This window comes from Saccoglossus kowalevskii, chromosome 22 (assembly GCF_978046115.1).
Source record: "Saccoglossus kowalevskii chromosome 22, keSacKowa6.1, whole genome shotgun sequence".
Lineage (NCBI taxonomy): Eukaryota > Metazoa > Hemichordata > Enteropneusta > Harrimaniidae > Saccoglossus > Saccoglossus kowalevskii.
The window spans coordinates 17,443,566-17,515,654 of NC_140662.1; the positions used below are offsets into that span (position 1 = coordinate 17,443,566).

The 72,089-nt window shown below is 38.4% G+C and overlaps 2 protein-coding genes and 1 pseudogene across 2 annotated transcripts; 1 reads left to right on the forward strand and 2 right to left on the reverse strand.

Moving 5' to 3' along the window:
* Nucleotides 1-19,319: 19,319 nt before the first annotated feature.
* LOC146729072 (uncharacterized) lies at nucleotides 19,320-31,619 on the reverse strand. Its single transcript, XM_085495796.1, has 10 exons — nucleotides 31,570-31,619; nucleotides 30,899-30,931; nucleotides 30,583-30,627; nucleotides 30,377-30,439; nucleotides 30,221-30,265; nucleotides 30,057-30,119; nucleotides 29,915-29,959; nucleotides 29,618-29,857; nucleotides 29,446-29,539; nucleotides 19,320-19,417 (listed from the first exon to the last, which is right to left on the reverse strand). The coding sequence occupies exons 1-10, from the start codon at nucleotides 31,617-31,619 to the stop codon at nucleotides 19,394-19,396; spliced, it is 702 nt and encodes a 233-aa protein (XP_085351922.1). The 3' UTR covers nucleotides 19,320-19,393.
* A 9,211-nt stretch (nucleotides 31,620-40,830) lies between these two features.
* LOC144355612 (uncharacterized) lies at nucleotides 40,831-49,932 on the forward strand. The gene is made up of 2 exons (XM_085496013.1): nucleotides 40,831-40,858; nucleotides 49,356-49,932. Exon 2 carries the CDS (start codon nucleotides 49,452-49,454, stop codon nucleotides 49,878-49,880), a length of 429 nt encoding a protein of 142 aa, XP_085352139.1. The 5' UTR covers nucleotides 40,831-40,858; nucleotides 49,356-49,451; the 3' UTR covers nucleotides 49,881-49,932.
* A 14,357-nt stretch (nucleotides 49,933-64,289) lies between these two features.
* LOC144346457 (zinc finger protein 862-like) lies at nucleotides 64,290-67,947 on the reverse strand (annotated as a pseudogene).
* Between the last annotated feature and the right edge of the window lie 4,142 nt (nucleotides 67,948-72,089).

The window sequence follows — 72,089 nt, forward strand, 5'->3', positions numbered from 1 at the left end:
TGTGTATTTGAAAACCAATCAAATGCTGAAATTTGCCTTCATTTAGTTGTGACGTGTGCAGTTTCAGGTAAATATATATCCCGCAAATATATTTGACCACTACCGTGTTTGCTGGAATTGTGTTCATGTAAATATGTGTACATTTCAGTTGTATTATGTGGCAATCCTGGTGAACCAGAAAATGGCTACAGCCAAGGAACTGACTATAATTATGGTGATGTTGTGACATTTAGATGCGACGATGGTTATACATTAAATGGAACAGAAACTATTACATGTCAAGCAGATGGGAATTGGAATGGAGACGTTCCTATATGTCAAAGTGTGTAAACATATTTTATATCAAAGAAAACACGTTTAAACACATTAATTGCAGTCATCTTCATGCCACATATGTGAATTTTACCGTCCACATGTTGATCGATTACACGCTAATTATACGTAACGTAGTCACTACGTGTGAAGTTGTCTGTCAAAGGATTGGCGATCCGCTCCGCTAGGATTGCCCTTAAATCACCTGTGGTTGGGAAGGGGGTGTTTGTGTGTGTGATTTCCATTGTTTTCACGATTTATTTCTTCTGTGATTTTTTTTGCTTTCGCTCAAACTTGGCAGGCAAGTCACACCATCACGCTAGTTATTAGGTATAATCTGTAAAAAAAAATCTGGACCACCATTGCCATAGCAACAGCAAAAAAAAAAACGAATTTTGGATAGCTTCTTGCCAAATGTATCTCCTACAAATTTAGGATAATACACCTCGGACATTCGACTCAGCTTGAGTGTTGTCACAACGTTACTATTTGTTTTTTTTATTTCTTTTTTCATTACCAAGAAATATGAACTCAAAGTTGCGGTTACTTTTCACCAGTAACCGCTTTTTAACTCTTCTGTTATTTGTTGGCTTAAGTCATACTGTCACTAATTAGAAAAAAAATCTGGCTCGCCGCTGCCATGGCACCAGCCAAAAAAAAAAAACGATTTTTAAATACTTTCACCACAAATGTATTACCTCCCACCAGTCTTGTAATAGAAGAGTTCAAATGATCATGCTTTTTATTTTGGCTAAGTTTCGCACCAACGAGAGATCACCAGCGCCAACATTGTTTCAATGTATTAACGTAATTCTAACGCAAATTTGAATGAATTGTAAATGCTGCGTTCAATCAATATAGTAAATACAATCGAAAATACAAACGGTTAGAAATTATAAATATAACAACAGAATACGTGCTAGCAATAAAGTGAAGTGACTTCAGTCTGAAGACTGAATGCTCTTTGTGAACTTCGTATACAGGCCAAGTTTTAAATATAAGCCAACGTTAGCTTAACGGTCATGTCCTACCAAAAGCATGTTTGTTTTTTGGGCGGAGCGGATCGCGAACAAGCCTACCGGTTTGTCGTCTTTGCTTGCATGATAATTGTGTTCATGTAAATATGTGTATATTTCAGTTGTATCATGTGGCAATCCTGGTGAACCAGAAAATGGCTACAGCCAAGGAACTGACTATAATTATGGTGATGTTGTGACATTTGGATGCGACGATGGTTATATATTAAATGGAACAGAAACTATTACATGTCAAGCAGATGGGAACTGGGATGGAGACGTTCCAATATGTCAAAGTATGTCGCGATATTATTTTATAGATATACACTAAACGATATATCGAAATGAATGTGCCATTACTTGATTATGTCTCATTTTGTGATTCTAAGGTACTGAAGAAATGGAAAGTTCATCTGTATCAAGTACGTAAAAATTCAAATAGTTCTACTTAGTAATATATTGTTACTAAACCTACCATTTCGCATAGTGACACGCCATATATGCGAGTTAACATGCAAGTAGGACTCGTCATTTGATGCGCTTTGTATTGCTTAGAACAATAAGAGGCTTTGAACAGATTTGGTTGTTTATATTCTAATTACTAGTAGTCGTTTATCTTTTGTTTTACAGTGGTAATTGTTATCAGTCTATGTGCCATTCTACTCATTGTGGTTTTACTAATAATTCTTATTTGTATACCCTTCTGCTGCTGCAGGTGAGTTCAAAATATTTTATCAATGTTGTCATGGGTAATATACTTTTAATATGGGCTAATTTCTGCATGTTTGTTTCAATTCCGCAGACGCAATAAAAGGAAATCTGAACCTATTCAGGAAGTGACACTTTTCGACAACGAACAAAGTACGTGTGATGTTACTGTTACCAGGATTATTAAAGTTGACAATGTTAAAAACAACAAAAATATTTCACATCACAACGTAAATCTCGATGTTGAAGGAAATGTTTCCGGGAATAAAGATAAGAAAGGAGGGGTTGTTTCGAGGAATATATACACAACTGATAATAAAAGCGTGACAAACAATCATACTGATGAACAAACGGTTGGTTTGGATGAATCAAATAGAGAAGGGTTCAAGGACAATGAGCTGTATGGAGATGGATATGAATTGACAGAGACGCATTCTCAAGTACATGGGGGTAAGGTTGAGGTGACTGGTAACACTAACAAACATGTACCAACTCAACCTACGCATTATAATAGTCACGATAATGAAGAAGGCTTCAAGGACAATGAGCTCTATGCAGCTGGGGGAGATGCGTCTTTAGACGAGATGTCTATTTATGAATCGATAGATGATAATTTACAAAGACATCGAGACAAGTTAGCGGTGCCTGGTTTGAACACAAACAAAGCTGTATCGGCACAACCTGCTATTTCACATATACTTCGTAATAACCGCGGTCCAGAAGAGGGTTTCAAAGAAAATGAGCTGTATGTAGATGGAAAATACACACCTGTAGACGAGGCACAAAATTACGAATTTATAGATGATTATTCTCAACGACAAGGAGGCAAGCTCGCGATGGCTGTTAAGACCGCACGTCCTGATATTAGTTACAATCATAAACAAGCATCAAAGGAGAAATGTCAGTATCCACCAGCAACAGATAAAGAAGGTTTCAAAGAAAATGAGCTCTATGTAAAATTTGGAAATACATCAGACGACGAGGAGGAAAGTATGATAGATTATATCCCTCAAAAAGACGAAATCAAGAACGCGGTTACTGCTAAGAACACAACAGATTGAGATGCATGATCTTTCCCATAACCATACTCAATGCATTTTTGACTACTTATGAGCAGTCATACTAACAAAGTAAAATTTTTAATACTAAAAAAATATTTCGTTTTATTTTAAGTTTGTACAAGTATCAACATTAAATTTACTATTAGCAAATTATATCATATTATTCTAGAATAGGTGAGTGTGAATATTATGTATACATTTATAAGTTATATTATTACATCATTTATATATTAGTGCTTAGTTATTAGTGTTGTTACTTCATGTAACCTAGTTGTAGTTTAATAAAACGATAAATATAATCTAACCAGCCAATGTATATAATAATATGAGGTTATTACGAAGATACCTCAAAGTGTGCACGAAGACAGTATAGCGGACGCATTGATCCGATGGCGTACTGTCTGAGTGCATACTTTAAGGTATCCTTGTAACAACCTTATTACATATCTTTTCCTTTCAAGGATACATCATGGGAATCCCGAAATCTAAATAGTTCAGAACAAAATCAGCGAACTTCTATGTATTATACATCTGTCATCGTAACGCCATAAGTTACAGCGTGCCGTAACTTTGCGGTATTTTCATCCTACCATATTAGGAATATGGAATGATTACGCGTATAAGCGTCCTCGAATAATAAAAACAAACATGGCTGCCACCAGGGTTTGACCGGACTCCACATAAAGAAGTTCGCTGTGGCATCGACCTCCGCTGCGCGTCGGATACTCCCACTGTACTATTTTCGTGCATATTTGAGGTATACTCGTAATAACCTCATAATAATATGAATATGACTAATGTATCAAAACCGATAACAATCATGCCAAGTTTTATCTTATTATACTCTAATGCAAAAAAGAAGGTCAAAGTAAAACAGGACCGGTACATAGCGACTACGGGCGCATCAGAGAACGATGCCAAATCGGTATACTAGTACCAAATGCAAGACCCAACACGCGTTGAATTTTGACAAAACAAATCAATGCTTGCGACTTAGTTGAAATAAAATCACGTACATGTGCAATGTCCCTACCTTCACGAGTCTGAATGAGTTGACACATATATGCTAATCTTTTGTATAAACAGTTGACGACTACAGATCAAAACGATATCAACGCTTTGAACGGCCTTCGTACAACCCATTTACGAAAAACGTCGAGAGGACAGCGGTGTGCCATGCATATTCGGTGATGAGCTCGAGGTTAAACACAAAATATGTTTGTTTTTCTTATTTTTATCAAGTATCCATTAAAATTCCCAATCATACTTTTCTTTACTTCTTTTTTAGATAAATTACAATGTAGTTTTATTTGTTCTGCCTACTAATTGTCGTGTAATTTGTCTTTTTATATTTCCATTTAGTACGACGATATTTTTAAATATATACATTTGAAACTGGGTGGCTAAGAAAATAAAAATGTCTTTATTAATTACGAAGATCTGTGTGCTATCTTTCGAAATGTTAGTTTGTTGACTTCAAATGGTTTTATCAGGAACATTGTATACTCTAGACGGGTACGTAGCAACGCAATACAACCATGACGTACCACTCCAATAAATGTGTGTCACTTCCTAAAATATCGTGTTGTTATCTCAATATGAGATGGTTCAGCCAGATAAGATTGTTAACGACCATGCTTTTTACGATACCAAGTAAATAACCAAATTGTTTGAGTAGATTGACCCAGACACCCGTGCCATTATTTGATCTCTTCAACAGTAAGATTGTCAGAAGAGTCATTACATCATGTTGTAATCAGTACAGACCTGTAATTTGTTATGGGAGCGCAGTTGGCCGTTGCTATGCAGAGCCAGAATAGCAAGTACTACAACATTGTACTCAGTGTGATAAGGGACGACGTCAAAAGATCGATGTCGGATAAAAAACTTAATTCCTTTAGTTGGGGGGGGGGGTGACCTCAAAAAGTTTCCATCCTTCAAAAGCGATTTTATTTTTTAATGAAGTCAAAAAAATCTTGGAGTATTTGTAGTTCGTTTTTGTCTATCCAATCATGAACAAAAATAACAGAAAAACAACCATCCAAGACGAGAAAATGGTTTGGTCCGAGTGTAAATATGTGCGTCAAATGAGGTCAATTTCAGGGCATGAACCCTGGAACATGCGCAGAACCCAGAAAAGTGGTTTGCGCGTGCGCATATTCCCCTTATTATTTCATCTTGAACGGTTGTAGGTTTGGTGGCTGGGTTTTTGAGCGTGAGTTGGTAAGTAGTTTTGACTAAATTCTGGCTGTAAAGTTCTCCTCACACAATGTACAGGCGGCCTTCCAATGACTTTGAAAAACTCTCAAACAAACTATGGGACATAAATCTAAAACAAAAAACAAGGGAAGTCACGCGCTACCGTACAGAGCATGGCGACCAGCCTGTGGCGATCGAAATATAAACATGATAGTAAATCGTTGTCAGTTTTTTTGTCATACGAGGTAAAGTCAAACACTTCTATCGCAAAATATTTTGAAGCAAAATCAGAACCTTTGTCATGCCACAAGTCGGATATTAAAACCTCGCCCGTGCAATCTACCACGTCCTTTGGTAGAGGGGAATCGCGTGGGGAAACCGCACACATGCCAAATACCAGTGGCATTCGTATCGACTTGCCCAAGCAATACGCGTTTATCAGTGAGAGTAGATTAGAACTGATTCATAATTTTCTGCGCGATTTAAATCTCCAACCGGAAGAGATTATGACACCTGATGTTCTCAGTTCCTCTTCATATATGTGCCCTTTGTGGGATATTGCAGCTACATACTTTTTGTACATGGAAACGTTATTTGACTATACACAACTTTACCCTAGGCGCAAAACTGCAACAAAAGTAGAAAAAAATGAAACCTCAATCAATCAAACAATATGTGTTATAAAATCACAGTTTACAAAACTTTCTCAATTGAAAATAAATACTGCTTCGCAAGGTGTATTACAAACAGCTGTGGAAAAGGTTTCACTTTTGAAAAATATGATGATTGAATTTGAGCAGTTGAAAACTGTCATTAATGATCAATTGTGTAGAATTCAAATCAGTCAAAAAAAAGAGCAAAAGTTGACCTATTGCCACAACACAATCAATTCCATCTGCATTGCAGAAATGATAGTAGTTTAACATGGGACGAGGCATTCAGCAATCTTATAAGGGGACAATCTGGAATATTTCCTGGCCCATTCTCGTTTTCTGAAATAATTAGGTGTGCAAAAATGCAGTTTCAATTGACAGTCTTCTAGCACGTGGATTAAAGAAACCTGAGCAGTCGTACGTAATGAAACGTGCCTTAAGTCAGAATTTGATGGAATGGCTGCCTGTGATGCTTGTTCAAAAAGGAATTTGTATTGTGGTTGTTAATATACATGAGCTCTATTTGAGTGACAAGTTTTTTGAAGAAGTGATCAATTTAGATTTAGATATGCAAAAAGAAATTAATGCTTCACATGAAAATGATGTACCATCCCCCAAACCAAAACCAGGACCAAAATCTGGAAGAGGTGGTAGGACACAAAAACATATGCAATTTCCATCTATTGTTGCAAAAAGTGTTGAATTTCTCAAACTCCATGGATTTGCCGTTCATAGTAGACGTCGCAATGATACTGCTACCAGTTTGGGAGTTAGTGTACCAGATTCGAGAAAGCATTTGTTAAATCAAGTTCCGTCTCATGGTCCCACCAAATAACTCATTAAAAAGTTCAAAATACTATAAAAGCCTTGTTGATGCAAGAGTCCCAGGAAAATGTAATACAGCAACACATACAGAACATCCCGATTTGCATTTTCAGAGGAGCCAGATTGCAATGGCCAGTGAAATGGCAGAGTACTTTAGGTCAGAATGCCTGAAGTTATCTTGTGATGATAAAAATAAAATCAATGTTGGAACACTGGCAGTTAGCCGATATCATCAAATTAGTAAATTATTTTTGAGAAATGACTCCCCTAACTATTTTGACCATGATTTTCCATTTTCTAACAATAAAATTATTCCTTCCGGGTACCTCTTAATAAAGTCTAAAAAGAAACCCCACATCTAAACAAAATAGGTCACGAAGTTTAGAACGAGTCAATATAAGCACTAAAAGTGAAAAAAGGTCAAAATCCACACCTGCAGGTCAAAGAAAAGTTAACACTGAAACATCAGATTTTATAACTGATAAAATAGGAAGAATGCATGTGAAAACAAATAGGAGTGGTTCTCTGTATGTATTCAATAGAGCAGGGTACTTTCACTCATCAACAGCAATGACACATGCCAATGATCTTTATTTTATATTGCAAGACCCAGGTGTACGTGACAATAAACATGCTTTAATTATCTTAACTGATGGTGGACCTGACTATTCTGCCAAGTCACAATGTAGCCTATTGTATCAAGGCAGACTTTGGCGTGATCTTGATTTTGATTACTTGGCAATATTAAACCATGCACCAGGACATAGTGCAGAAAACCCAATAGAGCACAAATGGTCCCCACTTTCTAAAATGTTGGTTTCTGTTACACTACCGAATATTTTGCCAGGGGAAAATAAAGCACCTTGCCAAAAAACTGATATATGTGTTGAGGAAAGGGATGAAAAAAATGCTAAAGTCTTTGACAAAGCAATTGATATGTTAAATACTTTTTGGAGCAAAAAGCATGATGGATATCCTATAATACCTATCTCTGTTCCTTGTAAGAAAACAAACACTCCATACAATGATCATGAAACTGTTCAAAAAAAGGAATACGTGAAATAATGTCAGATTTTCAGGCAAAAAGAAGAGAGCGGAAGAGGGCTTCTGTTGATCTGCCAGGAACAAATCCTACAAATTCCTCTGATTTAGATTGGGTGTGTAAATACAAACTACCAGATGGATTACAATGTCAGTTCAAGTAAGAATCAATAGAAAATAGAATCAATAACAATTTAATTTCTGAATATAAAATCTACAAATTTTCACACATTTCAAACATTTTCTTTTTATTGTATGTCCTTATACACAGAGGGGACACATATTATCAGTTGAGGAAACATAAACAAAGTTTGCAACATTTCCAAAGAAAGAGGACCACTGCAACCACCACGTCATGAAGTCTGCCTGCCCTGGATTCCTGAAATATAAAAGCTACCAACATGGGACTACTAGCTGTCAATTAATTAACCCTGCATGCAACTACCAGGTGTCAAAAAAACATGAACCATATATGCAACTATTAGGTGTTCAAAATATGAACCCTGCATGCAACTACTAGGTGTTCAAAATATGAACCCTGCATGCAACTACTAGGTGTTCAAAATATGAACCCTGCAGGCAACTACTGGGTGTTAAAAATATGAACCCTGCATGCAACTACGAGGTGTTAAAACATGAACCCTGCATGCAACTACTGGGTGTTAAAAATATGAACCCTGCAGGCAACTACTGGGTGTTAAAAATATGAACCCTGCATGCAACTACTGGGTGTTAAAAATATGAACCCTGCATGCAAATACTGGGTGTTAAAAATATGAACCCTGCATGCAACTACTGGGTGTTAAAAATATGAACCCTGCATGCAACTACTGGGTGTTAAAAATATGAACCCTGCATGCAACTATTAGGTGTTAAAACATGAACCCTGCATGCAACTACTGGGTGTTAAAAATATGAACCCTGCATGCAAATACTGGGTGTTAAAACATGAACCCTGCATGCAACTACTGGGTGTTAAAAATATGAACCCTGCATGCAACTACTGGGTGTTAAAAATATGAACCCTGCATGCAACTACTAGGTGTTAAAAATATGAACCTTGCATGCAAATACTGGGTGTTAAAAATATGAACCCTGCATGCAAATACTGGGTGTTAAAAATATGAACCCTGCATGCAAATACTGGGTGTTAAAAATATGAACCCTGCATGCAAATACTGGGTGTTAAAAATATGAACCGTGCATGCAAATACTGGGTGTTAAAAATATGAACCCTGCATGCAAATACTGGGTGTTAAAAATATGAACCCTGCATGCAACTACTAGGTGTTAAAACATGAACCCTGCATGCAACTACTGGGTGTTAAAAATATGAACCCTGCATGCAACTACTGGGTGTTAAAAATATGAACCCTGCATGCAACTATTAGGTGTTAAAAACATGAACCCTGCAGGCAACTACTGGGTGTTAAAAATATGAACCCTGCATGCAACTACTAGGTGTTAAAAATATGAACCCTGCATACAAATACTGGGTGTTAAAAATATAAACCCTGCATGCAAATACTGGGTGTTAAAAATATAAACCCTGCATGCAACTACTGGGTGTTAAAAATATGAACCCTGCATGCAACTACTGGGTGTTAAAAATATGAACCCTGCATGCAACTACTAGGTGTTAAAAATATGAACCCTGCAGTCAACTACTGGGTGTTAAAAATATGAACCCTGCAGGCAACTACTGGGTGTTAAAAATATGAACCCTGCATGCAACTACTAGGTGTTAAAACATGAACCCTGCATGCAACTACTGGGTGTTAAAAATATGAACCCTGCATGCAACTACTGGGTGTTAAAAATATGAACCCTGCATGCAACTACTGGGTGTTAAAAATATGAACCCTGCATGCAACTACTGGGTGTTAAAAATATGAACCCTGCATGCAACTACTGGGTGTTAAAAATATGAACCCTGCATGCAACTACTGGGTGTTAAAAATATGAACCCTGCATGCAACTACTAGGTGTTAAAAACATGTTTTGAAACATATGGAGATGCAATTGTGTTAAAAACCGAATCCTGTTAAAATTGTTTGATGCTATTGTACCACTAATGTTAAATTAAAAATGTTATAATAAAGCTTGTTTTTCTTTGTTATTGGTGCATTTGTAAAGTCTTTTTACACCCACCCGACAACCAACTGCTATGCCATACTACTGTCCGATTATCAATTTGTATTTAATGGTGAATGTAGTCTGACGCCATGATCAATATTTAACAATTAAGTTTCAGTGGGGGGTGGGCGGTTTGGGAAAAAACTAAAGGAATTAAGTTTTTTATCCTACATTGAACATTTGATGTTGTCCCTAAGAGACGACACTTGTTGGGACTACTGACGTCACATTAAAAACCGTTCAAATGTTTACAATAATTACACATTTACAGTCGATATAGCATAATTAGTAACTAAGGTTTACCATTCCAGGCCAATGAAAAACCGTTTACGCGTCTCATCTTGAGGGAAAAAACACAAGTCGATTCTCAATTCTCTCGCTGTATCATTAATATCATCACCAACCTACATGGCGCTCTACTAATCTATGTCTTAAGCCAGCATAAAAATTAGTAATATGGTTTCTAGCCCGGTCATGTGTAGTAAAACCATTTTAGTAGTCGTTTGGTGTGTACGAACACAGTTTTAGTATTATGTAGGTTTGTATAATCACCAAAAGACGTTACTGAGATTTCAGTGATAACATGGATATGTTGTTTACTACATCACCTTCCAGAAAATCCGTGGAAATAATAAATTCCACTTATTACTCGTTAGGCTCAATTACAAATTACAGTACCAAACGGAAACTATTAGAGAACATACCTGGGTCCGCAAGGAACACCCTAGATCAGCATTCTCCATGAAAAAGGCCTCGCCCAAGGGGTCACCCCCAAGGACGATCACGCAACCGAGGACTGGCAGTTCTCAATCTTTTTGCGTTTCTGAAGCATGCGTTTTTTTTTCCATGGCAGCGTTACCATTAGGGGCCCTAGTTTTTGCCTGTTATTGTTGAATCGACAACTCAGTTTGTATTCGCTTTGATTCCTGTTTTTGGCGAGTGAATTTTCTTGTTTTTTTCACGATCTCATTTCCTGTCTTTTCTTCGATTGCATCATGCTTTATAAGTGGGGACCATATATATTCCCGTGAAATTTCAGTGATCATTTTAGTTTCTTTGCAGAAATATGTTCTTCAATATATACTTGACTGAAAAAAAATTGGTGTCAATTTGTCACATTTTATGCAAATTTTTGATGACATCATAGCTATATACTAGAAAAACATAAATTTGCAATATTTGTCAAAAATGTACATTATTTTGTTTCTAATACATATTTCTGATATACTTGTTTTCACATGCTGTTTCACATGATGTGCACATATCTGTACATTTTAGCTTCAGTTGCCTACATGAACAAGCCATTGTGCTGCATATTACTTAGACTGGCGGAGTCGGGATGATTAGTTTTTTTCTTTTTTTAGTTTAAATAAAATTAAAAAAAATCGCGAAATGAAGTGTTAGCGTGAAATCACCCCGACTGGTTTATTCTGCAGGAAATTCAATGCTATTAAATATTCATGGTGAACATATTATAATGAGGTGGGCGCGGAAATACGTGCATAATGAGGTCAACATGGTAAAGGTCACATTGCAGACCCAACATGGCTGCACGTTGAAATTTGAGTATGTCGTAGTCTTCGTAAATATACTTAAAAAGTAACTCGTACTAGCCGTAGAATTAACAAAAACGGCTGCTACAATCAGCCGACGTCTTCTCGGTCAGAGGTCAGTTGAAGAGACGTTGTGATTGGCTTAGATGATTGTCAATTAGAACACTCATTAACATAATTACCCGTTGAATAATCGACGGGTTCCTGCAGTGTCGATAGAGGGCCATGCAGAATAAACCAGTCGGGGATTTCGCAGTTACAGGGGATTTTGCGCTAACACCTCCATTTCGCGATTTTTTTATTTTATATAAACTACAAAAACAAATTAATCGCCCCGACTGCGCCAGTCTACATTTTGCTTTGCAGTCACATTTCACAAGCTGTAGCACGGCCTTGGGTGCTGGAAATAGGGTTGTGGGTACTGGTACAAGTCGATCATCTGATTGAGACCACCCATGTGATGTTGGTGCAGGCAAAATTGGAGATGCAGTTCCACATTGTTTCCACACCAATGTAACATAGTTTGCTCTCATAATCTTTTGAAGCAGAGCTGCCTTTGTTGGTGGTAACTTCTGATCAGTGAACTGGCGCATACTGAATAGATGCCAACGCATATATGTTACTGATCTGTTACTGATATTTGTATCAGAAAGATATAGTCGAGATGTGTATCGCTCAATAGAATTGATATCATCTACCAGTAATCGAGTTTCCTTTCCAAGATTACCGAATGCATGTTTAATACCATCGTCTGCTTTCTTTAGTGCATTCCAACAAGATATTTCAGATTTCCAACAAAAGGTACCAGTTTGATCACACCCACTAAATACATGGAATCCTGGAAGTGTTGAAGCAAGTGCATTTCCAAGAGCATTATATATTGGTCCCAATTTGATGTTTCGCTGTTTTCTTCCAGCACCAACGATCATTGATGCAGGCCCACAAAGCCAGCACTAGCACATCAGTGTCAGGATTTTGTATGCAAATCAAAGTAGTACCTCTCTGTGTTGGGTCAATAGCATGGAGTAGCATTCTAGTGTCTGCCTCTTCTTGTGAACTATTGAGATGATCTACAGAGAGTGTGTTTGACTTGCATTCTTGATTCAGAGTTGTCACATAGACTTTTTCCGATTCTTCATGATGCTTTAATATGTGTGATGCCAGGTATAAAGCAATACTCTGTTGTCCTTACTGCATAAAAGTTGTTTCAGTGTTATCTTCTCAATAACGGCATCATATGGGATGTGATAAGTAATATTTTTCTGATTAGCTTTGCGCAACAGGCGTGTTCTCTCCTTTAGTGAATTAGGTCGATCGTACCTCTCAAAAACAACATGCACCTCATCAATGTCTTTACATTTATGGTCAATGATATCCAAAAAGTGCTTGGCAAGATCACGACCAGCTCTCACCCAAGCAGGTTTACCCATTGACTGCACAACAGCCATAGCATCGATTTTTGTAACTCTAACAACATGTTGTACTTGTTGTTGATCTTCTGCATAATGTGCTTGCTGTGAAGGCAAACCCTCCAAAATAGCCATCAGCATACTCTTGCCAGTACATGTTCTCAAATTGCCATCATAAGTGAAGAGTGAGCGAGGGGAGACTGCAAATTCAAAAAGACCAATGCTCTCCTTTAATTCAATATCAGGCCTTGAGAGTATTACCACAAGGAGGCGTGCAAACAGTGCTCTGTCATCTCTAAGTGCTACAAGGCTGTTTGTTATTTTGCTTTTCTTAAACTTTTTTACAGTCTTCCATATCTGGAGATTCACTTTCTTCGTAGGACTCCAACAGTTCAGTTTGGCAGTTGTTAGTCTCTCCTGAACAAAGCTATCAAACAAAGTTTTTCCTATCATGTCTCTTTGTACCATACGATGTTTTACAACATCTGGCATAACTGCCTTTGGGATTATATTCACAAGCTCATTTTCATCATGTTTAAACGGGTCATTCACCTCCAAAACCTCGTTTAAGGTAGCAGAATAGTTTTTTGGGCACTTTTCACATTTTTTTTTGAAAATCACACGAATAGCTCCCTAAGGCATGCTACATACATTGGTGTTTTTATTTATATCTTGTACAAGTAAACTGATTTTTTTCTTGTGTGCAAACAAATGGCCAAGTTTTTGTTTATCCAATGTACACCCAACTAGTGCATCTCATTAATATGCATGGTTTACAAACATAACTGAACTGAGGGTAAATAGTTTTAAGTTGAGCCACTTTCTTTATTTGCTATTTACAAACAGTTTACACACAGCTGATAAGATGTGTGCACTGCTGCCTTTCTAGACAGGAAGTACAGCAAAGACAAAACAATCGCTTTTGAACAACAAATTTTGAATAAACAAAAAAGTACATGAATGTACCACTTCAATGTAATTATATGTTAACAGAATAAAAACTTACAATAAATTCCTGTAATATTTTTTCTTGGCTTTGTCATTGAAAGGTGTCTGACCACGGGGTTACATTCCTAGTCCAGAAGTAATGCAGTTACATTGGAGGAGGGAGCTCCCTTTTACAAAATATGGTTTCAAACAATAAAATACGGTCATTAGTGGTGGCTATGCATTGCATGAAAATTCTGGTAACAGGCCACAAATACATGTAAAGGTTGATCAATGATAAGAATATGCTTGGACCTGGTTTATATAATCCATTTTTCAGAGGAGTTTTCACCAAGTAGGCATACTTGCATGCTTAGGTTTTTCTAAATTCGTAAATTATGTTACATGTAATAAATCTGTCTGATAAATACTTGGTTGTTTTATCTAATGTGCTCATGCGAACAAAATGCACGGCAACGAAATAGTAGCGTGCTCCCCCCCCCCCCCCCCGAGCCGACGTCTTGACATCGGATAGTGGGCCAGTGTTTCACGCAAGGCAAGGGTTGACTTTTTCGTACGACTTCGGTAAACAATAAAAGTATCATTTAAAATCTAGGTAGTTTTTATAGATGATAACAGTGAGTCCGGTTACAATTAAATTTTGATGAGATTCATCTACAAGTATAAGACCGGAGGTTACTGCGACGGTAAAACTCTGTTTTGCGGGATTTGATTTTTAATAGCACAGGAAATGCTACATGCCGGCATACATCACTGGGTCACATTTTCCAATTATTCTATTCACACCAATTAAAAAACAGGGCAGCTTCCTTCATTAATGTGCAAAATATGCAAAGAAGGAGAGGGTTGTCAGTAATTCTTTAGTTTAGTTGTCATTCACTAATTATGGACGAGATAGTAAGCACGCGAAAATTTCCAAGAAAAAGAAAGCGAGGAAGAAAGAAGAAAAACGTCAAAAAAATAATCACTCCTGTCAAAAAAGAAAGAGACGATGCTGGGTTCGTACAGAACGGATTTCCCCGTCGAAACCAGTGTTAGCCATGAAGTGGGCGAAGAAAGTTTTACCGTGACACTGAGAGTCCTGTTCAAAACGTTCGAGAGATGTCTGTATCTCGCAGGAAAATATTGTTACCTTCCGACGTAGAAGAAGAAAGTGAGAGTGAATGTCACGGCCGATCGTTTGAAGACGGCGAGATTCGACTCGTTGACATGTCACTGTTGAATGGCGCCCTAGAAAAAGAGATTTGTCAATTTTGCAAAGTAGGCAATATCTCAATAGTGGAGCGCAGGCGTCACGGTCTAGGCAGTCAGTTTGAATTTCTTTGAACGCAAGGAGATTGTATTCGATCGCAACTGAGCCAGCCTAGCTTCCCGTCATCCCGAAAGAAGGGGTCAGTTTTCGAAATAAATAGAAAGGCTGCCATTGGAATGCGAGCGACTGGAAAGGGACGGCGCGCTCTGGTGAAACTGTCAAGCTATTAGGGGTTACCTCAACCAGTAACGGGTACACCCTTTCGCCAGTATGTACGAGCTGCCTCCAGGAGACTTCGAAACTCGTGGCATCATGCTTGAACTAATAAGTTTACAAACACAACGGCCCAAAAATAAATACACTGTATTTGCAAACACTTCAACTGCCAAGTGTAGTGTCTGTATTGTTTGTTACTCGCAAACAGAACCGCCCACTTTGCATAATCCAAGCTTTAATGAATGACGTCACCGTTCGTTATCAGCACAGACCGTCACAAAACTCCATAGCGTGAAAGAAAACGGCCAAAAAACAAAGTTTTTTACAGATATAAATGTCGGTTCATGATTTTTCCCGAAAACAACTTTCAAAGCATTTCATTTACAATTAGCCCATGTAAATTTTGCTCCTAAAACGGGAGTTAACGTTGATTGAAGTTTGAAATCATAAAAGTGCCGATTTCTCGGTGTTCGGTTTTTGGCAATTACCGTTGACCTAATTTTAAATGGTGTTTCAGTGAATAGCGCTACGATGTCGCCGTTTAACTTTTCCTACTCTTGGATATGTTGGCTTCATATCCGTATTTGCATATTTGCAAAATTCTATTGCGTTTTTTCACAAACCTCGTGCAAACCAACGGTATACTCTAACTTTATCACCAAAAAACGTGCTTGAAATTTGTGATTTTCGGAAAGAAAAAAAAAACTTAATGCAAAAAATAGAAATACGGATTTAAACTTCATGACCTTTGCTTCAAAACAGTGTAAAGTTTTTGATCGCATGAATGACTGTAGAGATGACAATTAAAATTGTATTCACGTTAATTAAATTATCAGCCCCGCTGATTTTCAGAATCACGTGACGCTAAAACAAACACAATGTTCACAAAATATTAATAGTAGGAAAATACAAGACAAGAGCTTTCTAAACATATATAGATTGTATGGTTTCTTGTAACATTTATTCCGATTATAGGTGTTTACATTTTTCATGCAAAAAAACTATCCTGCTACCTTAATTTAATTACATTTCTCTCAAAACGCTCCAACACAGCATTGGACAAATCATGATGTTGAGCTGATTTGTGTGAGATGATGCCTACTAGTCTTTCAGCCCCAGTGACAATCGACTTAGCTCAGGTGCAATTATAAACCGTCTGGCCATAGCTGCAGGTTGCTGTGTTAAATCTTTCAAACCTCCTCGAATCTTCATTATTTTGTTTACATGTTCAATGGCGGGATCTGGACCCATTGCACAGAAGGGGACGTCATTCTTATTCACGCAAAAATGTCCAGCCATAAACTCGGCATGTATGTCAGAATCACTTATTTCAAGCTTCTCCATTTGCGCCAAACACAATGGAACCATACGTGCATAATTATTTCTGTCATGGGCATAACAATATTTGCATAAGGCTTTCAGAATATACACTGTGCTTGTCATGTTGCTCTAATAAACATCCACATCCAAGCTACAAACTTCCTTACAAACTTGAACATGGGAAGATGAGGCGTCTTTTTGTCAAATTCTTCCAGCTTTGCCTTTAAGGACGTGTACACGTTTTTGGTATTGATTTTCTAAACTGATATTTTCATATACAATATTTACTGAACCACATAAAGCCATATATTGATGGAAAGCCTATTTCATACTGGATATATGAAATCGACAAGATAGTGTGTGTATGGACGTGCATAGTCACGTGATATCTGTGTAAACACAGGAGGCCATTTTCGGTAAAAAAATAATTGAACCAATAAATAAACGAATTTAGTGGAACATTGGCAACAAAACAGTTTTTCAGACGACGCTCACCACCATTCCGCGTTAATTGAGATATATATCTACATGATAGTTGGAGAAGAAATAATAATTTAGCTATCTTGAAAAAAAACAATTCGATCTGGTTTCTTTCCGGTATTCAGAATAACAAATAGGAAAATAGAAAAATCCCAGCGCCGCTTGAGAGGGAACATATCGAAAAGTGTCTGTGCGAAAAATTAGTATAATGCGTCCACTAGAACTCGAGATCAAAGGACTGCAATTGCCGCAAATCGCTGTTTTGTTTAACCGAGAAAACGGCAAAAACAACTTAGCAGCAACGTATCGTCACATGGATCAAAATAAACTCATAACGACTAGTCATGGTATCTGTCTGTCATAATCACGCAGATGTGTGGATATGCCTAGTCGCAATTGGTTATAAAGTACGAAATTATGCTCCCGAATCCAATAGGAAACACTGTTTCACGGCGTGACAAAGCCGCGCCAAAATGACGTCATGATTTACATATTCATTAAGTTGTGCGAGGAGACACTCCTTTTCTGGAAGACTCATTACCATACATTGCCCTCCATGGAAGTTCATTCTCTTTCTCCGCTGCTGAACCAATAACCGTGGCTGAACGCACCACCAGAGTCAACTACATGTAGTTTTCTTGCCAAGATTTTTGTTTTACTACGCTCGACGAAGATCTATATTATCTGATTTGAATGGCAATGAGGTGGAGAGATGTCACAGCGAGTGCTGAACTGAATCGGGAGATGCGATCGTTTAAAGTTGTCTGTCGATCGGGCGGTGAATTTTCAGTTTGTTGCTCTGTTGTTATTTTGTAGATTTGATGTGTGATGATTATTTTTCCATCTTCAACGCGTAATACATAGTACCGGAACAACCGCTGGCGGGGACTACTGCCGGTATCTCATTGAATCCGTCAAATTATTTATTCAACGAAATTAAATTTGTACACGATCGTAAATGTAATGTGTGTAACTTGTACCTCGGACTACTAATACTTGTATTACTAGTCTGAACTTGTTATATTTGCTATGGGTGGTGATTATTATGCAAATTATTATGTCTTTGGCTGATTAATTAAAACATAGCTTTCAAAACAATGACATGTTCTTTTGTTTTTAATTAACAAAAAATTATATTTACACCCTATAAAAACATCCAATTCACTTTTTTCCTACTGAGTGAGTAGTTTAGGCGACACTATAGGTACGACCATGAGGGCGCTGTTCATGGACGATGACGTCATATTGGGATAGGATGACGTCATCCCGTGATTTGACGTCATATTTGGATGGGATGACGTCATCCTATCCCAATATGACGTCATCGTAATGACGTCATCCCATGAACAGCGCCCTCATGGTCGTACCTATAGTGTCGCCAGGATGTGACGTCACAATGGAAATATGTGAATAAATTATGACCTATAGTGTCGCCGGATGACGTCACAATGGGAATATGTGAATAAATTATGAGGGCGCTGTTTATGACGTCATATTTGGATGGGGTGGTGACGTCATATTGGGGTGAAGACGTCATAAAATGTGATGTCATCTTATGAGGGCACTGTTCATGACGTCATGTCATCCTATCCCAATATCACGTCATCGTAATGACGTCATCCCATGAACAGCGCCCTCATGGACGTCACAATGGGAATATGTCACAATGGGATTGTGTGAATTAGCATAATTGATGACTAAACGAACTGTAGAGGGCGCTCACAACCAAATTACGTCACGAAGGAATTTTCTGAACGAACTGTAGAGGGCACACACACACACACACACACACACACACACACATACACACACACACAAATAAATACACGTCATTTTGAAAACTAACAGAGTTTATTACATAAAAGAAGAATATTAATATTAAAAAACATGACATTTTTAAAATGGTTGAAATACATAGGGTATACATTTTGACAAAAAACTAGTAAGATCAGTTACATGAAATATATTTTTTGTTTTTTGTGTTTTGTTGTTTTTTGAAGTAATTAATCATAAATTGAAATGGTATACATTCTCAAACGCTGTTAAGTATTCACACTGAGTAATTAATATAAGAATGATATTATTAGGAGTAATATAAGAATGATATTCTTAGGAGTAATAATATGATTTAAAAACGACATTTTTTAAAAAAGGTTGAAAATACATACATTGAAATACATACATTTTCAAATGCGGTTAAGTATTCGATTATAATAAAAAACGAGAAAAACGAGTAACATCGAAGAGTCAATACACACTTTTTTCTAATCAGAATCAGAATCGCTCATCTGTGATGAAAAGAAAAAAAGAGAAATAATATGAAATCGATAGTTACATAAAGAGGGTACAAGTTATATATACATGTGGAATTTCAAAAGTATAAGTCATCTAGTAAAACTGTGTGGGAAAAAATATTTGTCATAAATAGGGAGGTTGAGTCCGGTTACGTTTTCGATATATCTGTTCACATAAATGTCATTCAAATGTCTATCATGCGTAAAAGAGTCGGCTACGGACTTCATAGGTTCCCCTTGACATCTGCGCAGCAAGTAATACAGGACGTATTGACCACACACTGTAGAGAACGGAGCTTGTAGTATTTGATGATTGTAGATCCATGTACAAACGTTTTTATCGAGAAATCTCTTAAATTCCACGTAATAAGGTTGACATCCGTACGAGTCAAAATATTCTCCGCGGTAGGGATCCTTTAGATAAAAAGCCACCCAATGTGTCCCACCTCCGCTACTGTCATCGGTGTTTGATACGAATGCTGCAGGATACTCCAACACTTTTGCCTTAGGCAGTTGATCTCTAGCATAAACGCCGAAGAACACATTTCTAGTGTATGGATTAGTCGACAGAATACGATTCAGTTGATTCGTGTCCATCGCAGCTAGAAATCGATCAATACGTTTCTGTCTCTGTCAATCTCGATAATGTTGTCGTATTCAGCATAAATCAAAACAGACACAGTCTCAGTCAATGCTTGTCTGAACTGAATCTCAAGACCAATCTTTCCTTCTTGTATCAAATTGAGGTGATAATCACTGGCCGATTCATCGGGAGTGAGGTCAAATGCGAAGATTGTGTACCCTTCGGGATATTCGTCTCGAGTGATGCCGTTGCCTTGGTCTTGACCCATTTTATTTGTACCGGTAAATAGACTGTAATAAGCCATGATGCAACTTCTACCACCACCTGCTGTGAAGTCCGTCTTCAATGGCTTTGCCGGAACTTGCTCACCTCTAACATTGAGAACCAGTGATGTGATACCGTAATTCTGGAAGTTGAATGGATTTGTTTCGTAGGATCCGTTGAAAGACGTATTAGAAACCAGACACAGGATGATCCTTTTGGGCAGCTGACCGAGGAAGATCAAATCTTTGTTTAATGACATTGTACCAGCCGGGATGGAAGCGATTTTCATAACGCATCGATCGATGGGGTATTTTGCAGTACCCTGTTTCAACGCTTCAACGTGTCCCAGTTGTACGCTGGGGCTCAACTTGACTTTTCTCACTAGGAGGGTAGCATCGGTGATGACTACTTTGAATGCTGGATTTTCGGTTGAACTGATCAAGCAGAACTGATTTTTACTTCGATGTAATTTCAGTCTAACTTCCACCCCATTGAGTAAATACTTTGGTTGAAAAAATATGTCTCCGTGTATTCGTCCGATCTTGTCGACCGTCTTACTGAGCGATGTTTATGCGTATCGACGTTTGAGTCCCATGTTAGCATCACCATCATCAGCTCTCGGGTTTGCGACATTCATTTTTCCAGCAGTGTCCTTCTCAAATATTGCAGCACCAATCTGCGTTGATTTGGCGTCCCCTCCATAATTCAATAGCGTTTCGATCATGGCTCTGTAAGAATAAGTAGGAGATGCGTCCGAAATCTGCTTTCCATTCAGGTACACATCGATTTGATTGAAGAGGGAATGCAACCACAAGTTTGCAGGCCCTACAGTGGCGTCCGCAGCCAAATTACTTCCGTTGGCATTCGTGATTTTAGCCTTGATGTGCAAAAGCGTAGAACCAATATCGATGTAGTCACTTCCGGCCGAAGGTATTACGAATTCGATCGGACCATCGGCTATATTCGTGAGTGGGTTTACCTCTTCATAACTTCCTTTTTCAATACTTGTCTGTGTCGGAGGAATAGTAAAGAGATCGAGTTCCGTCTTTGCACATTCGCAGGAGTGTTCGTGTACAAAAGCCATGATGTTCAGTCGAATATATCCTGAGATCTTCTCCTCTTCTTAGCCTTGGAAGAAATGACACGTCTCGTTGTTGTCTTCTTCCTTTTGATGCTGCGTCCTCGTCCTGTTTGAGAGGGTCTTCCAAATAAATTGCTCAATACCGAAGAAGTAATTTGACGACCTGCAGTCTTTGCTCTACTCGAAGCCGCTTTTTTAAAGTTTTTCCCTTGTACAACGTCACCTAGAATACCCAAACCGGCATCGAGCGCTGGTTTTGCCACTGCTTTCAGACCCTGTGTTAACAGAGGTGCGGCCGATCTCGCCAATCCAGAAAACATACTTCCGATTCCATATCCACGTTGCAGTCTTGCGCCAGAAAATACAGATCCCCGTCCAATCTGATTCATGTAGTAATTTCTATAAACCCCCACGTGGGGGGTGTAAGGTCGATGTCTGTTCATTTCCTTTTCTTCACACTAGCGAAGGACGAGCTTTGCGAAAACTCAGCGTCACGATCACACGCCCACGTTGAAATGGCACCTTCTCCCCTGTATCAGACCTTATATCAATCTCCACAGTCTCGAATGTTGACGTTCGAATTGGGAGAAAGTATGGTTTGTTGTAAGTGTGATTGACGCTATCACCGTGGGTTCCTTCAATGTTGACTATTCTCAAGAGAGGTACGGAAACATCACCGACCATTTGGTGTTCGACTATATTGCAATACACGTAGAGAGAATACAAACTTCTAACATCAGCAAGGTAGGGACTAGTGCGTCTTTCGTTTGTAATTGTTGTATTTGTGGGAAATCCTAACAGTTCGGCCAATCCCCCCATCAAGATTACACGAGCTCCTTCTTCGACCGCAATGGTCACTCTCCTAGACCTCGAATTATATGTCATCAGTATTTCATCTGGCAGACCTTTTTCTCGAATCGCGTCTAAAATCATTTCGATCGAGTTGTAGTAGCCCGGATTCAATTTCACTTCTCCGTGATCTCTCAGACTGGGTGAGGCATCGTAAAAGATCCTATTTTCACCATGTACAACATTGTACCATGAATTTGGGTAGTGGATGTCGGCCAACGCTACTTCCCAATTGCCATCTAACGAAACCGTTCTCGGTAGTTTGACAGTGTATTTTGTCAACGTGTTGTTCGGGAACACATCAAGCGAGGTATTACTAGGGAGCGTCAAAAAGAAATCCTGCCCCGACATGATGATCTTTGAAATGAATCAGGTCATCGTGTGAAAAGGTATTTATAAATGTTCCAAGTCTCTGATCCAAGAATTAAACGAATCGTCATACCCACGCCACTTAACGAAATATTCCACACGGCCTTTACGTTTTCTCTTGCACAGTACTTTCTCCACAATGTACAATGCATCATCGTCCTTTACTATTTTCTGAAGTTCTTCTTCGTAGAAAGTACCTTCCAACATTTCACCGTTGTAATCTGAAATTTTGTAAACAGGTGGTTGCGTATTGAGGCGTCCAACAATCGTGAATACCTCTTCGGTCCAATTGGGCAAGTATCCTTTCTTGAAAACGTGTTTGGTTTTACTGATTCTGACTCTGTCACCGAGTTTATAAATCTTCTTCCACCCCTTTTTCTCTGTGCTTAAATCACCATACAATACGTCTCTGACCTTTTTCTGGTTTGCATAGGTAACAAGTGAGGGTTTGGTATTTATACTTCTGTGATGAGTATTGTTGTAAGAACATACCATGTCGTCTAATACAGGCAGATAAGTCAACGTGTTGTTCTTCGTGAAATATCTGAAAATTTTTCCCTTGATGGTTCTGTTATATCTCTCCACAACGCTGGCTTTAGTCTCATTGCCTGTAGTGAAGAACTTAATGTCTTCGCTCTTGAGGTAGTTCTGAAAAAGTCTGTTGGTGAATTCAGTTCCTCTGTCCGTGTGCAAAACGTCGGGGCGACGCCCCTTCTTAAGTATTTTCCGAAATGCCTCGACCAAACTCCCCCCTCTCTTGTCTTTCAGAGGTACGACGAAAGCATATTTCGAAAAAACGTCGATACACGTCAATAAGAACTTGTATCCTCTGTTGTATCTGGATATCGAGGAGAGATCGCATAGATCGGCCTCCCACTGCTCGTCCACTTGGAAAACCACTACCCTCCTTCTTTTAAAGGACCGTCTGGAGGGTTTGTGCAGAGTGTATGTATCCTGTTTACTCAACCACTTCTTCACGTCCGACTTGGTTATCTTTTTTCCTCTTTTTGTTTTTTTTACGGCAGCGTAAAGGGAATTCAAACCCCCGTAACTTCCAGGACTTTGGACATCGTAAAACAGTTCGTCTAGGACGGTGTCCATCTTCTTCGTCATTGTTTACGGGTGTGGTTATTTCACACGCGCAGAGGCAGTGGATACGTTCGATAAACGAAAGCAAAGCAGGACAGCGTGGATCCATCATGACCGACTGAACCAAAGTGAGATCTAGCGGTTGCGAAGAGGTTCTATTTAATACGTCACCCACGTGTGTCGAGGATGAATGGGAGTGGAAACCACATGGGGTCCACGTCTCTTCGGAACTCTCCCCTTGAGTGTGTTGGTATGCATGTAAGACCACCGATCAGTATTGCCAACTAGGTCTTGAGGTACATTTGACATTTTCATAACTTCGGCAAATTCTCTCCAACCTGTGGGGGTGAAATTCTTCCTTTTACGCAAGAAATCATTGACTAAATCGATGATGTGCGTGCCTGGCACGGATTGTCCATCAATGATTAATTCACCATTTTCACCCCAGTCGACCCGTTGGTTCTGTTTAACTTTCTGTAGTAGAAGCTTCGCTTTTCTCTGCATGCTCTTGGGAACACTTTGTAAGACTTCGGATGTAATTTGATCTGGTACACCGTCTTTGTCGGGTTGATATTCCCGTTCGGCTACAGGGACAGCACTGGGTAATTGCTGCGTAACGGAGATTGGAATCGGTTCGTTTTTCTTCTCCCGCAACAACAAGTACTTGCGCAGAACTTGTTGGTACAGTTTGACTTTTTCATCTTCAGGCAATTCTTCCATTTGCGTTATGTCATTCATGTCTCTATCCAGCGAAGTCAATGATTTCACCACAGGTCTCGTCATTTGAGCATTCTGGCTTTGAATGGTAGATAATAGCTCAGCAGGGACTAAAGCCATCTTCTTCACGGATTCCATCTATTTAAGACCGAGTAAAGGTGGGAGTATGCTCGAAATTAAGGGAGCGATTAAGGCGGTTAGGAAACCCCCTTTCTGAACCAGAATTTTTTTCTTTTTCTTGACTGAAGTTTTCTTATTGGACAGTACTCGGAGATGTTTCACGTACAACGCCAATTTTCGTTTCTGACTAGGTGATAGCTGGACGTTCCCTTTCAACACATTGAGCGAGCATTCGCACAGACACTGTATCAAGTCACTAGAGACTCCATCAATAATCCCCTTTTGTTGTTTCGAGTTGGCCTTGTGCAATACAGAGAGAAAATCAGCGTTCTTTCGCATGCGGGATGACATGGTGAAATGACTGACGATGAAAGACTGTCTTTTTTTTTATACCTTTCTCACGTACACTATCGTTACCTGAGATGAAAGTATGTTCGTTCGAATGCGTATTTCGTCAGGGGTGTCTGGCATCAGATCCACGAGGAGGTAACCGTGAGGTTCTTGGGTGGCATCGGTGAATGCCTCCTGAAGAAACTTAATGTTTCCGGGGTACATTTGCCTAGCCAGAACGTTGACTTGTGATGCGTCCCTTGGATTTTTAAACAGGAAAATGTAGTGCGTGTTGAGACTGATGGTTCTCGATTGTCTGCCCTGATGAAAGAGATTTTGCAAAATCAGTATCACGGATAAATTTCGATGGTGAGATCCCTTCGTGAAGAACTGGGCGATTTGTTTATCGTTACCCGTTTCTGTCATCAGATCATCTATCACCAACAAGTTTCTTTTAGACGGCTCAATTATTCTACCAATATCTGGAGGTATCCCTTCGATAAAGCGAATTTGAGGCACTGTCTTCATCATTTCCAAATAGGCTGGCTGAAACTCGCCGTAGCACCAATAGATAACGTCTGGTGGTGGAGATATGACGCTGTCACATTGTTCTAATATCTGTTTGACTAAAAACGTCTTTCCAGACTGTGTAGGACCGCACACAAGAGAGGTAAATGGGTGTTTCAATCTTGCATCCATGACGATATAATAGAACCTCGCTCGTTATCGCGTCTCTTTTTACGTTCTTCAATGTACTTTTTCAACATCCAGTTCAAAACAAAATAAGGTAGTGTGCATAAGCCAGAATAGATGAGTGATAGAACCATGTCCGATTTGGTAGAATCCATGTCAATGTGATTGTTCAAAGTTCAAATGGATGAATGGAGTAAACGATGATCTCGCTTTTATTTATATATTTTTTGTTTTGTTTTTAGAAACCGTATGGGAGGGTACAGTAATCGTCTTGTATCACCCGTTTGTCATACACTAAACTGTATGTTTTAACTTCTTCTCTATTGAATATTCTATCTCCCTTGCGCGTTATTTTTCGGGGGTCTTTGACATGTAGAGGGCCGCTTGTTCTCCGAACGAGTCGATTCATGGAGTCAAAATTAATTTCCAGTTGATTTCTGTAATTGAGGGTGAACCCTCTCACTTTACACACTGTTTGGTTCCCACTTTTGTCCGGTTTGTGTAATCGGTATGCGTAATTCTTCGGTCCTCCCGATACGAAATGTGTGATGTAATTATCCACTGGAGTTATTTCTCTCGTCAAATCTCCGAGATAATCACCTGTTGGTGGATCCCATTCTCCAGCTCGGTGGATGTAAATGATAGAATCTGTGTCAAAGTACAAGACTCTACTACCTAATTTCTCCAGAACACTGTAGAGTTTAAGTCGAGCATAGCTTGTCGTCATGGCAGCCAGTACAACGTTCGTATTGGGTGCATCGGTAATGTAGTCTTCTTTATCGCAGTGCTGGACAAGAACCATTTCGTCAGAGACAAAAGAAAGATCTGTGACATTCTTTGTACTATCCATCAACATTTCCAACAGTTTGGCGGACGTTTCTACATATGTGCTCTGTCCAAAGTTTGATCTCTGTCCCAGCTTTCCCCAGAATGAGTTGAGGTTTAGCTTGGCAAGAGCTCTGAGGCCTGGATTTGGGGTTATCTTGCTTCTATCCAAGACGATACCTTCTCTTTCGTGGTATCTTTGGATGTACATGGTTCGGTCTTCAACGGTGTGACACCACTCGGGATAACCAGAAGACTCTTGTTTAATTTTCAGAAACATGTTGATGTACTCTGTGAACAACCCTCCTTCTCCAGTCTCGGGGTTGTAGGTTGCCGACTCATCGTAATGCCAAACTTCATATACCTTGGTGATGTGATACCCTACTTCTTCAGCCTTTTTCAATTCCGGAGTGCACCAAACACCCGTCAGTTGACGTTCATTGACACTGTGGTGACATTTGTCTTGATTCATGGTTTCCGCGCATTTGGAACAGAGTGGGAACATCAGTTTGTTGTTCACCCTGAAAGGTAGAACTGGTATATACAATTTCCTCGGAGGTAAAACATCGCACTTGATAATACCGAAATAGTCCGTGGGTTTGACGATAAAGTCTTTAGTTACGACTGTTGGGTGGCCAACTGGATATCGCGAGGTCTTATTGATGTATGGGTAGAGGCTGCAAAAGTCAACATATTCTATCTTTTCGCCTTCCTTGATCTCGTAATACAGACGCAGAGCATTAGTACGACCGCCGAGAAAAGCCTCTCTGCCTCTGATAGGATTTGAGATATCTAAGTTTCCGACAAACCTCTCGACTTTGTGATTGTTCTTCATCAGGTTTTTGAAATCACATTCCCACATGGTGACTAGCGAGTATCCTTTCGATTTCAACCACTCTTCCCTCGCCAGTAGCCTTTCATAGAGGGATGTCATACTGAGTTCATTCTTGCGATTTGTTTCATTTCTTCTGGGAAAACACTTTGGGCACCCATGGAAGTAACAACCGTAGTACTCATACAAGGTTTCGGTAGAAGCATCATATCCGTCTATGTGATAAGGTCCGATTTTCATCTCTCTTCTGGAATTACGAACATGTTGAATACGCGTATTATTGACGTGTGCCTCGTATTCCATCCACCTTATAGCATCTGCGGATTGATTCTGGGCGCTGAGATAACCTTTCTCAGGCACAACACCGATTGTATCAGGAGTCAGGAAATTCTTTCGAAATATGACGTTGCACACGGAGGCGATCGTGATGCAACAGCTGAAAGGGTCAACTTCGGTGAGATCCATCATCATTGATCTAAATGCCAAACAACACTCTTCGAGTATGCGTACGTCACTCCGACAGTACTTGAGCAGTTCTTTACGTAAATCATAAACAGAGTTCTTTTCTACTTCTCCATTGTACCATGTGTAGAATTTCTTTCTAACCTCCTCCTTCATACCATCTGGGTCAAAATAACGATCCTCGGGTATCGGTCCTCTGTAACTGTCTCCAGCGGTTCTCGGAAACAGGTGGGGAAAAAAGCCTTTGTGTAACTCGTCTATGCCAAAGGTCTTAGGAAGTTTAGATAGAGCCATGGGCAGGAAATTCAAGCTATCAATGAATTTGATATCTGCACGACGGATGTATAGTTGCATGACTTTTGAACCATTCATGATGACTTCGGGTAGTATATTGTGATCATGACAGTATTTCAGAATCATAATTCCATCATATCCCTTTGAATTATGTGCGATGAAAATCATTCCATTATGCTCTTTTTCTAATGCCCACTCGCAGAAATCTTCCAAGGTACGTGAACCATTGAACACTTTCTCCGTATTCGGTGGAATTCTCGCTACGCACAGATCTGGAATATGAGTGCAATGTTCGTCGGTCGTGCATTCAAAATCGTAAAAGACGTAGTTACCATGGCTGTCTGAGTCATCTTCCTCCTCAAATTCTTCCATCGATTCGTCAGATTCTTGGTTCTTTTTTCTATCGGTGAGTGGTTGAATGTAACACAGGTGGTCGTACGTCTGAAAAGACTTGCAGGTTTTGCAGTAAACTTCGTTACATTTGTGAGACCCATCACGATATTTGAGGAGTTTGTGACATTTTTCGCAACGTTGAACTGACTGGCAGAGAGTTTTTACCCCATTAACCGACTTTTGATGCCGTTCGAAACATTCTTCGTTCTTGAAAAATCTGTGACAATTTCCGCATTTTTGCCATCGTGTAACCACACAGTCCCTTTGATTTCCACAACTCAAACACCCCGTCGGACACATGTGATCATAACGGTGAGAATAAGACTTGTCACACCTAGTGCAATAGTACTTCTTTCCTAGAAAACCTGTCATTTTTGTGATGACGTTGTAGTGTTTATCTTTTAGAAACAAATATATGTCTTTTGAACCTTCTGCGGCATCGCCCACAAAGATGATGGAGTCAAAATGATCGTGCGACAATACGTGTATTCTGAAATTCGGTAACACGTTCTGGAATTTTTTAATCTCTTCGATACCACATGGTCCCTGTTCGACTCTGGCTTTCCGTAAAAGTTCTCTAGCTTGAACGGATTGCATAGAGTAGTTTGCCGTTTTTTCCTCTTCATGGTACTCCACATCGATGGTGGATTTTCGTCTTTTGTTGCGTGTGCCATGGCGACCACGATCGCTCTAGCGCAACACATCTGGTCATCGGAAACGATTTCAATGACAGATTTGGAATTTTTCAACCTGTCTGCGATCTTCGTATCAAACTGTCGCTTCCTCCCACGTGTTTTGCCGGCACCAAGGGGCATTTCAACAGATACCGTCCTGATGGTGATGTTTTCCTCGAGGGATATATCTTGGTAAGATTGTAGAATCCTCTCCACTTTGGACATCACCTTGTCGACATTCATGTCCTCCACCGGTATAAATGGTAGCCAAATTTCGTTGTTCAAGTTGGGTACGTTTATGGAAATGCGAATTTGGTCACGTCCGTCAAGGTCAGAGGTGATCAGTTCGAGCAGTTGATGAAAGGTAGCGTGTAATACGTTATGAACTTCATCGAACGTATTAGCATTTGGATGCGAAACTTTTACAACCCAATCTGTTCCACTCACCTTAAACTTTTTGACAAAACGTTTTCTCTTACTGACAAGATTGAAATTAATCTTGTCGGTGATATTCTCGTCACTATCATCCGTGTCAGTATCACTGTAATAAAATTCAAAATAAATAAATAAATAAATAAATAAATAAATAAATAAATAAATAAATAAATAAATAACATACCTTACATGGTTTTTACCACCTCCACGTTGATAACTCGAGGTAGATGGTCTGTTAACAGATCCTATTGGACTCGGTGTGTTCATTTCTCCATATATAGAGTACAGGCTTTTCTTACAGGACTTGGGTGTTGCAAACCCAGTACTTGTAGAGCTTACATGTGAACTGCTACCAGATTTAATTAGAAATTTCAACTTCTGATTGAAATCCGGTGTAGCTATACTACTGGCTGGAGACCATGAACTATTGAAAAATACAACATCGTATTTTGTAAATAAATAAATAAATAAATAAACTTACGAAACACTATCTTTCGTAGGTGATTGCTGAGGTGTTTCGTCTTCACTGAAAAATAAGTTATATTATTTTTATTATTCATATTGTTTACCATATCTTCACATGCATATCGAACGAATTCTATGTATAGTATTCGAATACACACCTGTTTATAATAATACATTCATGCTCTAGGTCTGACGAAGTTTGAGGTTGTGTAAAATTCTCCCTGTAGAGAAAGTTAAAAACATGTTTTATTTTTCCCTCACATAAAATTTTCAAACGCAAATAAATAAATAAATAAATAAATAAATAAATAAATAAACTTACGAAACATTATCTTTCGTAGGTGATTGCTCAACTGTGTCGTCTTCACTAAAAAATAAATGTTATATTATTTGTATTATTCGTATTCATATTCATATTGTTTACTATATCTTCACATGCATATCGAATGAATTCTATGTATAGTGTTCAAATACACACCTGCTTATAATAATACATTCATGTTCTAGGTCTGACGAAGTTTGAGATTGTGTAAAATTCTCCCTGTAGATGAAGTTAAAAACATGTTTTATTTTTCCCTCACATAAAATTTTCAAAATGCTCATAAATAAATAAATAAAATAAAAATAAATAAATAAATAAATAAATAAATAAATAAATAAATAAAATAAATAAATAAAACTTACGAAACATTATCTTTCGTAGGTGATTGCTCAACTGTGTCGTCTTCACTGAAAAAATAAATGTTATATTATTTTATTATTCATATTCATATTCATATTGTTTACTATATCTTCACATGCATATCGAACGAATTCTATGTATAATGTTCAAATACACACCTGCTTATAATAATACATTCATGTTCTAGGTCTGACCAAGTTTGAGATTGTGTAAAATTCTCCCTGTAGATGAAGTTAAAAACATGTTTTATTTTTCCCTCACATAAAATTTTCAAAATGCTCATAAATAAATAAATAAATAAATAAATAAATAAGTTACCCATCATCTGAATTGTCATATTCTACCATATGTCTGAAAAAATGAAAACAGCACCAACTTAAGTCCAGTTCAAAAACATACTCACATATACAAAAAACAAAAAGATATAACCTAGTGAGCATTGGGAATATTGGCATGGATTTGAGTTAGTGTAGCGACCTACATAACAGAAAACAACACCAACTTAAGTCCAGTTCAAAAAAACGTACTCACACATACAAAAAACAAAAGATATAGCCTAGTGAGCGTTGGAATATCGTCGTAGTCTTAAGTTAGTGTAGCGACCTACATAACAAACTAAGGTCATGTCTAGTGAAAAGACACCCTAAGTAATTTAGAAAAATGCAACTCCACACATAATAATTGTTTAAAGCTGAGGGGTACGCTCGGTAATTGAGTTCAAGCAATGACTCGATTCAAAAAAATGATTTTTTTGTGAATGAGAGATATGACATCAATTGAAAACATTGTAGTATTCCTTTTCTGTAAACAAATCTCCATTATTATACATTCTGACTACTTAGACTTACATATTTGAGATGTGTTTTGACATTTCTCACTGTCTATGTGGCAAAATTTTTTCCCAGTGATTTAAACTGATAGTTTTTCAAAACAAAACATTGACTAGTGTTTGAAAACGTGAAAACAAAAATAAAAAATGAATCGATTACCTTTTAAAAGTGGAATCCGCTTGATCCAATTCTAGAGCCCGCTTGGACATCGTGTTGGAAGTTAGGTGTCGTAGAGCGTAAATGTCTTCGTATAACACGGAAGTTTAATCAACTCTTTTGGCATTCATATTTCATCATCATAGTCGGCTGTGATATTTTACGGTGTCTTTGATGTCTGTTTTGGCAGTCGGTTGTGATATTTTACGGTGTCTTTGATGTCTGTTTTGGCTTGATACAATTGTATCAGGACACCAGTTGTACGCATTCATCGTTCAACACAAGAGCAAGTGCTTCCGAGGAATGTGTGGGAAATACAAATTAGGTTACCAGCCCCCCTTACCAGTAGTGAATGTCTACCTACATTATCACCGAGATTAATGTCTCAAGGAATGTTGTATCTGTGGGAAAATAAAAAAGATGATTCATTCTCAACATCTAAAAATATAATGCATTGTCCAATCAGCGAGCGAACATTAGAATTTGAAACACGTGTAGTCAGTGGATCACGTCATTTCTTCAGATAGTAGCCTTGGTTCAAGATGAATCCGCTAAACACGTATTTAGACGAGTTCGCTGGGTCTTTAGCACAAGACGTTGTGACTTCATCTCCAATCTATGAACAGGGCAACATGACGAGTCGTCCTAAGAAAGACGTTGTGACTTCATCTCCAATCTATGAACAGGGCAACATGACGAGTCGTCCTAAGAAACGCAGGGCTATTAATTTGGCTTCCGACGGCTCATCGCGTTCGACCGTTAATTCGCTAGCTACTACTACATCTGAGTCAATGCGTTCATCAACTGGTGAATGTTCTAAAAAGGTAGCACCTGACGTCAGTGCAATGGGTGCTAAATCCTCCACCATTGCCCCAAGAGGTGAGAATATCTTTACCCGATTGATTTGTTCGAGCAAATCCCTTTACGTAACGATTAACTCATTCCGTGGGAAACGTTATGTACATATTCGGGAATATTACAATGGGTACCCTACGAAGCGTGGGGTAGCATTAACAATGGAACAGTACAACAATTTCATTGAAATTTTACCCCAAATCAACAGTGTTATCAGGTACGTTTTTTTTTTGTTTTTTTTTACAAACAAATAACACATTAATCAATGATTTCTGTAAGCTGTCGTGAACACCTCACATCCATTGCTGTTATATCGATACGTTCAGAATGAAAAACACAAGTAGTCAGTCAATTCGTTAGTAACATTGCAATCAGATTTCCCACTATACTGTCATGATTTATATTTTCAGCCTAACGGTGGGCTGCCATGGCATCTACTGATAGGGGTTAAATGACGAGGTCAGTCAGTTTTGACAGTGGTTGCCATGACATCTACTGATAAAGGTTAATGACAAGGTCAGATGGCGAGCTAGTCAAAATTTAATGCTGTCTCGGGTGATTTTAACCATCAAATATACCTATCACAATACGTTTGAAACTGTTGATAGAGATATTTTTTTTTTCCACAGGAAACAGAAAACTAATGGATAAACTGATTTTATCTGTTCACAAGTCAGACACATCGTTCGCTCCAATTGTCTAGGTTGTCAAATAGACCATCCTTCACAAACACGACACGCTTGTTTATCTTATGGATTCTGTGATAAAGACAGCCAGGTTAGCCAAATTCACCAATACATCGTCAAAGCTTTGCGCGATATTGATATCCGTAAAATTGCCACTTGTTACGATGCCTTTCAACGCATTCACCCAGAACTGGTCGGAAAATATTCTAGACAGTATAATCGTGTGTTATTCCAACTTTATAAATCGAGCCCTGAATTATGCATACCGTCTTGTAAAATCATGTTATCAACACGCGAAATGGATTCCCAACTCTTTGACATCATACAGCAACATATATAGAATAAAACATGTCATTCATACTTTAGCAGTTATTCTCTATAGTACAGTGAAATGTAGGAAACTTGAGGAGTTTTCTGTTGACCTCTAACCCTATTCCATTTTATTTCAACCTAGTTTTGCAATTATTTTTAAATGTCATGTATAACCATTTTTATTTACTCAGTGTGAATACTTTACTGCGTTTTGAAAATGTATTTCAATTTTCTTTTTTAAAAAAAAAAAAAAATGTCAATTTTTAGTGAAATGTAGAGACTTGGGAGTTTTCTGTTGACCCTAACCCTATTCCATTTATTTCAACCTAGTTTTGCTATTATTTTTAAATGTCATGTATAACCATTTTTATTTACTCAGTGTGAATACTTTACTGCGTTTTGAAAATGTATTTCAACTTTCTTTTTTAAAAAAATGTCAATTTTTTAGTGAAATGTAGAAACTTGGGAGTTTTCTGTTGACCCTAACCCTATTCCATTTATTTCAACCTAGTTTTGCAATATTTGTTTAAATGTCATGTATAACCATTTTTTATTTACTCAGTGTGAATACTTTACTGTGTTTGAAAATGTATACTGTATGTATTTCAAACTCATTCTTATATTACTTCTAATAATATCATACTTATATTACTCAGTGTGAATACTTAACAGTGTTTGAAAAATGTATTCTATTTCAATTTACGATTAATTACTTCAAAACAACAAAACAAAAAAAACAAAATATATATTTAATGTAACTGATCTTACTAGTTTTTTGTCATCTAATAATATCATTCTTATATTACTCAGTGTGAATACTTAACAGCATTTGAAAATGTATACCATTTCAATTTATGATTAATTACTTCAAAAACAAAACACAAAACAAATAAACAAAAAATATATGTAATGTAACTGATCTTACTAGTTTTTTGTCAAAAATGTATACCCTATGTATTTCAACTATTTTAAAATGTCATGTTTTTAATGCTAATATTCTTCTTTTGTGTAATAAACGTTAGTTTCTAAAATGACGTGTATTTATTTGTGTGTGAGTGCCCTCTGTCGTTCGTTTTGAAAAATTCATGATGATAACGCCACATTTTACGACGTCATCACCCCCAATATGACGTCACCGTCCCATCCAAATATGACGTCATGAACAGCGCCCTCATAAGATGACGTCACATTTTATGACGTCTTCACCCATCCAAATATGACGTCATAAACAGCGCCCTCATAATTTATTCACATATTCCCATTGTGACGTCATCTGGCGACACTATAGGTCATAATTTATTCACATATTCCCATTGTGACGTCATCCTGGCGACACTATAGGTACGACCGTGAGGGCGCTGTTCATGGGATGACGTCATTACGATGACGTCATATTGGGATAGGATGACGTCATCCCATCCAAATATGACGTCAAATCACGGGATGACGTCATCCTATCCCAATATGACGTCATCGTAATGACGTCATCCCATGAACAGCGCCCTCATGGTCGTACCTATAGTGTCGCCTAAACTACTTGAGTGTTTGCTCCTTGTAGTCCAGCATTGAAAAATACAAAAAAGTAGAATTTTAGGTTTCAAAGCAAAAAAAGGTGTACAGCATCCTTAAGTCAATGTCAATATTTTCTCATGATGAACTTCTAGTATATCATATTCATGGTTGTGACATGCGGAATTAGCTGCACAAACTGCTGCATGGAGATTGTCTTGATCAGTACGGGACTAAATGGTTCGTTGGCCTGTTCGATATCTGTTACCAGAAAAACATTAAGGTGCAAGTCACAGAGTGCTGATGCTGTGATAATGTGAGCAGTCAGGGCACGCTTCATGTGATTGCCATCAATTATCTGACGTGTAGTTGTTGAACCATACAAACATGCATCATCAAGACCACTGTCTTCAATAGATGCGCCCAGGGCTCGTAAAGCTGTCATCACTGTATGAAGCTCGCCAATGCGGAATACTAGATGGTCTATTGCTCCCGATGAATGCATCTGTAATTTCACTGCTTTCTCATACAACTGCAGATCAAATGTTATCACTGTCTTGCTACCTTCTCCCATTATCACTGTTGTGATCTTTTGTGCCTGCTTGAGAATGGTGAGAATTGTACCCCATTCATGTGCAGGTGCATTCAGTAATGGCAACATTGGTTAACTGGCATACTGATGAAGTTACTACTGAATTATATGCAGCCCATGTAGGTATGTATTGTTTGCTATCTGTATCTAATCGAATGAAGGACTGGCCAACTGACCTTGAGAAATCATCATTTGCTGCATCTTCTGTTATTTCCAATGCATCATACTTGCCACATGGCGGAAGGTAGTCAATCATTGACCTACTTCGCATTTGTTGGTGAACTGAGACACCTGTTCCAACCTGTATTGGGTATTCTCGTTGATGGCAGAATGTCTCATCTGGAGATTCGGGTTGATATAGAAGCTGTCGATCAGATTTCAATTGATATATAACTTGCTGAGCAAGAAGATTGATTTTCTGTGTCACATCGTGTACACGTTTCTTTATTTGAATATTAGATGCAACACCTTCCAGAATCCAGTGAAGCAATGTGCTGAGTTTGGCTGGACAAGTTTCATTTATGTCTGACTCTAATGTTCCTTTGAATTCCCATGGTGTGGAGTCTATGATGTCTTTGCGTACAATCTTGGCACAGTGATATCTTATTTTCATATCATTATCAATGTTAGACTCTTCAATGGCAGCCTCAATTGCTGTGACCTTAGCAGCACTGAGGCAAATTGATCTGGCTCATTGCAACGAGGAGCACGAATAAAGTCAATGTCAGCAATATTGTCAATAATCAACTGTCTCACACACTTGCGGGTAGGTAATAAAAAATAAAAATAAAAAAGTTGGCATACAAAAATTTGTAAACTTTACAATGCACACAGCAAGAAGTGTAACTAGTCCTCATTAGTAACAATGGAAACCTGACAGACAAGGATGTACAATATATGTACATAGAGGTTGTGGCCATAAACAATTCATTGACAATGGACAGGAAATACTATACCTGGCTCATTCTGTTGACTTAACTGTAACAATGAGAAAGCATTGTGTTACCAAGGCAACTCATATCTTCATCTTACATCTCAGTAAATTGTGAATATACATGCCTTTTGTCTAAGTTACTGCTATTGATGACAGTCTTCTGAATATTTGTATTTTCATGCAATGTATTTCTTGTTACAGATTTTATAGTTATTTATAGGTTTTAAAAGTACATTATTTTCAATTATCAGGCAAGAAATTCAGTGTTTTTTCCAAATGCATGTGCTGAGAATTTATTCCGGAGAACAGCTCTGAAAAAGTTTAATAAGTTTTCTATGTTAGCTTTCCATCTTTATCTGAATTATCTCAATCTAAATAATAATGCTAAAAAAAATATCACCAGTTTATGAATTTCACTTATGAAAATGTTTTCACATAACAAAAATCTATTGCCCAGATAAATAGTCGCCTCTCACTTGGTGTGTTAAGATGATTGTGATCTTGGTCTAAATCATTGTTGGAGTTCATTTCCAAATAAAAAAAAAATATTTGGTTCTTCATAGCCATTTACACAATTGAAAAAGACACAGAATGTGCAATAAACTTTTGTACCAAAAAGTTAGCAAAAAATGTGTAAACTTTACAATGCACACAGCAGGAAGTGTAACATATCCTCATTAGTAACAATGGAAACCTGACAGACAAGGATGTACAATATATGTACATAAAGGTTGTGGTCGTAAACAATTCATTGACAATGGACAGGAAATACTATACCTCTGTTGATTTAACTGTAACAATGGGAGAGCATTGTATTACCATGGCAACTCAATACAAGTCTTCATCTTCTATATCAGTAAATAGTGAATATACATGTTGCATATCACTCAAAACAAACACTCAGAGACAACTCTTGATGGTATTTTAGCTTGAAAGGCAATTATTTTTTTTAATTTACAAGTGTAAAAAAAATTCCCTTGACAATATCATTTAAATAATCATGGTAATGGTAAGTTTTTTTTTCTAGATTTATATCACAGATCTTAAAATTTGTTGCCACTGAATACTACTACTAATAATAAGTATATATCCATATTGTTAGCCACAATATAAAATAGATTTAAATTAAATAAATTAATGTCATTTTAAAATGTAAAATATATTGAAAATAAGAATAGACCCTTAATTGTATATTGCTTGACATTGAAATTAAACATCTAAAGTAAGTTAGATTTAACGTTGAATAGTTTTATAATATTAACTTAAATTCTTTTGAAAATACTATTGTCATATATGTATTTATAAAAGGTGCTATTTAGACCATAAACGCATGCACCTCTATGTAAGTGTACGTGTTACTAATCCCAAAATAAAAGCTGATTTAAGATTTATTGCCACTGAATCTATGCATGTTCATGACTTCAATTAAGGTGATAATAGCAGCTTATGTTATTACTGCATAATAGCGACTGCAGGTTTAAAAATTACTTACCAAATATACCATTACTCATATTTATGCCTTGCTTTATTTTATGGTTTAGAGTTACCTTGTATGTGACACTATGGACAGATCTGCACGTTTAGTAAGCTGCATTAAAAGATGTCACAGAAAAGGGATGCCTGTCGGAATGACATTTTATTAAGTGGGATGTGAAGACGACAACGCTTCATGACAGAGCTTCTGGGAGAGTTGAGATGGGAAAAGGGAAAGGTCCTGCTAAATTCCTGACCACTGCAGAAGAAACAGCACTAGCGGATTGGATCATTGGAATGGCGGAGAGAGGATTTGGTGTCACTAAAAAAAAATATTATACAAAGTCAAAGAAATTCTTGATAAAGACAAGCGAGCAACCCTTTTAAAAGACAAAAGTATCCCCAATTTACCAGGAGACAAATGGTACAGGCAGTTTTTGAAGAGAAATCCTTGGGTTAAGCTACTAAAGCCCACAAAGCTAGAGATGAAGAGGGCAAGAGTCTCCAAAGACCAAGTGGATGAATGGTTTCGGGAGTTTGAAATGTTTTTATCGGACCATGATCTTTTGGACAAACTAAATAATATTTGGAATTGTGACGAAAGTGAATTCGCCATGCAGGTCAAAACTGGCAAGGTTTTGGGACCATCTAAACGGAAGATTGACGTACCGCAGATCGTCTCAGGAAATAACGGGCAGATAACTGTTCTGGTTGCAGTCAATGCTGCATGATCAGCTCTTCCTCCATTTTATTTATTTCCCCAGAAGCAAGCCCCTCGCTCTTGGAATCCTTTGGCAGGGTCAACTGATGGTTCGGCTTGTTTTTTTCTGTGGAAGTGGATGGATGGATACTGAGGCCTTTTATTCTTGGTTTGCAAACCACTTTATCCCAAATCTGCCACCTGCAAGACCAGTTGCGTTACTTTACGATGGACATGAGTCACACAAACTATGATCTATTTCAACTTGCCAGAGAGAATAATATTCTGTTATACAAGCTGCTACCCAACGCATCACATTTCCTGCAGCCATGTGATGTCTCATTGTTTGCACCACTAAAAAGTGCATGGGGAAGTGATGTACGGGACTTCACAGCAAAGAAACCCAGGAGAGGAAATGAACAAAAAAAAACTTTGCCAGGATTTTTAGACAGGCCTGGTTACGAAGTGCTACCCCCAAAATCATCACGGATGGATTTGTGAGAAGCGGTATTGTCCCGGTGAACAGATCACAAATCAGTGAGAAGTTGCTGCTGCCTGCTTCAACATTCACTGATCCACAACCTGTACCACCCCGCAATCAGTACCGGCACAACCAACCAATACTCGAGCAACTACGAATGACATAATGTGAGCTGCCCTGAATGATTCACTGACACCAGAAAAAGAAATATACCAGAAGCGTTTAGAAGAAGGATATAATTTGCCTGGGAGCCCTTCCTATCGTCTATGGAAAAAATTGAACAAACCACAAGCACCTGCACCAATAGAACCATCACCACCACCACCCTGTCCTCCAGAATCCAGCACTAACACCACACCTGAGACTTCAATTTCATCCGCACATCATTCTTCAGCCAGCACCTCTACAGAAATGATAACAACACAACAGCCATCGACATCCACCTTGCACTTAGCAAATGATCAGTCATCATCTCCTGTCATAAAGGAAATACTAACATACCCGTTGACAGGTGCAAGAAAGAAACTTAATGTGAGTAGAAAACAATCACTACCCAATTTCATGACTGGTCCTGATTGCCACACAGCCAGGATCAACACTTGTAATTTTTGAAAGATGTTGCGGCTATGCAAAACAAAATGATGCTGATTGAAGAAAAAAAAGAGAGCAAAAGAGGAAGAAAGGGAAGAGAAGAAAAAAGAAAGTTAGAGAAAGAGAGTTGGGAAAGAGAACAGCAGCAGCCACACAGCAAGCCAGGAAAAGACGCCGTGTAATTCACATGCATGAGGACCCAGAACTCTGTATCATCTGCCTACAGGGAGAGGGAGAAGAACAAGAAATCTGGGTGCAATGTGACAAAGATGTGGGTGGTTGTGATGGGTGGCTACATGTATCCTGCATCCCATTAATCTACGACACCAGCTCAATAAACACTGACACGCCATTCATTTGCCATTACTGCTCTATTGAGAAACACTTATTATAAACTCTTAGTTTAAGCAGGGACAGATCTTCAGCATTAATTTTAAACTTAATTTGTATTTCTACTAAATTATTTTTGTAATTTTTTGGAACATTAAACATGATGACAATTTATCTACACCCTGGTAATTATTTATTATCTGATGACTTAATATGTTAATAAAAAGTTATTTCTGCTTTTGCAATAAAAGATATGTTGTACTATTTACTACATCTTTTACATTTATATGTGTGTATGTGTGTGTACATTCAAAATAAACCTCCTTTAAATAAAGTGTGGAATACGCTAACGATTATCCACTTTTTGGAGATAAGAATGTGAGTAAAATAAATGAGACCACATTGATGCAATGCACTATTGTTTGTGAGTGTGCGCTACATTTAAAAAAAAACATAGAACCCCTTTCCTGATTATGTAAACATGGGATTATCTAGTTTTCTTATTCTGAGTCATGTTTTTAAAAGTCATACATTTCACCAGAAAAAAATCTGAATCAGCCCAAACTGCAGCGCAAACTATAGTTGGCATAATGCAATTAAAGTTGCATAATAAATTTGAACACAGCCAGTAGTTTCACATAAATAGTTGCAAATATGTCTCTCTCATTTTAAATTGAAATCAGTGAGATTTGAAGCGAAATGACTGATTGACTGAAAAGAGCGCCACCAACTTGATTTTTTTTTCACATGTGGAACCTGGTCGAGAACAAGGTATTTATTAGGTCAAACTATGACCTTTTCGATTTTTTCTGGTTTACGGCGGCTCAATGTAATTATTTTCTAACTATGGTCCCTATTTCAGTCTATTACTATGTTCAAAATCCTCCGTTAAAAAACGTTCGATTATAGGACGAGGTGTTCGAGTACTGGTTGAAGGCCACGGTACGATTTTTTCGACCCACACTAAACCCGGTCAAGACTCGAACGATAATTTTCGTCATTTGAATCGAACAATTACTTGACTGGATATTGGTGACACGTTTTCAGTTTTGGCCGCTACCGCGGCTCTGTTAAAAGCGATCGTATTTTAGTGTTCGACTATTGGCTGAGTGACTGTACTCATGCCTTTGTTTAGGCAGGTTACATGGATCGGGAAGGCCATGTTGAGCTGGCAAGTGTGGTGACCCGCTCTGCAGATATGGATATTGTTATGTTCTTGAAAATTTTAACGAGCGATGAATAAATTGCGTTTTGTTGGGGAATTGTTTTTAAAACAAACTGGAAATGAACAGAATTGGCGAAGCGTACACCCACTCATCCCGGAAGTGGAATGTGTTTGTAACTGGGTCTCCGATTGGTCGAAAAGACGCAATTAGGACCATTTGAACCAATAGAAATATTTCTTACATAATATATTATGTTCATTGAAAATATAAACTGTCGCGTAGGTGGCGAACACTTGTCATCAGTCGGTCTTTATAAAAAACATCAGAATCACACGAAGTTTAATATACAAACTGAATACCTGAAAACAGGATTTAGAATAAAATCAATAATACTATTTCATTTAGCTTTTATAGGGCTTCGTGAGTATGGCCATATATGTAGTACATTATTATTGTAGTACATTTTAGTCCCATGTTTATTTTGGTATCCTTGAAACGCATTTTTCAAATATTTAATTAATTTGTACACAAATTCGCACGTCGTCAAACTAAAAAGAAACAAGAATGACTCATATTATTCATGTATTTGGAGTTCACATCATAATTCCTGTGTTCAGCAATTATAAACGAATAGCCCTGATTTTCTGTTTTTATATACATGACATGAAACACATATTGACATTGGTTTGGCCAGGGTCATTACAGTTCCCTGATTTGGCCATGCATGAGAAGTCGTGGTGGATTTATGGCAGATACCAGTATATATAATTTCTATGTTTTCTACTCTCGGAATGTATTCAGTATGTTATTGTGTTTTCAGTGACAGGACATTTAAAGTTAATGTAATGACAGCTTGGTGATATGCTAAAAATAGACAGTTCAATACAATTTACTATTCAGGTTTCACATGTTTTTAGTGACAGGAAGTTAAACATATTTGCTTTAATAACAAAGGGGAATCAAAATAAAGATAATACGGGGTCTTATGTAAGCTTTACTTATTTTAGTGCTATGTGATTACACACGTTCTTGACATGGCTTTATCTAAATATTGGATGTTTTGTCGTCACCCGTCTGAATAAGGGCCCTGTAGCACCGTCTACAGAAAGTGCATTGGTTTCGTCTCATCAGTCAGAATACAGAACCAATACCAGTTCTTTTAATGGCTCTGCAGCACCAGTTACTAATTTAATCATCGTCCCTGAACACCGTAGTTTGCAGTCTGTTGACGGCACCGAAATGGGCAGTTCAAGACTCCAACGCATGGTGGTAGACGTGCCAATGCCGGAAGAGCAAACATTTCACATTTACATCCAACGATAATTCCAATCATTCGCCAAAATGGCTTTGAAGCGCATAAGCGTCGACGAGAAAATGCTGGGAAATGCGGTGTCCATTGTGGTAACCGAGTGTTTGCCTATCCACCACCGCAAAGATCCACACAGGAAAAACGGCAATTAACACGTTAACTCAGTTTTATTCTGTGGAACTGCAGACTACAACTTGGCAAGCTTTGCCGCCATTACAAACTCAAAGGTGGTCATGTGACCACTAACAAAAGAACATCTAGCCTACTAAATATAGATACGAAGTTATCACATCCCTTCCCCCTAAAATGGCTTACAATGAGGAAAGTCAAAACACTAATAAACTCAGAATTACAAGTTCAACTTATCTGGTTTGTGGACAATGCGTCCAGACCTAGTAGTAATAACACCTGGGCTAGAAATCTTTGGTTTAACTGTATCTTTAGGAGTGGTATCTGGAGGAGTCTGAATAATTGAGTGATCTGGGCAAGGATTACAATCAGCAATGTTACTAGGACTTGTATCAAGAACAACACTGGGATTTAAGTCCTCGTTAGAAACTGGAACACTTAATGAAGGAGTAACTTGTTTACTAACAATTGGAATCTCTGGTAGCTCCTCATTCACCCTAGTCTCACTAACAGTACTATCAAATTTCCTAATTCTAATTTGGTCTACATGTCTTCTAACAATCCTATCATCGCCCAATTGGATTTTGTATGATACAGGACCAGTAATTTCGACAATAACACCTGGCAACCATCTATTCCCTCTACCACTATAGTTTAGTACTAGCACATTATCATGAATATCAAAAACTCATGATACAATTTCTGTGTTGCCTGTTTTGATATTACCTTTGATCTAAAATCAGGGTGAACAAGTGACAAATGGGTGCGCAGTTCCCTATTCATAGACAACTTAGCTGGTGTAGCACCAGTTACACAATGTGGAGAACTACGATATCTAAATACAAATCTTAATACTCTAGTTTTAATGTCTCCCTGTTTCATTTTTTTCACTCCATTTTTGAAAGTCTGAACTGCTCGTTCGGCTAAACCGTTAAAACTTGGATAAAATGGTGCACAGGTCACATGCTTAATACCATTATACAGCATGAATTTTTGGAATTCATCACTTGTGAATTGGCTACCATTATCGCTAACTAATATATCTGGTAGGCCGTGAGTGCAAAATATATCTTTCAATTCAGCAATAGTTGCTGTAGACGTAGAAATATTCATGACTTTCACTTCCAACCATTTTGAGTATGCATCAATTACAATCAAAAACATTTTGCCTAAAAATGGTCCTGCATAGTCGATGTGCACCCTTTCCCAAGGTTTTTCTGGATAAGGCCAGGAATGTAATATAGCCTTACTAGGTTTACTTTATGAATTTGACAAATTTCACAGTTCTCAACTGCTTTCTCAATATCGCGATCCATGTAAGGCCACCAAACGTATGATCTAGCTATAGCTTTCATTACAGAGATGCCTGGATGTGCCTCATGCAATTCTGTTAAAATTCCCTGCTGTCCAGCAGGTGGAATAATCACTCTATTACCCCACAATATGCAACCTTCCTGTACACTGAGCTCATGTCTACGTACATAAAATGGTTTCAACTCTTATGATTTAAATTCATTTGACCAACCCCTTTTAACAAATGACAGCACTCTGGAATGAAGTGGATCACTAGCTGTCCATTTCTAATGTGATCAGCGATAATGGGTTGGCCTGACAAGTGCTCTAGCAATAAAATTGTATCTGTAGGTACTGGTACAGATTTTGGTTTATTAGGCAATGGTAACCTACTCAATGCATCAGCATTACCATTATCTAGGCCTCTACGGAATTCCAAATCATAATCGTACGCTGCAAGAGCAATTGCCCAACGCTGCACTCTAGCACTGGCCATACTAGGCAAGGCTTTGTGTTCATGAAACAATGAAACTAAAGGCTTATGGTCAGTGACCAATGTAAAATGTAATCCAAAAACATAATTATGAAAATGTTTAACTCCAAACATGATAGCTAAACTCTCTCTATCAATCTGAGCATAGTTTTTCTCAGCATCATTCAAGGTTCTAGAGGCAAAAGTAATAGGATGCTCAGAACCATCATCATTTCTATGTGCTAAAACCGCACCAATGCCATAAGGCGAAGCATCACATGACAATACGTTTATATGGGTCATAGTGTACAAGAACACCACTTGAAATCAGTAATTTCTTAGCGTTTTTAAATGATTGCTCTTGTGGCTGCGACCAATGCCATGACACACCCTTACGTAGTAATTTATATAAGGGCGCCAACACTGAGGACAAATTCTTGAGGAATTTCCCATAAAAATTGATTCCACCTAAGAAAGACTTCAATGTGTGGACGTCAGTTGGTCTTAGTGCATCCACAAAAGCCCTAACCTTATCCTTAGAAGGATGGATACCCGTTGAGTCTATCTCATGACCCAAATAGGTTACACTTGGTTTAAAAAAATAACATTTATCAAACTTAATCTTAAGACCCTTATCATGCAATCTTTTCAAAACTTTCTCAAGGTTTTCTTTGTGCTCTTGATCAGAGACACCTGTAATGAGTATATCATCTATATATACAGTAACATGTGGTATATCTCTTAACAAATTATACATATGTCGTTGAAAAATTCCGGGAGCCATTTTCACTCCATAAGGAACTCTATTATACATGAACAAACCACGATGAGTGTTGATGACACAATATTTCTTGGAGTCATCTTCCAGCAGCATTTGCTGATATGCATTACTCAAATCCAATTTTGTAAAGGTTTTACCACCAGCCAAATTTGCAAGTAAGCTATCAATCTTGGGTAATGGGAATGTGTCAGATTCAGTTACAGGATTAATAGTAACTTTATAATCCCCACAAATGTGAACACCCCCAGATGGTTTTGACACTACCACAATAGGTGTTGCCCACTCAGAATTCTGTACTGGTGTGAGAGTACCATTCTCTACAAGCCTGTCTAACTCTGAATCAGTGGCTTCTCTCAGCGCAAAAGCTAAGGGATGTGCCTTAAAAAATTTAGGTTTCACATCACTCTTTACATAAATCTTGGCACTATCTCCATTATAACTACCCAAACCTGGTGTAAAAACATCATTATACTTCTGTTTTACCCTATGCAAGTAACTATCATAATCACTAGACTCTACCTTGACTTGGTGTACCAATTTTTTCCAGTCTAACTGAATAATTTCAAGCCAATTTCTACCTAGCAAATTCTGCCCTGTACCTGATACAACAATCACCGGTAATGTGAAGTGTTGACCATTATAATCAACCTCCACCTTAACGACACCATCGACATCCAGTGTTTCACCAGTGTAAGTCTTCAAAATTACATCAACTTTCTGCAACCCCTGCCTTAATTCTGGGTTAAATCTACATAATTTTTTAAATTCCTGTGCATTTAACAAAGTAAAGCTTGCACCTGTATCAATTTCTAAATCAACTGATTGACCTTCAATATTCATTTTACACATAAAAGGATCAACTTGACCTAATTGATCTCATTAAAACTATAATAGTCATCTTCATCAAAATCATTTCCCTCCAAAACCTCATTGTCAATGTTTTCAACTTCAACGTGAGTACTACCACTTTTAGTTGTTGACTTGACTTGTTTTCTGCTGTCAGTATAGCTTCGTCCACGACTTCTCCCACGAAATGGTTTTGTAGTGTCTGCTTCTTGATTTGGACGCTTTTCATTCCTGCACTTACGCGAAATATGTCCTTTCTGTTGACAATTGTAGCAAGTCTTGTCCTTATAGGTACAGTTGTATGGTTGGTGATTACCATCACACCTCCAACATGGTTTTGCTATTGTTGTATAGGTTTTATGTATGGTAGGGGAGTCCTTCATATCGGATACATCTTTCTTTGCGCATTCTGCAGCTATTGCCACTTCATAAACTCTTTTGAATGACAAAATTTCTCCTGTTTTTGGCTCAATGGACAGCAGTTTAGATTGTATGCGCTCATCATTAATACCAACTATTAATTGACCACGTAGCATCTGATCCTGGGGTTCTTCAGACAGAGAGTTAAAATTACAGTGTTCTGTTAACGATTTCAAGGAAGCCACATAATCAGCTCTATTTTCACCATTTCGTCGGTTGAGTTTGTGAAATTTCAGTCGTGCAACAGTTTCTGGCGGTTTCGGGTCGTGATGCTTGGTTAACAGCTCGCACAACTCAGTGAACGATAACTTGCCTGGTTCTTTTGGTTTGCACAAATTTCGCAAAAGTTTGTACGCCTTAGGACCTATTATGGCAATTAACACAGATCTCTTCACGTCTGGCTCTACTATTTTGTTAGCTACGAAATAATGTTCCAATCTTTCACTGTATTCCGTCCATGACCCAAGTTCTGGGTCGAATTCGCTAACGTTTCCGATTAGCGCCATTCTGAATACGTAATTAGGTATATCGTTTTAGCAACGGAAGTTCACGTGAATAATTCTTAGATACTCACTTACTATTTTAACTCACACAGAGTTGTATTTATACAGTCACAAAGTCCGATACCTCCTGTTGTAGTATTTCACACAGAAAATGCAGTAACCATCAAATTTACGAAGCACACAGCTTGGCCTTTTTGACACATAGTCTGCAGTACAACAACCGTCCGTGGAAAAAAAATTCGATTTTTCACCTTAAGGTCATTCCTGTCATCCTCGTCGCCATTTATGTAGTAACCGAGTGTTTGCCTATCCACCACCGCAAAGATCCACACAGGAAAAACGGCAATTAACACGTTAACTCAGTTTTATTCTGTGGAACTGCAGACTACAACTTGGCAAGCTTTGCCGCCATTACAAACTCAAAGGTGGTCATGTGACCACTAACAAAAGAACATCTAGCCTACTAAATATAGATACGAAGTTATCACATCCATCTACACAAAATAAGAAAACAGGAGACACACATCCTGACCTCCCCAAAAATGGCATCGCCACCATAGCTCGGTTGATGGTTGCCCCAAATAGACGAAACAAAACAATACGATTGTACGATGGAGAAATAGAAGAATAATCAAAGAACAGACAATGTTGATGCCCAGTATTATTTTGCACGTACGAAATATTTTTTTTTTTTTGAATTCGCTGCGCAGTTCAAAAGTGAAGTCTGTTTATTGTCTTCAGATAACATGAACAAGTTACACGTCGGCACACCAGCTGTAAGCTGCTATCACCAGCCCAGGAATTGTTTTCCTGTTGACGACAGTCCTGACTTAAATGATCACGACTTTCCGAAGCCTGGCTATAACACCATTGGGCTATTTTGTGATACACGAGACCACTAAGTTCACTTGCGACAGATTAGGAAGAAAACATTAATCCTATCCATGAACCGGCCCACTGAGAGTGATTGCCAGGGTCGAAAAATACCGACCATGCAATATTGAAACAGTGGCGGATCCAGCAAAATGTATTGGGGGCGGGGTCCAAGCTTCGCTTAAAATTTACGAAGCGTAAATTGCAGAGAAGTTATACGTAATCCCGCCTCTGGATCAGCCACTGCATTGAAACACATGTAAACGACTTGCTTTCTGTGTTATGGCCGATTGTAGACGATGGAAAGACCATAATTGTTGACGTGGTTGATGGTAGAAGAAACTATAATTGTAATTTCACAACAAACATTCTATATTATTGTACGTTGAGGTGCGATCTTAACTTAACAATGTGTTGATCATCACGTCCTACTGCCCGGGGTACTATCAGGGGGAAATTTTCCTCCTCTGGGTTCTCCACACTTGTCAGGGGGGAATCTCGTCTCGTCTCTCTACCGCGTCCACTGGAGGTACGGGATCGGGAAAGTCACTTAAACTTTACAGTCAAGTAAGACACACAACGAAATACGTTTCTACTCTTGTCTTAGTCGGTCAGTCGAGCACTCTATAGGACACAGCCCCCTGGGGAAAAGCCCCAAGACTATCGCAAGGCTGACCCAAGACTCTCTCGAGATTGCGTCAAGACTCGCTCCAAGACTCTCCAGGACTGCGTCTCAAGACTCGTCTAGCCTCTCCAAGACTCCTCTGTCCTGATGTACTCGCCAAGACCAACTAAAACTCTCTTTATTCACTTTCAAAACCTTAACCAATTACAAAGCAGTAAAAAGACTCTAGGGCGTAACCTTCAATCATAAAGCCAATCACACTAAGTACTGAACACGTCATATCTTTTGATTAATTGTTCACTACATTAATAACTGCGAATACTAACTGTCAGAAATAGTAGTCTAAATAGCGATGGTTATCGTCTAGAACCTCAAATGGGCCGAAACGGTGCCAGACATAACACAGCCATTCACTCGTAATCAGCTAATTAAGTCGATTAACAGATACGCAAAAACAAATTCATCACAGTAATCTGCCTTTAACATGATCGAACATTCATGGGCGAAGTTGGCCAACGAGTATTAGGTGGTATTCTCCCAGACACAGTAGCAGGCGATGACAGATCACCGTACGATCAACGAAGGCAGTCAACAAAAGACCAGTGGAAAAAAAGGAATATCAGATAGGAATATATTTTGTCATTGTATTCCCAGCCATGCTGGTGGTTTAACCAAAATTACACATACTGCATTATCACAAATGTTAATGTGTATTTGAATGTAACTGCTTTATGTTCTTTATATATATTTCTACCTGTATCCTAAAAATCAATGTCGTAATTATTTTATGATGGTAATACGGCATTCTATATTATTCTTTCTGTAGGACAGATACTGTTTTCGTTATTATTATGATACAACAGAAAAGCGTGTTTTAATTTTATAATAATAATTTTATTCACTTTGTAGGTCTTTGACAGTGCCCAGAAAACGGTGGACAATTACTGGAACCAATGTCGTTTTGATGGTTTCCCAGTGACATCATCGTATAAAGGGTGTACAGAAATGGAGACATACCACAAATACGACACAGTCCATAATGTGTTGGAGGGGAGCTTGTGCAAGACCAGACCTGCAGAAAACCAAGACATTATTGCTGAACTGAGATTCGCAGTCAAACACATTGACAAGAGAATCGGGGCAATGGTTATTTGCAAATGTGAGGACGGGGACTGTCAGTACTGTTCAACACACCCAGTCCGAGCCAATAACGCAATGGACTTCATTCGAGCCAGAAATGGTCTGCCATCACCAATACCGAGTACAGAACATCTTAAGCATTTCATAACATATTTAAAAGCCATTGTAGTGGATCAGCTGGAAGAAAAGGACTTGTATATGCAGAGGTATGAAGACTTAAAATTAGGAAAGTGCCACATTTGTCCGAATTACATTTTACATCTCGTAGGGACAAAGATCGGCACAGAAAAATAATCCATCCATAAAGATAATAACAGCACAATAAAGTACATGCAATAAATAAAAACTGTGATTTCGTGTCACTTTTTTTATATAAATAGGGGACTTGTCAATGTCAACATGCTGTTGGTATTCTTTTGTTCGCTGCTTTTGTTTTATTTGAGGACCTGATTATTGCTTCGCGTACAATGATACCTGAGAACAATGAATACTGTTTGACACAATAAAAGGGGCCACAGAATCGCATACACTTCATTCCTAAAATCCGTCTCATGGCAAACAGACGAGCCTCACAACGACCAAAATTTGCGTTGGTTTTATTTCACGCTGACAGCAGTCCTGTCGAAAAAGAAGATAGTAAAGGGGGTCATAGAAGAAAAAAATCAGTTCAGACAAGATTATTTGATGAGGACAAGAAGAAACGGGAGACATTAGACGCTAACATAGTTGCACTATCTGGTGAGATATAAACATATGTTTATATATATATATATATATATATATATATATATAGAGAGAGAGAGAGAGAGAGAGAGAGAGAGAGATTTGGATTAGTAATATCAGAGAACTAGTAATATGTAACCAAACTACATGACTAGTATACGTATATTCGTACGAACATGTGTAGACAAATAAATACTACTAGTATCAACGAAACCCTACAGCTGTGTCGCCACTTGCGACATTGAATTATTTAATTTTTGTATTCTGTCTTGTTATTTTGGATATATTTGAAACTTTATTGTATTTTAAAATCTAGATAGTGAACAAGAATATTGATTTTAATATTGTTCACTTTAGAAAGTAATGTATCACTGTGACAACTAGCCATGTTATGTTAAATTTCTTTAAAAACATAACAATTAACCATGTTGACCATTTGTTTTCTTTCAGATAATAAGTCAGACCTGGAAAGTACTGGAGATTATAGTGTTGAAACTGTCACTCCAGACGAAACAACGACCAACGCTTCTGAAGAAACTGACACGTCAGAGACTGACAATACAGAATCCACACCAGGCAGGAAATCAGACAAGACACCTGAAAATGAGTCCACTAGAAATGTATTTGTTCTGCTCCATTTTTTTTTGATAACACCATAACACAGAATTTAACTAGAGCACACAGCACTTACGTTCAATTGAAACGTATGTATATAATTATTTTAATAAATTTAAGTCAATGGAATGGAAACTGTATTTGTAAACAGGAACTGCTTTGCTGTTTTTAAAAATATAATTATTAATTTTCTTGTATATTTTTGCTTGAATGTAATTTATTAACTATTCCTATTTGTTTTTGTTTTTTCCAGCAACTGACATTTTCCCCACTGTCACCATCACCACACGTCAACTTGGAACTGACAACATAGCTTGGCCAATATCAATTTGAGTGTTGCGGCTAACTGCTATAGAATACAGACAATGTGTACTGGAAAATGCGCCGGTAAAATAACAAGGCTACTGGGAATTCGTGCTAACGAGGCGGTCAGAGACCAGGCATATTTTGTAGACGACGATGAAAATCTAATGGTGGAGGAAACCAGATCTCCCCCCGTCCAATAAGACGTCAGTGCACCGACACCACCAACCAACCAACGGCTAAACCCACAGTGATGAATTCGTCACAACCCACAGAAAACCCTACTTCAGGCACAGAGTCTGTACACGAGCATGTAACTAGTTCATATCCGTCACCCATAATAGTCAGGAATGTGAGACATTGTTGCACCACCAACCACAACGACACAAAGAGACACCATCATTGCATCACTGAACGGGGACAATATTATTTTAGGTAGTGCCAACAGTGGCATAGAAATGCGATTAATGACATACAAACAATATTTAGCGAGATCTGCAATTCTTAAACTGCTAGATGAACTCTTTGACAAGGAAGTTCTACGTGTTTCCAATTATACCAGTTGAAAAGTAGAAAAGACAGTGGTGAAACACATGCTTGATTCATTAAAAGTGGATGTCAATCATAAAACAGGCTTGTCTACAATTTGGATTGAACTTAACGGACAAGAAAACATTAACAGAAATTAGAAATGCTATAAACTGAGAGTGTAGAAAAGCATAATCAACAAAATATACAATGAAAACTTTGAAATGAATATTATTTTTTTTGTAAAAACGTTTTGTTTTTCTTTTTTATATTCTCATTGTTCCAATTTTTGTGTGAATAATATTGTTTGTTCATCCACCGACTGACTGCACCCTGCTCACGTCGTTGTACATTTACCGATCACAACATAATGACATTGACAAGTAAGCATTTATTAGGTCTGTTTTTACCTCTATTGTATACTAAAACACAAGATCAACTACTGAAATCTTTATTTGTGCGTTTCAATGGTTTGAAAATTGGTTTTAAAACCACAGTTTATGTCAGTAAAAATACGATCGCGGCAATATTCTGATTTACTTGAATACAAACAGTGTTAATTCACCCTAGTACGTGAAACAGCTGTTCAATAAGTGTTTGGATTTGCCCGAGACCCTCACTGATTTCAGCCAACAATGTTTCAGAGCTTCTACTTCCACCATTCTACAATCTCCTGAAATCGTGGTATCTAAGAACAAATTTGCTCTCCCCTATGGCTTTTAAAACTACAGTTACCGCGACGGTAACCCAACCTTTGTTCCAAATAGCTATGTTAATGAGCACTCCTTTGTTTACTTTAAAAGATGCAGTCTAATTTGCATATCCACAGTCAATGAGTCAACTGTAACTGGACGCAGACAACTAAAGTAAACTGCAGTAACTACAGTTTAAACCGCAAAGTTCAAACTGATATGACCCCTTAAGTTCTGACCACCTGAATGCTAGGCAACAAACCACGATCCTCAAGCAGATGGGCCATACTGCCCTCTTGGCAGGAGCGGTTTTGGTTGAGTGGGAGTCAGTGCACCTCCCTACTCCAGCGGGAGACAAGTTTGTAGAGAGGGCATGAGGCGCCTGGCTAGTGGCCAGCAAGCTGATGTGGTGGTCGTTTTGGTGGTTGCTCTGTATCAACGTATCCAATTGAAGCAATCATTCTTGTTGGCCCCTTTTTCGGCCAACAGTTCAAACCAAAAGTCCCCCCACTTAGGACCAGTACCAGCAATATCTAAGCACTCACGGTGTCACACGCAATGTAATTTTACCGTTATTGGTATAGTACAGGTGTGATGGTTCAAATACCAAAATGGCAACAGTAACAGAAGGACTTCCCTGGCGGCAATGATAAAATACGAACACGGAGCCAACAGATGAGGTTTCAACTCGTACTGGTATTATTATACTCTGCAAACATCAAGTACAATAATGCGGTAAAACTCCACTACTCCAATGACTAGATACTTAAACTCCAATACAATTCAACGAGATCTCCGATCTGATCTCAGTGCTGAACATATATATATACCCACACTGTCTATAAATAGACCATTACATCAGCATACATAATGAGTCTGGAATTTACTACACATTTCTAGAATGTTCCATTGCCTTCTACAGTGTTCTATTACCTATTCAACCAGTTTCTAAAAAAAAAATCTAGAATATTCCACCCAGACACAGTACGGTTCTAGAACATTCTCAGTAACACGGAAGTCGTATGCGACACACGGTCTCCTTCTAAGTAACGAAAGGAGACCGATGGCCAAGGAGCCATGAAGTCACTTTAAAGACTTCACCAGCTGCCTTGGCATGGATGGTGATACGACTCCGCCCTCTTGGGCTCAGCCTTCCCGTGTTCATCCTCCTACGCTGGAGGCAGGAGTTTGAAGAGCTGTAGCTCCGAACCCATGTCCGCCTTCCCCGTCGGATCACGCCTCAAGCAGAACATACCAGCTTGGCATAGAAAGTTTCTGACCCCTGGGCACTCGCAGTAGAGTCTCAGGGGTATCAAAGTCCTCTCCGGTCCCCTCCTCCTCTGATTCCTCATCCCCTCCTGGTCTTCTACCAAGAGACGACCAGGCAGGAATTAGCCAGCCTTCTGGAAAGAAGGGCCATACGCTATTCCCACATCTTCCTCATTCCCAAGAGTTTGCGAGATGGCTTCCCGTCCCTCAGGGGGCTGAACGGATTTGTGGAGCTCAATCGCTTTCAGATGGAAACACCTATTCTCTGTGCACTCAGGCGATTGGCTAGCATCGCTGGAGTTGAGCGATGCATATTTCCACATCCCCATTCATCACTCTTGCAGTCGATATCTCTGATTTCCTTTAGTGGGCAAGTTTGAGTATACCTCCCTCCCTTTTGGTTTGTGCACGGAACCGGTTGTCGGTTTATCTGAACCCATAGCTTGGTGACCGGTTAGGGCACAACCCAGACAGGGAGGTGTTAGTGGAGCACATGCATATTTCCACATCCTCATTCATCACTCTTGCAGTCGGTATCTCTGATTTCCTTTAGTGGGCAAGTTTACGAGTATACCTCCCTCGTTTTCGGTTTGTGCACCGAACCGGTCGTCGGTTTATCTGAACCCATACTTTGGCAACTGGTTAGGGCACAACCAGAACAACTCGATCAAACATTCATCTGGCAGAGGGGTTGTTCTAATATCTGTTTGACCAGAAACGTCTTCCTTAACTGCATGGGACCACACATTAGAAAGGTAAATGGGTGTTTCAATCTTGCATCCATGACTATATGATAGGACCTTGCTCGTTATCATGTCTCTTTTTAGGTTCTTCAATGTACTTTTTCAACATCCAGCTCAAACCAAAATAAGACAGTGTGCACAACCCGGAATAGACGAGTGATAGAGCTACGCCCGATTTTGTAGAGCCAATGTCAATGTGATTGTCAAAGTTCAAATGGATGAATGGATGGTAACCGATGATCTTGCTTTTATTTATTTTTAGAAGCTGTAATCATCTTGTATCACTCGTTTGTCATACACTAAACTGTACATTTTAACTTCTTCTATTGAATATGCTACCTCCCTTGCACGTTATTTGTCAGGGTTCTTTGACATGTAGAGGACCACTTGTCCCCCTAACGATTTGATTAATTTCCAGTTGATTTTTGTAATTGAGGGTGAATCCTCTCACTTTACAACACCGTCTGGTGCCCACTCTTTTTCTGGTTTGAGTAGTCTGCATGCATAATTCGTTGGTCCTCCCATTACGAATTGTGTGATGTAATTATCCATTGGACTTATTTCTCTCGTCAGATCCCTAGGATAATCACCCGTCGGTGGATGCTATTCTCCAGTACGCTGGATGTAAATGATGGAATCTGCGTCAAAGACTTTGCTACCTAATTTCTCCAGAACACTGTAGAGTTGGGGCATAGCTCGTCGTCATGACAGCCAGTACAACGTTCTCATTGGGTGCTTCGGTAATGTAGTCTTCTTTATCGCAGTGCTGGACAAGAACCATTTTGTCAGAGGCAAAAGTAAGGTCTATGACATCCTTTGTATTATCCATCAACATTTCCAACAGTTCGGCGATCGTTTCTACATACATGCTCTGTCCAAAGTTCGACCTCTGTCCCATCTTTCCCAGATCGAGTTGAGATTTAGCTTGGCTAGAGCTCTGAGGCCTGGATTAGTGGTTATTTTGCTTCAGTCCAAGACGATACATTCTCGTTTGCGATACCTTTGGATGTAGATGGTTTGGTCTTCCTCGGTGAGACATTACTCTGGATAAACAGAAGACTCTTGTTTAATCTTCAGAAACATGTTGATGTACTCAGTGAACAACCTTCTTTCTCCAGTCTCGGGGTTGTAAGTTGCCGACTCGTAATACCAAACTTTGTATACCTCGGTGATGCAATACCCTACTTCTTCAGCCTTTTCCAAACACCTGTCAGGTGGCGTTCATTTACATTGTGGTGACATTTGTCTTGATTCATGGTCTCCGCGTTGGAACAGAATGGAAACATGTTGTTCACCCTGAAAGGCAGTACCGGTATAAACAATCTCATCAGAGGCAAAAAATTGCACTTGATAATACCGAAATAGTCCATGGGTTTGCCAATAAAGTCAACAGAAGTCAACATACTCTATCTTTTCACTTTACTTGATCTATTAATACACGGCTGGTATGGCTGCCGAGAAAAGCCTACCTGCCTCTGATAGGATTTGAGATACCTAAGTTTCCGACAAACCTCTCAACTTTTATTATTCGTCATCAGGTTTTTGAAATCGCATTCCCACATTGTAACTAGTGAGTATCCTTTCAATTTCAACTACTCTTCCTTCACCAGTAGAGGTCATACAGAGTTCCTTCTGGGGAAACACTTTGGGCAGCCGTGGAAGTAACAATCGTAGTACTCATACAAGGTTCTTTGTGCAAATCATAAATGAAGTTCTTTTCTACTTCTCCATTGTACAAAGTGCAGAATGTATTTCTATCCTCCTTCATACCATCTGGGTCAAAATAACGAGATTCGGGTATTGGCTCTCTGTAATTGTCTCCCACTGTTCTATGAAACAGGTGGGGGAAAAAAACCTTGCGGAAATTGTCTATGATGAAAGTTTAAATAGAACCATGGGCAAGAAATTCAAGCTATCTATAAATTTGATATCTACATGACGGATATATAGTTGCACGATTTTTGAACCATCACCAGTTTTATCGCAATTATACACTTGTTGGTCGAAATAACCACCTTCATAGATATTTGTTCGGCAAAAGTTCTGATAGCGTCCATGTCCACAGATTGAGCTTCGCCTTGGATTGAGACCTTGTGTATAGCGTGTCTTATTTGCCATTGCCAGAACCACCCCGAACTGGCCTCAAATTCAAAGTCGTCACATCTGAGATGCATGCTTTGCATTTTGTGATGGAACCAGAGAGTGGAGTTCCGGCAGACCATTCTTGAAGAAACAGCTTTATTGATGTCATCGTTGTCAGATAATTTCCCACGTTTTCTGTTCAGTCTCGCAAATTGCCTCAGCTTTTCTTCTATGTTCACCCACCCATGAATGGTGGGCTCACCCACTGCTAGATCACGTGCAACCCTCAACTTGGTTTCATCTATTCTTGACACTGTCGATCACTGCGAGCTTATGGCACACGGACGGACTGGATAGCTTTCGCTCAGATATGCTGCTCAGTTAAGAAATAGCGATCAGAATGATGAATTTAACTCATTGTAGCGTATTTTATAGGTATACCAAAGGGGGACCGGCCGAGAAGTATGTACGATTGCTTACTCGACACCACTGTTGACATCTTGAGTAAAGCCGTCACATGGACCCTGTTCCGTAAAAGTTCCCTAGCTCGGATGGTTTGCATAGAGTGTCTTCTCTGTGTTTTTCTCTTCATAGACTCCCACATCGATGGTTGATTCTCGTCGTTTGCCATGGAGACCACGATTGCTCTAGCGCAACACATCTGGTCATCGGAAATGATTTCAACAACAGATTTGGAATTTCTCATCTTGTCTGCAATCTTCATATCAAACTGTCGCTTCCTCTTGCATGCTTTAATTATCAACGTTGTCACTCCCTTACAACATTTCCAGATCGAAAGCTATGGTTCAAAGTTTGAATGCAAAACCTCGGATGAGAAAATTCAAAACAATATTGATAGCGTAGACTACAGATGAGTCAGATGACTACATTGAGATGACCGGAATACGGGTAAAAATCAAAAGACAATCTGCACCATCACCAAGTAATCACACTTTAGCCACTATAACTTTTCGAACGGCACCCGACAAGCGACTAGAAAGGTAAATCAGCCTAAACTAACTTTACCTCCATTCAGAGATGGTGGCAGTGTTTCAAGGGCAGATTTGATGCAGTCATCCACAATCATACAAGTGTAGATGATCCATTCAGGGACAAACAGCAACTATGTCCATGCGATAGACTTACTAATGAGTGATATGGCAAACCACAGTGCATAATCAACGCGTACATAAAATCGCTAAGCCAACTTAAGAAACCCACGGGATCAGTGAGCAGCCTTACTAAACTTCCTGTGAAATTAGAAAGTTACATACGTGGGTTGAATGCACTCGGGAAATTTGAAGACACCTTGGGAGATCTCTTAACTGCAAAAATTCTGGAGAAACTACCTACAAATACGCTCAGACAAATTTCAAGAGATAAGAGCAATGGATAATGGAAATGTTTGAGAGAATGTGTCCAACGGGAGATCAACGCCATCGAGTTGGTGAACTGCCCGACGACTATGACGTTGAACATTTCAACCAATTAACAGCCACGACAGCATTCCTCACTACCAGTCCTCAAAATCGCCATGGTGTACATTCTTTTAGACTTAGTAGAGTGGATGCAAACCCACAAATTGTAACCAACAAGGCCAAGCGACTTGACATTGTGAAATGTGACAAGCCGTGTTATAAATGCCTTGGGAATCACAAAGTATTGTAAGTCGAAATTCAAATGCCACACTGTGGAAAATATTGGAAAATATTGGCATTGTCGAGTGGTCAGATAATTCCAAAATTTCGTATAATAATTATACAAAAACACATCTTTGCTTTGAAAACAGTCGTGTCGCGAAAATCATAACGCATTACCTACAAATCAAAATGTGTGTGAAATACGTACCCGTGCAATGGCACAACGACTATCACCAGAAATTAGGCAAATATATGATAATTTGATCAAAGATTAATTAACTGTTGCTTTATTAAGAAGGTATCTAATGATGATACAAATTCTGGGCATTATCTGCCACATCCTCCCGTAAAAAAAATTCTGAAACTACACCCATAAGAATAGTACACAATTGTAGCTGCAAAACCGCGAATATTCGAGTTTAAACGATTGTTTACAAATAGGCCCTTCTCTACTAAACGACCTTGCTGCAATCATGTTATTTACGCATACAGAAATACGGTATCACATCCGACATTGAAAATGCATTATTACATGTAAGGCTTGATGGGTCCCGCCGCGAGTTCACCAAATTCATCTGGCCCTCAAACCAAAATGACCCATATAGTCATGTTAAATATATACCGTTTTATATTTGTGCTTTTTGGTGCGGTCTGCTCACCATATATTTTGAACGCCACTCTGAAATTTCATTTGGTAAAGGCAGATTCTGTCTCTGCCACTGATTTGAGAATGTGACACTGACAGGACATGAACTATCACAAATTGGTACAACACAATATCAGCCTCTCTGTGCAGTGGTTGAAAAAGTTGAATCTGCTGCAGACTTTGACAAGTAAAAGTTAAGCAAAAGTATTGTGGTCTATTGTTGATTTGTGCTATGTTTTTTTAAACAAGTATATATGATTGTGACATGTCTGTGAAAGCTTTTAGCATGCAATGTGTCATATGTATTTTCCAATATCATATAAAAAATGATAACAAGTGTTAGATTAGAAGATTTGTGCTATACTCATATCAGAACAAATTATATCATTTGATTTTGTGTAGGTAAATGGTTACAATTATCATGTAATTTTGATCAGCACTGATTATTGGCTACTAAGGAAATATTTAAAACTGCCAAATATCTGGCTGACGAAAGATTTAAAAGCCGAAACTTTGTAGTTTATGCTGGCTTGACTACTTAGCAGCAAAGATGTATTGATGTGAAACACAATTCAGGTGAATTCAAATATGCCATTGCATTAAAGGAGTATGTTCTCATATTCAGAACAATTTTTGGTTCGCAGTACAGTCTTACTGCTGTGGAAATTTTAGACAAATTAACAATACATCAAGTTCATAGTTTTACCAATCTTCCATACACAGCATCACTTTCTGATTTTTAAGGTAGTGTTAAATTATGTAAGGTAGTGTTAAATATACGTATGGTGTCGTAGCATACTGGAGCTAGGAAGAAATTAATCCTGCACAACTGAATATGGACAGCAACAACGACTACCATCATTTCTGGAGGTGTTCAAGTTTACTAAAATACAGAGGTGAAGATGGGTGTGTGGCGTGCTTAGAGGAAAAGGCATTGAGTATCTTGACACAACTGATCTCAAGATTCTCGCCAGATGATTCAATGGTTTTGGATCTTTGTAGTGGCAGTTCTATTTTCAAGCAAACTTTGAAACAAAGACTTACATTCGCTCCCATCCGTTACATGTGCTCAGTACTTCATGTTGGATATATGAAATGGTTTAGTGATTTGATTCAAAATTGTTTTTTGAAAATGTGATTTCGTGGACATGCTTTGTCAGTTTTTGTTAAAATTTGGTACATTTTAGGATACATGTCCATCACAATTTGTTCCACAGACTCCCATTTGTGCTTCACACACAGGGGACAAAAGGTGATGTTCCTGAAATGACCAAAATACGTCGACTCTAAGGAGTCAAAGACTGCACATCATGATTGTACCAACATTGTGTGAAAATTCAATGTATAGTTTTCAGGAATATTTCACACTAAACATCACCACCATATATATATATATATATATAGTCTATCTAAACCAAATCTGTTGATTTATACATTTCAGGAACTGCATCTACTGCAGCAGATTATGTCAGTATTTAAGGAAGAAACAGAAGATACTTGCAACCACTGTGGTCTTGAGTTGAGCTTTATACCAAAGAGATCATCGACAAAAACATTCCTTATCCTATGCCTTGTGTTGCCCGGCCTTGTAACACTAAGGGAAGTGCGCACTCACATCAGGGCTATCATTTTCTGTATCGTGCCTGGCCCAGCACGGCCAGCTTTCATCGTGCAAAACACAACTTGTCATTCTAAATAACACCTAAAAGTTATATAGGGTAAAACCTTTATTGACTAGATACTGTTTTGCTGTCATATGGCTTATGTGCCCTCTTCATAAGATTGGGCGCTTTGTCACATGACATTGGGCTGCAAAATCTGCATCCATTCCATAAAGAATAATAATACTCTCATGCCCCCATACCCTGAGGCTTTTCAATCAAAAACCATTTCATTTGTTCAAGGTCCTACACCAGAAGGTTTTCTATCTGAAAATTTTCCGTTCTCACATGACCCTGTACAAGAGGATTTTCAATCGAAAAACATATCACCCTCACATGGCCTTATGCCGGAGGGTTTTTGACCGAGGACCTTCATGGCCGAAAACCATTTCATTTTAAAGGAAAGTTTCCAAACACACGAAGAGGGAATTCTAAAAGAACAACAAGACAAATCCTGACCTACCGCCATATGTATTTAGATCTATACGCACATTATACAATGAAACTGACTTTATTATTCAGAGATATTAAATACAGAAATGAATTGATTGTGGATTCGCAATTATTGTATAGAATGTTAACTGTACAAATGACTTCTACACATGCAATATATTTGAATTTATGAGATGAAGCTGTGGCAAAGTTTCCAACACACACAACGAAAGTAGTAAGGTATTCTTCAGAAAAAAATCCGTCCAAATATTCAAGACGTCTTTGCGAACTATTGCCACAAACTCTGTAGTAAAACAGAGAAAAACACCCCGGCATTATTCATGGCAAAAATTGTGTCAAAGCCTTCATTGCAAATAGCAACTCAATGAAGAACTTGTTTTGACCTTGTAATTTTAGACACATCACATTGAGCAGTTTCCTGGGTTTCAAATGAGGGAATTAATCAAAATAGCTGTACATTGTTCACTTATATTAAAAAGGTAACATAAGTGCACAGGTCAACAGACTTGTTCCATTCTCATCGCTGTAAACCTTGTAAAAAACAATAGTTGATATTTTACTTTGATTGAAATAACTACAGAAATATACAGTCAGCTGTGGTACAATGTTAAGCGTAAGACCCATATTAGAAATTCTAAAATAGCATTTATCAATTAGAAGAGTTGAGTTATCACTAATTAAATCAATTGTGGTTACAACATGTTTTTGTTAACATTAACACCATAAATGCATTTGCTCCATTGAAAGTACTTGTAAAATGTAAATAAGCTCAATTTATTTTTTGATCTGACTATTCTCTAAATAGGTAGCCATGTCTGCAATAATAGAGTTTTCGTGCAATTTAAAACGCAGAATTTGCAATAAAAGGACATAACATCGTTTTTAGTGCAAGTAAAACATGCCAATATTACAACCTAATTATGTGTAATTGATAACGTGTCCATTATAAAGCAACAGCTAACTGCAGCTGGATATACACAAATTGATACAGGATTCTACTAAGTGGAAGATGCAATATCAATATTATAGTTCTAAAAATTATTCATGCACAGTTGTGCATGGTCCAATTATCAATCATTCACTTAACTTTAAAAAAAAGTCATGGTATTATTGTTGCTTCATTAACTCCAAAAATTTGAATCTTGAGGCAATTGTTTACCTTTTCTGAAAAAGTAATGCACATACACACAGAGACAAAAAGATGCATTTTACAGATGCTTGTCAGTCTTATCACGGCAGTATGATAGTATTCAAATGGCGGGGACCTGTAAACATGGACCCGAACGTGATGTTTATTGTCAGTCACATCTGCTCCCAGAACACTGGAATACACTGCTTCAACGAACATGCGGGGCAATAGTAGGATCCATGTACGCGGTAATAATACTACCAATACTTATCCAAATCAGGATATCAAACAAACATAATACTACAACTTAAATTAATGTAATTCATAGTCTCTCTTAATTATTGTCCGTACATTTAAATGTACTTCACGTGCAAATTTAAATAAAATCCTGCAACACGAGTCCGAATGGAAAATAAAATATAGAGAAAGGCTTAATTATTTTGATCGAAATTGGGGGTCTACAGATATCTTTAATACACACTTTAGTAAATATCCCCAAGCGACTAGATTCAAATTGTGGGTCCCTTTCATGCAATGAAATTAAATGACACCATGCATATGGAGGCTTGATTTGAGGGATATATTGTCTTTAATGCATGATATATCACATAACCATGCGATACGTTACGATACGATAAAGGAAACAATTTCCCCAACACCTCCAATGGAAGGGACTAACATAAACATGTGCTAAAGACGTGCTTTACTATGACTGTCCTCCAACACAGCATGTTTTATTTAACGCCGCTCACTACACAGCATGTTTCTCGGATAAACAAAAATGGCTGACTGTCCACTGTCCTGTCAGTTCTGCCTCGACTATTATACATAATTTAGTGAAAGGTCTTAGTCCTCACTCTGCAAGATCTCACATCGCCTTTCTTGTCCTTGGAAGTCGTTTTTACTACTCCCATCAACCAACTATTTCTGGGTACCGACTTGTCAACAATGAGCACAATATCTCCAACTTGTACATTGCGTCTATTTCTCTGCCACTTCGATCTCTGCTGCAGGGTAACTAAATACTCCTTTCTCCAATGACACCAAAATACATCTATCAAGTACTGAGATTGACGCCAACGTTTTCTTGCATACGAACACTCCAGGCGAACTAAGTGCACAAACTCGTGGATTAATCAATGGTAGTAAATCATTAGGATCTGATGATGTTGTAGTCAGTGGAATGTTGGTGATGATATTCTCAGCCTCACAGAATACAATACTGAGCGTCTCATCATCAACAATACGGGGTTGTTCTCTCAACAGACTGTACAAAATCGCCCTTATGATACGAATCATTCTCTCCCACACTCCACCGACTTCTGCACACAGAACATCATTCATTCTGGACTGGTCCAACCTTCAAGTGCACGTCTCAACTCCTTTTCCGACCCAACGAAGTTTGTGCTTCTGACTGACTTCTCCTGGCCATGAACCTGCGTATAGCATTTATGCATGTTTCAATCGAATGCGCGATCTCTAGGTGGACTGCTCGGGGGAAAAACAAGTGAAAATCACACCATACCGTTTCACCTCAGATCTCCCTCTGCGAACAGTCAAAGGCCTAAAATATTCCACACCACAGAATGTAAACGGTGATGTTTCTGCCACAACTCTATCAGCTGGTAAGTCGGCCATTACCTGCTCACATGGTGCTGCTTGATACGTTGACATGTGACACAACCAGTGTTCTCCCCAGAACCAAGTTCAAGGATAGCGGCTAATTAGCATATCGTTTAAATATTAGTACATATATTATGATGAGATTATCGGCAACTTATAGGTTGTATTGATTCAGATTTCACACACATACAATAAAGGGTATATTTGAGTACTGATCGCAATAATACTTTATTCACAACTTATGTTATTACATTCTTGGTTTTTTGGGGGGGAGTAACTTAATATAGGATGGTACTGGTCTATATACTAGCCTCTGACTTGAATTTATCTTTTTTACGTTGAGTAACTACAATGTCATGTGCTGATATGTATTCTGTGTATGCTGACCTTCATTGGTCTGCAGCTGGTTGATTGTGATTATGGTGCTACTAACTACAGTCTCTAGTAATGTTACATCAATGCTCTGCTTCTGCAATTGAAAACAGAAGTCAGCTACAGCAGACAATAGCACATTTTATTTTAAAACAATATTTATTATGCACATATGTATAAACATATCACTCAACATGTGTATACTGGCAATGAACTGGTAATCTTTAATAAATGAAACTAAACCAGCAGCTGTGGCATTGTCTCTTTCTGATGCTTCGCTTTCTTTCTAGAAGGCACCTTCTAATTGCATTTACTGCCCGCTGATGAGATAGCTAATGCACAGCCTTTTGAATCTTCAACCGAATATCGGACTCTCAGAGTATTTTCTGAAAACTTATTGTAATGAAATGTCAAGCAGTCATACATAGTACATGTTGTTAAAATAGTTTTTATAATGTCAGAAATTTTAATATTAGTTAAAAAGCTAGTAAATATACCTGAATTTCAACCAAGCCAGCCATCCTTACAGATCTGTTTTGATAAAAATAAAACAACTGTTGTAATGTTGAACTTAATCTCTTCTCTTGAGATACCTGACTTGCAGCTAGTGCAAGTCGATGTGCCACACAGCATACACATACAAGGGAACTATTCTTTTCCTTTAGTTTCGCTGTCACCTGGAATAAAACACTATTTGCTACTCATTAACGATAGGACAGAACACAACTCATTATATGCACTTGATAATCAATTTTGAATAATTAAAGAAGAACTGATAACTTACCCCAGCATTCGTTTCTACCATGACAGCTGCACCATCTGAACCAAGTGATGTACATTTGTTAGAATCAAGATTTAGATTATTAAATAATTCTTCAGTGCTATTCATTATGTATTGTGTCTGCTTTTCCATGAACAAGACTGTCGGTATTTGTAAATGATGTTTTCACCTGTAAATTAAGATAATATAAAGTTTTAAATCAAACAATTACAGAAATTTACTGGGGGGAAATATTATATGTAGGCATCAGGAGTATTTCCAGTAACTCTGATATATCTTGTATATGTAATTAACTGCTTCATGATGCTATATCCGTTGTTTCGTCCATCAGGGTTTCAAATACAGGACTCTTTTGTATATCACCGTAGATTTCATTAGTGATGATACCAGAAATAGACAGTAAAAATTCCTGCACTATACGCTCTGAAGTGTAATTTGCATTACCACCCTACAAAATATAAATAGTAAAATAAATTAGAAAAAACAAAACATGTTAACTGTGGAGAGGTGTACATGCAGAACTGTAACAAAATTTTCAAGCAAAATGGGTCTCATTACCTGATCTAAATGTTCAAAGCAGGTACATCCCATGCCAACAATGAAACATATTTTGTTGTATGTGCTACTTCATTCTTCGCCAACTAATATATACATTTCATGGCACCTTCAACTGCAAGTCTCTGTAGATTCACTTGAATTCCAATAAACTTGGTGATATTTTTGATTGTCTCTCTCCAAACCCTCGGCTTTTTTGTGCATGTCTGCTCTGTGGTGCTTTAATATGCTGTATCTTTCCAAGGTTGTACATGGTATTTCACTCCAAACTTTGGAACCACTCTGAGCTTTCAAACCGAATTTGTTACACAGTTTACAAAGCATACCTGTATAAAACACAAAAAACGAGGATTGAGCATTATATTTTTAATTCGTCTGTGAAAATTTATTTGATTATTATGCTCCTGATGACAAAATTAAAACACTTCACAGTTCACAATAATACCGTATCATGGCCACCATTTTGAAAAAAATGGATCATCAAGATATAACAGATTTTTCTATAGAAACAAACATGCCAGTTTAGGGTTAATTGATCATGGAAAATTACAAAATAAATAAATACGAAAAAAATTAAAACTTACCTTTGCCGTCTGATGTCACGGTCAACCACGGAAAGCTTTAAATCCATATTCTGTCAAACCCAGACTACCATATCTTTGGATGCGATAATATCAGCGAGTCGCATCCTTTTCTCCTTCTGTCCACATGCCGACTTACGGTAGACGACGGTGGTTGACCTTTCGCTGATTTGGACTCGTTAGGAGATGGTTTCTTTGATGGACTAGACAAATGCAAATGCAGCACCAAGCAGATACAACACACAAGATTAGCAGTGTCCAGAGCCAGAAGTCAGCTGATAGAGGAGCTTGAAAATGATACTGACAGCCAGTCTTTAGACAGTATGAACAGTGCTGGGAATGAAGGTCAGTTAAGTGAGCTTGAAGACAGTAAATCAGTATCAAACAAAATATTGTTGCCTGACAGTCCGAAGGTTTGCAACAAGAACTTCAGTGATGTGTTGATTGAGATGCAGAAGTCTGTCTAAGAGATCCAGATGTGAAATTGCCTAACAATCGGCATATTGCAGAGGTTAAAGAGTCTGCAGGCGAAAATGAATACAGATTACATAGATTTCATGGAGAAGGTGATTGTAAATGGGTATGCGGAAAAAGTTTCTGATGGAGTGACGGCTAAGAAGGGGAAAGAATGGTATATACCCCCATCATGGGGTATATCACCCTAGAAAGCCAAACAAATAAGAGTGGTGTTTGACTGTGCGGCAAAGTGTGATGGTACACCGCTGAATGATGTCTTGTTACCTGGGCCAAACCTAATGAATGATCTTAAATGAGTACTCATGAGATTCAGAGAGTTCCCTGTGGATTTCTCTAAGTGATATTGAGTGCATGTTCAACAGGTGAAGGTGCCTGCGAGTCAACAAGACCTGTTGAGATTTGTATGGTTACCAAAGGGAGACTTAGACCAGAAGCCCAAGGTTTATCGTATGGCAGTGCATTTTTTTGGAGCTGTGTCTGCACCATCATGTGCTAATTATAGCTGGGAAGAACTGGTATAAACAACATATGCAATGCAAGAGAAGAAACAGTCAACACACTACAAAATCATTTCTACATGGACGTTGGACTGAAGTCGGTGGAAAATGTTGAGCAAGCCATTCAACTGGTGAAGGAGCTGAGCTTTGCCTTGTGCAAAGGAGGCTTCAACCTCACCAAGTAGTCTAGCAATGAGCGATAAGTTTTGAGAGAGTTCCCCTCGAATGATCGAGCTAAAGAGCTGATGGACTTGGATCTGGAATCATCGCAGCTTCCTACAGAGAGAACATTAGATGTGTTGTGGAATGCTCCTGATGACAAAATTAAAACACTTCACAGTTCACAATAATACCGTATCATGGCCACCATTTTGAAAAAAATGGATCATCAAGATATAACAGATTTTTCTATAGAAACAAACATGCCAGTTTAGGGTTAATTGATCATGGAAAATTACAAAATAAATAAATACGAAAAAAATTAAAACTTACCTTTGCCGTCTGATGTCACGGTCAACCACGGAAAGCTTTAAATCCATATTCTGTCAAACCCAGACTACCATATCTTTGGATGCGATAATATCAGCGAGTCGCATCCTTTTCTCCTTCTGTCCACATGCCGACTTACGGTAGACGACGGTGGTTGACCTTTCGCTGATTTGGACTCGTTAGGAGATGGTTTCTTTGATGGACTAGACAAATGCAAATGCAGCACCAAGCAGATACAACACACAAGATTAGCAGTGTCCAGAGCCAGAAGTCAGCTGATAGAGGAGCTTGAAAATGATACTGACAGCCAGTCTTTAGACAGTATGAACAGTGCTGGGAATGAAGGTCAGTTAAGTGAGCTTGAAGACAGTAAATCAGTATCAAACAAAATATTGTTGCCTGACAGTCCGAAGGTTTGCAACAAGAACTTCAGTGATGTGTTGATTGAGATGCAGAAGTCTGTCTAAGAGATCCAGATGTGAAATTGCCTAACAATCGGCATATTGCAGAGGTTAAAGAGTCTGCAGGCGAAAATGAATACAGATTACATAGATTTCATGGAGAAGGTGATTGTAAATGGGTATGCGGAAAAAGTTTCTGATGGAGTGACGGCTAAGAAGGGGAAAGAATGGTATATACCCCCATCATGGGGTATATCACCCTAGAAAGCCAAACAAATAAGAGTGGTGTTTGACTGTGCGGCAAAGTGTGATGGTACACCGCTGAATGATGTCTTGTTACCTGGGCCAAACCTAATGAATGATCTTAAATGAGTACTCATGAGATTCAGAGAGTTCCCTGTGGATTTCTCTAAGTGATATTGAGTGCATGTTCAACAGGTGAAGGTGCCTGCGAGTCAACAAGACCTGTTGAGATTTGTATGGTTACCAAAGGGAGACTTAGACCAGAAGCCCAAGGTTTATCGTATGGCAGTGCATTTTTTTGGAGCTGTGTCTGCACCATCATGTGCTAATTATAGCTGGGAAGAACTGGTATAAACAACATATGCAATGCAAGAGAAGAAACAGTCAACACACTACAAAATCATTTCTACATGGACGTTGGACTGAAGTCGGTGGAAAATGTTGAGCAAGCCATTCAACTGGTGAAGGAGCTGAGCTTTGCCTTGTGCAAAGGAGGCTTCAACCTCACCAAGTAGTCTAGCAATGAGCGATAAGTTTTGAGAGAGTTCCCCTCGAATGATCGAGCTAAAGAGCTGATGGACTTGGATCTGGAATCATCGCAGCTTCCTACAGAGAGAACATTAGATGTGTTGTGGAATGCAGAGACGGATGATTTCCTGTTCAAGTGCCAAATCAAGAAGACAGAGGTGACAAGAAGGTCAATGCTGTCAGCTCAATTTATGATTCGTTGGGTTTTATAGCTCCAGCCAAGTGTAAACAAAAAACTGGATGGGACGATGAACCAAGTGATAAGATACGTGGCAAATATGGAAAACAAGCATGCAAGATTTGGAAGGAGTAAGGATTCCAAAGAAAGTTAGACTTCAAAATTGACAAAGCAATCTACTGGATAGACAGCAAAGCGGTTTTGAGATATATAAGGAACGACAGAGCAAGGTACCACAGTTTTGTTTGAACAGTGGAATCATGTGGATACCAAGGTGTTAAGACAACTGATGAGTTGAATAATAGTAATTGGTTTTGTGGACCAAGCTTTCTGTAGGAGAAAGAAGCAGAATGGCCAGAACAGGTGATTTTCATGCGGATAGAGGAGAATGACCCTGGAGTGAAGACTAGCTGGGCAACCATTCAGTTTGACACATTAATTATAGATCCTTTGTTGACAAGAATTTCTGGGTGGTGGAAATTGAAGAGAGTAATGACCTGGGTCATCATTGCTAAGAACAAGTTCCTTAAGTTTATTGGAAAACTGGAATGCCAATCTGAGAAAGTTGTCCAGTGCCTAACTCCAAGGATGTTATATGAAAGTGAAGTAGCAGTTGTTAAAGATGTTCAAAGGAAGGCATACATAGAAGAGATAGTCCCCTTTTCAAGTATGATCTGGTGTTGACAGATGTATTATTTGTGTTGGTGGACACTGAAGAAAACAGACTTGATTTATGAGACAAAGCATCCGATTGTGTTACCAAAGAACTCACAAGTATCTGTAATGATTGTTCAGGATGCTCATTCTACTGTTGGTCATTCGGGAAGAAATAGTCAGAGAGAAGTTTCGTCCAGTGTTCTCCCCAGGCCTTTCAAGCATTGCGGGTCCGTGTTGCTTAGACAAACAGCCGCGTCACTTTCGATTTAGATATTTAAAAGTATGGTAACAGTAACAACTAATCTGTTAATGGTGCATCGTCCATGGTCATTAATCGTGTGAACATATTCACATCATCAGAATTACAAATTGCTAACCAATCACAATCTAGGACCAATATGTGTGATAATACAATGACTCCCACACAGGAAAAACATGCAATTTTAATCAGATTGGACCATGGCAGAAAAAAAAATTATGAGTCTGAATTCAGTGAAACAATATGAAAGAACAAAAAACTAATCAGAAATCCAGATAATAATAATAAAACTGGACTAGAAAATCATTACTGAAATACATATTTAGTACAAGTGAAGAAGATTTTTTTTTTCTGTAATGGTACATTTGCATACAAACTTGTTGTTGAAGATATACATTTGCATTCAAGCATCAACAACTGTGTTTGCGCTTAACTGCCTTTTTGGGTACAACTTTAGATATTAGATATATGCTTAACAGTCTAACAATCATTGATGCACAATCCTGTAAAGAAGATGGAATTTGGTGTTTCAAGATTCTCCAACATTTAGCACGCTGAATTGCTCTTTCGACATGAATCCTAAGGCGTGCTATTTTCTTGTTCGTCTAATTTCATTAACATTAAGTCTTTTACCCTTCCCATTAAGCCATTTTCTGGTGAATGGAGGAGCAATGAGAGCAGCATTTTTTTACCCTTTTACCCTTCCCATTAAGCCATTTTCTGGTGAATGGGGGAGCAATGAGAGCAGCATTTTTTTAAAAGTAAATCTTCTATATGGAAGCCTCTATCAGCCATCACAGCATCTCCATCATCCAGCTTTTCTATCAGTCCACTTTGTTCTGTAAGATACTTGTCAGAAACACTTACAAATGTGAATGCACCAAAAGGTGAAACCCCAAACAAAACTGTGTATGTATTGTGACTTTTATATTGTGAGTAAGTTTTATATTGTTCTTCTTTGTTCTTTGGCCGATCAATAAAAAATCCGCTAGGAGGAGAAGTGGTAAATTTAGATGTAGTCTAATTAAGAAACTGGTAATAATGCGGCAACTGATGTTGCCTTTCTGGTCTTTGTCGCCCACTGTTATGATGATCAACAGTACTCTATGCACCTCTCCAGTACTTTAGTTGACCAACACCCCCACTAATTGAGTCATAAACACCTACAACAAAAAATAAAAATAAATATAGCATATGAACAAAATAAACAATGCAGTACTGAAAACATTACCTTAAACTATGTATTGTCACCACGGAAACTATATATGAAAACTGTACAAAAATAATAAACCAGTAGTATACAAAATAACAAGAATAACAATTTTGAAAAAAAAGAATTTTTTTACAAAATGTTTTAATATGAATGAATTTGATATTGTGAATGTCTCACCCTGACGAATATACTTTACGTCATCCATGGTCGTTGTGGTTTGTGTACTCTATATGTTAAAATAGGAGATGCAGTATGAAGGTAATCATGACCCAGTGGTTGTGGTGTCTCAACAAATGGACAAACATTAAGCTGCAAACCTATATAAAAATAATAAAGACAGGGAGTGGCAAGTATTTGTAAATTAAACAATCATCTGATATTCAGTAAATTGTTCACTTCAAATGTACAGTCACAAACGTTTGAATGCACCATTATAAATACGAATACTGCCTGATCACAAGCAGCTACCATTTTTCTGTGTAAAATTAGTTGATCGTAAAAAACGCAATCCTTTAGAATATAACAAAAACGCTCTTGGATTCAGTGTTTGGGGACCACGTATCATATCATATACATCGTGACAGACTATACATCAACTGATTTTATTTACGGGCATCAAACGACATGTACGTTTAAAGTCAACAAAAAAATACAACTTACGTCCAATATCGGGTTTCTGCTTTATTGCAACCTCCAACTCTTTGCCAACAGTCAGTACCAATTCATTTGGGACGTTCTCACACACCTGTAAAATTTATTGCCGTGGTTGCCTAGCAGCTCGAAGTTTATTCAACGGTCTTTGATTTACAGGTTTCCACCAGTTGTTCCATGCAAAGTATTTGGGGTCACCGGACGCATTTCCCCACATATCGATGTCATCTTTATCAAAATGTCGGGAACAAAGTCCCGACCGTCTAGAAATATTCAGAATGTCCACGATGTCCGCCATCTTGGAGGCCTTCTTTCGTATTGTTGGTATTGCGTAACACAAGGTCGCTCGTCTTCGCAAAAACGGTTTTGAAATGTGTAGTTTTTGGATGTACAAATCGAAAAGATCGGGACAAACATTTGCAATTTTATCGATTACCGGCAGTATTGCTAAATCAAGGCGAAGATTGCGAAAATCTGAGCAGTGAAAGGCGACGAGAATGGCTGGCTAGCCTCG

Excerpts from the sequence above, each read along its gene's own strand:
- LOC146729072 (XM_085495796.1), bottom strand. The coding sequence starts at position 31,619 with ATGTCCAAGCGGGCTCTAGAATTGGATCAAGCGGATTCCACTTTTAAA. Across the intron at positions 30,628-30,898 it reads TATGACAATTCAGATGATGG|TGAAGACGACACAGTTGAGC; the intron begins GTAACTTATTTA and ends TTATTTTTTCAG. Across the intron at positions 30,120-30,220 it reads CCTACGAAAGATAATGTTTC|GGAGAATTTTACACAACCTC; the intron begins GTAAGTTTATTT and ends CTTTCTCTACAG.
- LOC144355612 (XM_085496013.1), top strand. The coding sequence starts at position 49,452 with ATGGAGACATACCACAAATACGACACAGTCCATAATGTGTTGGAGGGG.